The sequence below is a fragment of the Ornithodoros turicata genome, chromosome 1 (assembly GCF_037126465.1).
Source record: "Ornithodoros turicata isolate Travis chromosome 1, ASM3712646v1, whole genome shotgun sequence".
In the NCBI taxonomy this organism is placed as follows: domain Eukaryota; kingdom Metazoa; phylum Arthropoda; class Arachnida; order Ixodida; family Argasidae; genus Ornithodoros; species Ornithodoros turicata.
In genome coordinates, this window is record NC_088201.1 from 24,791,616 (window position 1) to 24,851,120 (window position 59,505).

General features: G+C 42.3%; 3 protein-coding genes across 5 annotated transcripts; 2 read left to right on the forward strand and 1 right to left on the reverse strand.

The window, feature by feature from the left end:
* Nucleotides 1-2,009: 2,009 nt before the first annotated feature.
* LOC135377680 (ATPase WRNIP1-like) lies at nucleotides 2,010-11,814 on the reverse strand. Its single transcript, XM_064610272.1, has 7 exons — nucleotides 11,576-11,814; nucleotides 8,462-8,656; nucleotides 8,082-8,305; nucleotides 7,206-7,408; nucleotides 4,792-4,947; nucleotides 4,167-4,246; nucleotides 2,010-2,401 (listed from the first exon to the last, which is right to left on the reverse strand). Exons 1-7 carry the CDS (start codon nucleotides 11,804-11,806, stop codon nucleotides 2,159-2,161), a joined length of 1,332 nt encoding a protein of 443 aa, XP_064466342.1. The 5' UTR covers nucleotides 11,807-11,814; the 3' UTR covers nucleotides 2,010-2,158.
* Nucleotides 11,815-14,603: 2,789 nt separating this feature from the next.
* On the forward strand, nucleotides 14,604-44,079 carry LOC135379301 (rotatin-like). The gene is made up of 29 exons (XM_064612460.1): nucleotides 14,604-14,856; nucleotides 16,091-16,169; nucleotides 16,295-16,409; nucleotides 16,579-16,714; nucleotides 17,316-17,430; nucleotides 18,041-18,263; nucleotides 21,131-21,289; nucleotides 23,485-23,700; nucleotides 23,859-23,971; nucleotides 25,184-25,304; nucleotides 25,741-25,863; nucleotides 25,950-26,069; nucleotides 26,151-26,290; nucleotides 27,785-27,962; nucleotides 28,335-28,434; nucleotides 31,065-31,150; nucleotides 31,273-31,399; nucleotides 31,506-31,593; nucleotides 36,585-36,635; nucleotides 36,770-36,955; nucleotides 37,525-37,746; nucleotides 38,288-38,500; nucleotides 39,054-39,113; nucleotides 39,179-39,307; nucleotides 39,371-39,437; nucleotides 41,377-41,505; nucleotides 41,576-41,674; nucleotides 41,756-41,914; nucleotides 43,942-44,079. Exons 1-29 carry the CDS (start codon nucleotides 14,823-14,825, stop codon nucleotides 44,077-44,079), a joined length of 3,726 nt encoding a protein of 1,241 aa, XP_064468530.1. The 5' UTR covers nucleotides 14,604-14,822.
* Nucleotides 44,080-44,973: 894 nt separating this feature from the next.
* On the forward strand, nucleotides 44,974-59,247 carry LOC135377681 (rotatin-like). 3 transcript variants are annotated; one of them, XM_064610273.1, is made up of 14 exons: nucleotides 44,974-45,120; nucleotides 45,566-45,749; nucleotides 47,814-47,986; nucleotides 48,356-48,478; nucleotides 49,507-49,680; nucleotides 50,384-50,572; nucleotides 50,656-50,753; nucleotides 51,197-51,274; nucleotides 51,378-51,504; nucleotides 51,607-51,791; nucleotides 51,895-52,042; nucleotides 53,074-53,205; nucleotides 58,856-58,962; nucleotides 59,048-59,247. In XM_064610273.1, exons 1-14 carry the CDS (start codon nucleotides 45,033-45,035, stop codon nucleotides 59,192-59,194), a joined length of 1,953 nt encoding a protein of 650 aa, XP_064466343.1. In that variant the 5' UTR covers nucleotides 44,974-45,032; the 3' UTR covers nucleotides 59,195-59,247. The 3 variants fall into 3 exon arrangements, with proteins under 3 accessions (XP_064466343.1, XP_064466344.1, XP_064466345.1); XM_064610274.1 differs by having other exon boundaries at nucleotides 51,913-52,042; XM_064610275.1 differs by having other exon boundaries at nucleotides 50,420-50,572.
* The last annotated feature ends 258 nt before the right edge of the window (nucleotides 59,248-59,505 follow it).

Genomic DNA, 59,505 nt, shown 5'->3' on the forward strand with positions numbered 1-59,505 from the left:
TCTTTGAGACTTCAGGTGCTTCGAAGGAGCCACCACTAAGGCCGCGACTTTTCCGAGATTCTGCAAAAACGCACTGAATTTAGGATGCAACGCGGAATTAGGGGTTTTGCATGGAATTTTGCGGAACTACGAATCTTGACTGAGGAACAAAGCTTTAGTGCTGGAGGTGTATATACCTATGGATCATAACACCCTTTCCTACACCACGTGACTGAGAGGAAAATAAACAGGTTCCACGCATCTCATGTTGGCAAAAATGGTTAAGCTCACATCTATCCTGTCTTTACTACTTCTGTTTTGCTCTCATCGGCGATATTCCATCTATCGGGTTTCTCACGGCGAAGTGTGCGATTGCTAAACGTTCCCACTTGGGGAAGCAATGGTGCAAAGGTTAGTACGGTACTGAGGAATTCTACGAAAGTGCCGAATTGTTTTTCCGCCGTTACAGTGGTAACTACGTTATGCTAGTGTTAAAACAGCACAAAGTACCATGCGATTCGTAGCTACAACTGTATTTTGGATTTGTAGGCACTTTACTTCTATGTTATGCAAGTTAATAAAGATTTTGCGTTCGTATATCTCTGTCAGGCTAGATGTGTAAGCACTTGCCACGGAAAATTGCAGAATTTCTGATTCCCTGCCGCAGAATTTGAGATTTTCCGCAGCAGAAAAGCCAGGGCCTTCGCCATCACTGCTCCAGCATTGGTAGACATGAGGCTGTCGGATTTACGCTAATAATGAGAAGCAATCCAAAGTATGCCTGCAGGTTCCCCTGCTGTCAGTTCTTGCCAGTGGCTCTTCCGTTCTGCATGGTGATTTGTTTTTTCCACACTGCCTCTGTCGGCGACTTTGTAGAATACTGCAGGGCCAAAGTTTTTGGGGTTGCTCACAATATGTGCTGGGTGAATGGCGCTGCATGTGCCCAGATCCACTACTTCCTGTACATCTTCTCCACCTTCCTTGGAAACTTCAGGTCATGTTCTCTGCTTCTTTCTTTGTCTGGTACTGTTGCTCGCCTGGTTCATTCTCGCTGTTTACTAAATGACGATAATAGATTTCTGTGCTGTCACCATCTGGATCTATAGGCGCAAGTTCTGGGATGAACTCGTCATCAACAACTGTTGTCATCGGTCTCACTAAAATCTGGATCGATGGGAAGACTGAACAGGAGTTCCACTGCTTCTTCCCAAAAACTTCAGGCTCTACTTATATTGCAGCATTTTAGCAGAAAGACAGAGCAAAGGGCCTGGTACCCCGTTGCTTTGCTTTCAAAACAAATGTTGTTGTTCTTCTTCCACCATCATCATCATCACAAATGTTGAGGTTTAAATAATGTGAAAGAATGGCTCACAAAAGCTCGACCCGATACAGGCCAGACTGTACCCGAGCCCGTAGTCAAAATGACTTTCAGGCCTGATTTCAGCCCACAGGCTCAGGTTTTCGGGCCAGCCCAGCCCTTTGCAGTGCTCTAATATGGATGTCCGATTGCTGTTTAGGGGAGGGTTCATGCTGATGGTAAATTGGGACAATTTAGTTTGTCTTCCAATGGTCAGCCAGCAAAGAAATGAAAGGTGGGGTATTCCCACATGCCACTTCTCTGTTCCTCACACATAACAGCCAAATTGAACAAGACCGTAGATTTCCACCCAGGAGTACAGGTTGCCACCCACACGTTAGTGGGGTGCCTCCAGAGCAAATGTTGGTACATCTTTGTTACAACATACATTTCTGTGTTCAAAACAATGAAAAGTCTCCATGTAACATTAGGTAATGGGTGTGTGGGTGTATGGGGGGGGGGGGGGGGGGGTAAGGTCACACCTTAGTTAGTGTTGGTACCTAGTGGATACCTACTGGACAGCTGCTGACAGAAGTTCTGATATTGTAAGTAGGTATCATGCAACCCAAGCCATATGGAAAATGCAGGGGATTGGTTCTCATGACATCAGCATAAATGAAATGTCTTGAGAGGGTAGGTCATGTTATGTTGGTAAGTGGCAATACATCCAATATTACAACACTTCATAGTACTTTATTTTAGCAATACCAACATAACCTCTGAATGAATGTATGTAACAATGATTATGAATGCTCTTATTCACAATAACGGCCGCTGCGGATGTACTACTACTGGAACTATAACAAGTTTAACGTAAGCAGATCACTGGTGCCCAAAAAAATCAACTCCAGTTAACGATGCTGGTAAATAACTTGCATTTGTAGGTTTCATGCCGTATCCTAGTTGCTTCATAAGTGAAGTAGGGGCATTACACAAATGCAATGGAATTGGTGGCAAGGGTCCCTCATGGTCTTGAAGGAGTTTCTCAACCTTGCCATAAGCATTGTAGGTTTCGCGTGATTTTGGCGCTCGTGCCATGTATGTGGTACAATGGGACAGCATTATCTGAAAATTGAGAATATGCTTTTACGAACACTGAAGGCTCAAAATTCACAACGCAAAACACGACTACCGCATAGCTGATAAGAATCCAGATTAGACATTACTATGCATTTATGCATTAAAGGGACGGTCTCGTACAGCCGGGGCGATTCCGAAACTTAGCCAAAACTAGTTTCACGAGTACTGTACACATACAACCGTCAAAGTTTCATTTGGAATAACCAAGTCGTTTTCCAGGAATTTGTCGAAACGTGCCGTAAGAGCAGACGACGAAAGCTGCACTTCTCTCATGCATACGTCACATATGACGTCGGCCTGCGGGTGCGTCATCGTTGTCATGGTAATTGTAACTTGTAGAAGCACCTCGGTTTGAGTAATCCCCTTTGCTCTCGAAATGGGGACACTCAGGCATATACCTCCGCGAGCGGAGAATGTAGTCTGAGCATTGACTGTGGGGTCTCCCATAATGTGGCGCATAATCGGATACGTGGAAGCTAAGTCACGTGTTTTCTTTCCGCGAGTATTTAATGCGTTTTTTAAATAAACACGTTCTCCTTCTCCATGTACGTCGTCAGCGACACTTCATTTCGAAGCATGATCAGTGTACAACGGCGAGTGTAATGGAAGTGTAATGTAATATATTTTTGGTCGGAGCTGTAATGCGACCGCGCGCGCCGATGGCCAGCGACTTCAGATTTGTGATTGTGGATGGGGTTGTTCTGCGACTTTTAACTTGTTTCTGAGGATTAACATAGTTGTTCTGAACCATCATGCTTGCCACTACTTAGAATGCACGTTTTTCACCTGAGAACTGAAAGAAAATGTACGAGAGTTGCCGTGGTGCCCGGTAACTTCTGAAAGTCGTCTGCTCACGCCGATGCACTAGCACGCGTAAAAGCAGACGATTTCTGTATCCTATCACGGACTTACCCGCAGGGCGACGTGGCCGTTCTTATTGTTGCCAACACAGATTGCGGCGTGCTCTGCAATCTTTATCAATTTAATTCGGGTATTTGATAACTGTGGCGTGTTTTTTCGGGTAAATAAGCAGTATCCCATTTTCAACAAAGGGCAATCGAATGGTACACTTTATGAAAGGGGCAGGGGGTACGAGACCGCCCCTTTAAGGTAATCAAGTAAAAGATAAGTAAAATTGAGAAATGATAGCTGCTTGATGGCAATTGAGATGTGGGCTTCTGTTTCGTCAATTTCGAGGTGCCGATCTTGTCATGAAGAGAAGGAAACAATCTCTTATCCCCACACAGTCTCTATTCGTACTTGCTAGGATCTTTCCTCATTGTCATGTGGACGATGGATAGTCAGCACCACAAAAAGGAGCAGAGAATAACAACCTGACAAAGGTTTGTGCTAGGGATAAGTAGTCACAACCAGGGTATATGAGGTACTTGATAATTCATACACGAAAGTCAAATGGGATATTAGTATATCAGAAGACAAAAAAAAAAATTAGTCATGTGTGTAAGCCTAAGGGATTACAAGATAAAAAATATTTTCTTACTCTCATAGTAGAACAAGCTTGAAAAGGTGAAAGACAGAGAGAAACAAAAAGAATTGAAATCAAAAGGGGGAGGAAGGTAAAACGTTGAGTTAGACCTCTTGGTAAGTGAGCACTTACAGAATACAACTTTCAATGCATAAATAAATGCATAATAAAAATTTAGTGGAGTTCGTATCTGTGTTCTTAGCCTTTAGCACTGGGTATTTTGTAAATTTTAGAGCAAATAGTTTACAATGGAACTGCACTAACCCGACATTCCGGCATTCCCACTTTGAGAACACTTTCATGAGTTGCAACTGCTAATGGCAAAGCTTGAGAATCTGCAATGCCTGAAAATGTGAATGAAAGTTAAAAAATTATGCTACGTTACACTTGAAATTATTTTTACTACATATCACGTCAACCAGTTAATAGTGCCTATGCATGCATCAGCCCAGTCTCTGGAGCAGTCAGAGAGAAAACTGATTTTCCGTTAATCACAAGGACATGTAATCGAAGGATTGGTATCAAACTGGAGGTAGTACGTTTCAGAATTGATCGCAAGTCGTGCAATCAATCATGCTAGTCAGGAGGGTAAGAGTCAGAGTAATGACCCCACCCTCAACATATTCTTTGATGACATGTAGAGAAGTTATTCTTTTATCCTCAATACTCTGGCCTGCAGTACAATGCAGGCTAACTGGTGATACATGATGAAAATTTGATTGAACCCCCCCCCACCCCCCTCCCTCCCGCGACAAGGCGATCACAAACACATTCTCGATGTCGTCTGCGTTTTCCTTGTCTCTGGGTTCAGTCAAATTTTCATTAACTATGGTATCTGTTTTATAAAACAAAACTGGGATCCATTATTTTAGGAAAGAATTATTCATACCTATGTCTTCACTAGCAAATATTATCAGTCTTCTTGCTATGAAACGAGGATCCTCGCCGCCTGTTAACATTCTTGCCAGGTAGTAAAGTGCCGCATTTGCATCTGAGCCCCTCATAGACTTTATAAATGCAGATATTGTGTTGTAATGTTGGTCACCTAAGGGTTTAAAATTTTTCAGTTTTTAGCAATTATGCAACAGAGACAGCTAGTCAAGGAATCAGAACTACAGTGACACACAAATGATAAGATTTCCCGCATTCGGCAACTTTTCCTATCCCCCATCAATTGCCTAATAAACAATGCATCCTTCCTTACCACTGGAATGCGCCGAAAAACAAAGACGCAGCTGAAGTTAGACAGAACACAAAGAACAGGAAGTGTGTGTTCTGTCTAACTTCCACTGTGTCTTTGTTTTTCGGCACGTTGCAGTGGCATCATACACCAAGAAGCCCATATTTCTACGTTATCCTTTCTTAGTTCATACCATGGTTTGACTTATATTTGCCAGTGTGCACTATCCTAGATAGTACAAGTTCAAGCAAGACATGGCTCTCATAAAGAGGCAAGTTTGTGAGGCAAGAAATGTACCGACATTCTTGCCACTTAACTCTCGCTGACTTCTTGCCTAGATTACTGACAAAACTTTTGGCCGTCAAACGCCCGATAGAGCCAATGTATTTCCGCTTCCAATATTTTGGACCAGGTTTCGGACTGACTGCCCGGTTTGTTGTACTCATTTTGCTCTGGGGATGCACAGTTTTTCGAACTTATCGTCTTCCAAGAGCCAAAATACATGGATGCACTACAGTGCATTTCGGGACTCGATATTTCAGACTGCGCCACAAAGGGAAGTGCACCGCCCCAGCGCATGCGTAGAAGGCGGAGCTTGTGGCCGTTACTAACTCATGGAAGTGTAACACGACAAGGCTGCGCTAGCAGAAATTCACCGCTATGTGTTATCACGTGGCATGTTGTGAAGAAGACTCGAGTTGACAGTTATTTCAAGGCAGTGTGAGTGCTCAAACAAAGTTTTCTTGAAACATTGCAGATTCAAGCCTTTGTCTAAAAATTCGGACACCTCGATAATTCGGACGGATTTTGTGGCTCCTTCAAGCCCGAAAAATCGGTCGGCGACTCTATTATGTATGCAACATGAAGGCAATCCCTACTTGAGAGAGCACACGTTCTTGTTGAATGTACCTGTCTGTGTTGTGTTGCATAGACAATGCTTCCCTACTGGCATGTGACATTTCAAAAACAGAAGAGCTTTTTTTTTTCTTTTTTTTTTCCCCCTCTTTGAATGTTTTGTTCAACCATTCAGCTACTTGATGACAGTACATCACTGGCTGGTGATATTGTACATAAAAGGTACCAACAAGATGAATACTGGCTATGTACAGCTCATGTTTTTGGCAGTTATTGCATATGTACAGGATGGCTTTGTGAAGTGCAGTGTGATGAGGTGCAACTGATGGCCAAATGTAGCACTGGCAGCTAAGAGGCTAATCAGCAGGCTTCTGCAAATCAGGTGTAGCTGATGCATATAGTGTGGGAATATCTCAAGAGTTTAAGTCTGGGCACCATACTCACCAGCTTGGATTGCTTTCATGCGTCACAAAATACCCTGCACAACACAATTCTTTTTAATGTTATGGTAACAACTGTATCATCAGGGTCTCGCTACACACAGACAAACAGACCTGACATTGCAACTTAAGCTGCACTCTCTGTGCAGGAAGATATGAATGGGAGGCTAATAGGGACTATGTACTAGATGGTTCAGCTTATTAAGGTACCGAGTGACAAAGCTTCACCAAATAGTCACAAAAAAAGCATTGAAAAGGAAAGTATATTTTGTTGCAATAAGCAGGTCCAATGCTTTCTGCCTCCTTTACACTACTGATAGTAGAGCAGGTATAAGGTGAGTCATAAGGTGAGTCAAGTCCAAGATGGCTGTAGTACTCTCAAAGCAATGACACTGAAGCTTTCTAAGTTTAATATGTACTTAGTATGTACACACTTTTGCGTGGTCGACCACGCTTCATCAGGTACAGAATGAAAATTTTTCATTCTGCACCTGACGAAGTGTAGTCCATCACATGAAAGCTATATGGGTACAGATCCAGTAAAAAAGCAAACTTTCGGGTGGAATATGAATAAAGAGTGCATCCCGTATTTTGGATTAACACAAGATGACAAGCGGCTTTGCTGAATGCGCAGTGCTTACAGTTCTCCAGTGCCTGTATTGGTGGCACTTTGGCAAGTTTATTTTCAGCATTTTTCTGCCTCTACTCAAAGTGAAGATGTTGCAAATCAGGAGATAAAAACAGGTTTTACAGTGCTTAACCATAAATCACAAGGCTGTAAACATACGTAAATACCGGAGTTGCAGACCAAGCATGTACACAACACACCTTTCCTATCGTAAAGAAAGTGAGTCTTCTGAAGACCATCTCTGATAGAGTCCTTTGTTATATGCAATGCATTGTCCACCTTCTCAGGTTGTGAATTTGCATGTGATTGAACTGCTGCTTGTAGAGCATTTAAAGCTGTTCGCGCATCCCCATCACACACAGCAGCAAGGAACCTTACTGCATCTTCATCTATCTGTGCACATCTGAAAAGATACCACATCCAGTCAGTGGTCACGTGCATTCAGTGATGGTACAGTAACTGACAGACTAAAGCTCAATGAATTTATGCATGTGCCTATACTCATGTCCATGTTACTGATGTGTGCAGGATCAGTGGAAGTTCGACATGGGCTAGCTCAGGACTTATTTTTATATCATAATGCTCTGTGCAGGGGAATGTGAGGCAAAGGGGATGTGACCCATTCATTAAATAATCGCCATTGGGCACTCTGACCTGAACCAAGTTTGGTGCTTCGATAGCTATTGATGCAGATTTTCAGCTGAAGTTATCTTGTACGTAGTTCCATTTTGTCACAGTACCCATAGAAAGGGGGGAAATATAGCCTGTGCACAGAAACTGGGAACAAAGCTATCTCCTTTGTGGTGTCACATCCAAACCACCTACCAGTCGACAGCCTTACGTTTCTAATGTCTTGCAAAAAAAATCTCGCTGGTGAAGTTGATGTGCAGGTGATGATTATGCTGGTTCTTGTATTGAATTCCCAATTACGTACTACCACTTTATCATTCATGCAAATTCATTCCTAATATGTAGCATTCCTCAAAATTACATACACTCACTGACATATCGCCACATTCTTGCTAGCTGTCTGTAGCTTTAAAATTCATTAGTATAGTATGTTTCGACTCACATACCTTTTATCCTCATGCAGTTGGTTGTGGCCATCAGGCACTATGGCAATATTTAGCTGTTTGAGAGCTCTCTGCAGTATTAATGTAACACTTTCCAAAGATAGTTTTTCAAGTACAAACACTCTACACCTCGAGAGAAGTGCAGAGTTCAAAGAGAATGATGGGTTTTCAGTTGTGGCACCTATTAGTATGATTGTACCATTCTCTACGTGTGGCAGGAACACATCCTAGAAGGAATGACAGAAACAAATGAACCCACTCTTCACAGCTGCATAATGGCCTCATTGTGTGTAGTTATTATCTGACATGAATTACCGTGCAAATACTGGTATTTCATTGGTTTAACTGGGAACAGCACAATGGATGGTATACCATATACCCACTTGTTGCAGCTTGTTGAATCGGTGAATTTCATCAATAAACAGTACTGTCTTCCTTTTCAACATCTTCTGGTCATTTTTTGCACGCTCAATAACGTCCTTAACTTCCTTCACACCGGTAGACACTGCAGACAACGTCACAAAATTGGCACATGATGACTGCTTGCAATGTTTAGCAATGATGGATGCTATTGTTGTCTGAAACAAGACACAGGTCATTCAATAATGTGTTTCCTCTCATAGTGTGCATACAACTATGTCAGTGAGTCATGTAATCCCTCTCTCTCTCGCGCGCGGAAGAAACAGTGGAAGTGACACTGTACACTGTAAAACGTGTCATTGAATTATAATAAAAAAACTACGCCACCTAGAATCACGCGGTCAACAGCATTTGTTCTTATTAGGTTTTTGCCACCTCCTAATGTGAATGTCATGTACTCCAAGTTTAATTATGTAAATATTTGCGAACTTAACTCGGAAATTTGCCAAGTAAAGGTCACTTTTTTACCCCACCAATATGAAGAGTGTGCCGAGTTCACTCAAATTCATGATAATTCACAGTGATATTCACGAGCTATCCCATCGGGAAAAATAGCCGAATATCATGCTTTTCGGAGCACCGAACCATAGTGCGCGATGACTTTTTGAGCGCAATCGCTCTCAGTGCGACGAAAGGAGGTTCCGAAGCCAGCCCACAGAGTGATAGTAGAAAAAGTAACAGTTCCTAAAATTGTGAGAGGGAAAGCATTATCTCAGCGAAAGTCGGACGTGATAAGCCGTTCCTGTTTTATCTCTTTCTGCGATGTCGGGGAGGGCTGGGTTTCCAACCTCCTTTCGTCGGACTGACAAAGATTGTGCTGAAAAATTCATCGTGCGCTATTCTGTGCGACCTCCGTAGAGCATGATGTTCGGCTATTTTTTCCGATGGGATAGCTCCTGAGTATCCCTGTCAATTATCATTAATTTGACTAAATTAGACACGCTCTTCACATTGGTGGGGTAAAAAAGTGACCTTTACTAGGCAACTTTCCGACGTAAGCTCGCAAAAATTTACATAATAATAAACTTGCGTTACACGACATTCACATGAGGAGGTGGCAAAAACCCAGTAAGAACAAATGCCGTTGACCGCATGACTCTAGGTGGTGTAGTTTTTTTATTATAATTCAATGACACGTTTTCTGGGACAACCTGTATATATATTAAAGATGTTGCACTTTCTGTTCATGTCAGCATACATACTTAAATACCATATTTACTCGTGTAATTTGCACACTTTTTCTATAAAAAAAAAAGTTGGGGGTGCACAAATTGCACGGGAACGTTCGTTGCAATATTGAAACAGTGAAAAATTCCAAAATTTTAGTATGCCGGTCATATAGGCTCTCAGTAGAGCCAATATTGACGTTATCACTGCATTGCGCAAGCGCCAAAGGAGTACCCAAATGCTGGCCCTCTACCACCCATATACGGGTGAAATACGTCGAGACGCTGCTGGAAGACGCCGCTAGTCGCACTTGACAACCGAAAGCACGCTATTGTCGCCAACTTTGTCATGTTGTGCTGCAAGGTTTGTCCAGCATTTCATTCTGCGTTTTGGAGTTCGAGTGACAGCTACGTACATCGTGTCAGCGGAGCATCACCCAAAAGTGCGCGCAAATGAAACAAAAGCACCGCAATAACTTCCGTAGCACTGATGGCATTGCAAAAAGCAATCGCCGCGGTCGCTGAGACGTGCGTGCCAGATATCCTCGCGCGAAAACGCGGGTGCGCAAATTCCGCGATTTTTTATTTTCTTGTCATTTTTCGTGCTAAACTAGGGGTGCGCAAAATATGCGAGTAAATACGGTATCCACTTCCCTGAAATAGCGATTTCCGCATTTGCAACCCCACACCTCTTTACCGCCAGGTTGGCATTACCTTTGAAATAAAAGGGTGCTATGTTCCTTTTCAAACCTCTTCCTTGCACACTGGAGACACGTCTTTACACTTATCTGCAGGTGACATGTTCGCTTCTTGTTATTTCTAAAGTTAGGCCTCAAATGCTTAGCACAGTATTCATTGAACCTCTGTGTGCAGTAAGATAAGTTGCCTTGTGACTTAGTAAGCGTGTATTCAGGTTTTATGGTTTTCGAAAATCGGGTTTTATTGCAGGAGCCATAAAACATGGTGAAATTGGGTAGGAAAGTAGAATTGCGTGTGGAAAATTAAAAAAAAGGGCTCTTCTTGCATTTTAGATTAACACAAGATGCAGAGCAGCTATGGTGAGTGCCCAGTGCTTAGCGTTCTCCAGTGCCCACATTGTTGGCCGAATTGACACTTTGCAAAGTTAGTTTTAGGTCCATACCATAAAAACCCGAGACTAGGGGACTAGTTTTAGAGTTTTACCCGAAAGGTCGATGATGCAAATCAGGGGGTAAAATCAGGTTTTACCAGGTTCAACTCTAAAACACAAGGCCCTATGAATAAGCACTGTGAACACCACATGTGTGTGTATACGTGCAGGCAGCATTTCCCTGGGTTCATGGGGGAATGAACAAGGGGGCAAAACACAGAATGAGGCACAAGCCAAGACAATTAAGTGTTGTGTTGTTCGTTTGGTGCATTGTCTTCATTTCTTCCCATTTGCTCACGATGTATGGTGTCTAACCTCAACCACACAGTTAAAAAATTTCTACTACATACTAGTGGATAGGAGTCCAGCCTTGAAGATAAGACTTCCATGTTGTAGATTTTTCAACTCAGCCAGAGAGTTACTTTTGCAACGTCTGACAAAAAAAAAAAAAAAAAAAAAAAAACAGAAAGAGGAAAAAGTACATAGCCTTGCATTCATCACTTAGGGTAAAACACGAAAACTAACTTGGCAAAGTGCCAATTCAACCACCAATAAGGGCTGCACATTCAGCATGGCTGTTTTGTACCTTGTGTTCAACAGGAATGAGAGAAGCACTGTTTTTCTTTTATTTCCTTTAATATTAGAAAATACGCTTTTCCAGCCGATATTGCCTGATTTTACCCTGCTTTACTGCTCCTGAAATAAAAACTCGATTCCCCCCCCCCAATTTTCAGAAAACATAAATCCCGAAAACATAAGGCCCTATACATACTGCTGTTTACCTTTCCACATCCTGGTGGTCCCCACAACACCATAGAAGGAATATTGTTTGAAAGTATCAGCTTTCTCAACAAACAGTTCTCTCCAACAATGTCTCTCTGCCCAACGTATTCATCCAAACATGTGGGACGTACAACCTCTGCCAATGGCTTGAAGTGTGCATTTGTTTGTGGTTTTGGCACAGATGGGGATGCTTGAAGCTGGGAAAGTAAAGCAGAATCAGCTGCACACATTGCATATTAAAGAAATGTTTCACAGCCAAAAAGGACACAGACGGAAGACACAGCAAGACAACTGCGGACTCTCAGCCGAACAGCTTTAACATTAATACTTATAATATGTAAAATTTATTTTAAAATATTCTAATTATTAAAGCTGTTCAGTTGACAGTAAGCTGTTATCTTAGTGTGTATTCCACCCGCCATGTCCTTTTTGGGCTATGAAACAAATACGAGTATTTACCAACTACCCCGGCTTTATGCAAAAAGTGACTGACACTTGCTCTGAAGAGGGAAACATATGCTTGTGAAATATCTCGTATCTACATAGCTTATTATAACTATGGTACTGGTTACATTTAGGCTGGTCAGTTGCTGCGGCACGGCTTCTCTCTTGACGCATGTGACACCACAAAAGTCGGCCGTCTGTGGTAGCGGCGCTCTCAAATGCTGCAGGGACCCACTGTTGTCCCCACTCATAGTTACACGCATTGTACTGATCTAATTTCGATACAGATTATCCAAACGGATCTTCAACCTCTGTGGTGTGAGGATTTCGGTGGGGATGAAGCCTTTGAGTGAATTTGCAGTGCTGTGTTGATGCCGAAGGAAGCGAGTCCCTCATGTCGTTTTTTCACGATTCTCATCTCATCACACATTTCACAGTCCTCTGGTTTGTACCATTTGTTCACATTTGCTACCACTCGTGGAGTGGTGATGTGCAACAAGAACTTGACAAACAGAACTAATCTGGATGAACATCTGGGATTACTATAAGTGAACTGAGGTCTTCTCTTGCTGAACATGACATCTGGAACACTACGTATTTTAAATATTTCCTGCAGAGCAATCGTTGTAGGATTGGCAGACATTAGATTTGATTAGCTTTAGTTCTAACCACTTTCAATAAGTATCACAACAAATCCACATAAATGCGAGACCACTGAAAGCACAGAACCTTTCAAGGATGCAATGGGAGCACATGGCACTGTGTGCCTTCTGGCTTGGCATTTAGTGCAACATTTTATGCAGTGTTGCATGTCTTCATCGATTTTTGAACAATTCCTGGATGACAAAGATGAAGCTCATCTCACAGCCACTACCCCTCGCCCTTAGGAATTACCACCCTGGTGCCCTACAAGAGACAGTCCTTGTGGACACATACCTTGTTATACTACAGGAACTTAATGCTCTGGCAATTGCAGGCTCAGTATAACCCCTAGTAAGGTTGCGCATCACACAAGAGAAATGTGGGCTCACGAAACAGTGTAAGTACTGGTTGGGACAAAAGTTTACGGAACACGCGAGCAGCACACTTTTTCTTCGCAACACCCTAGAGACTGGCGGAAGCAGGTGAGTTCACTGTTTCGGAGGGGTGGAAGGGTACGATGTTAGCGACACACAGCAGTAGCTTCCACTTCCCAGGCACACCCAAGCGACACCGGAACTACAGCTGTGTGTCGCTAACAGCGCACCTTTCCACTCCTCCGAAACAGTGAACTCCAACGCTTCCGCCAGCCGCTAGGGTGTCGCACCAAAGAAAAAGTATGCCCGCCCGCATGTTCCGTAAACTTTTGTACCCAACCTGTAAACTGTCTTACGAGAGAAGTTTTCTTTACTTGCTGGAAAGCACTGCCATGCAAGGTTGTCCGTTTTCAGTTTTTGTTAAGATGACAATGTATTCAATACAATTCCATTCAGAATTTTAATTTAGAATTTCATGTTACAAGTAAAATACTGTGCTCATGTACTACCTGCTCCGCGTACGTAAAGAAAGGCATGCCACTCCATGATTTACTGGGGGCTGCATTTGATTGTATGTGACATGCGAAGTCATAGACTACCGAATTATGTAAAATAGATCAAAATACTTGCCTCGGTAATTGGTTCCTTCGCCAGAGCATTAGTGCTCGTTTGACTTGACTGTGGGGAGTGGTTGACCATCTGGTTACCAATAATATAGAAGAAATACAGAATTCAGAAGATTTACAATGAAGGAAGTAGTACTTTCCCATGTCTTTTCTGTTTTCATGGCATACTAAACCACATGTCACAGGCAGTTGATAAATAGTCATTTCGTGAAAGGAAATCTCACAACAGAATAACACTTTCTGTCATTTGTCCATAACACTCATGGTAGAATTTAAGTGACAGTCGCTGACACTCGGCGAACCAATTCAACTACCAATTTATAAAAGAATTGGACTAGCATATCGTGGACTAACCAACATTTACGTCATCCAGGATTGCAAATGTGATCACACGGTGTGTGGCTTTCAAAACTCAACGAAAAATCCTCTTGTTCATGCAGGAATGTTGAAGATTTTATACCTTGAATATTGAGTATGGCTGCGGTGATTTTGTTCGAGACGCTTCCAGTGATGCGTCACCTCTCATACGCTTGTTAGGCATTGCGTCTTTATCGTCGGTTTGTAAGCAACTGTCAAGGTGAATATTGATTTCACTATCTGCAACCATACGTCCACACACAGGACAAGGAACGCTTGACGTTTCCATTTCGCGCCTTTGCTTATCTTTTCATGCGCATTTGCCGGGTTAGTAGCATACCCCCATCGCCCCCACCACCTGTAGCGTGTTGTTCCCCTAGCACCAGTTACATTTCGATAGAGTTTTTCTGATTTTCTGCCTGCTAGTAAGAATAAATAAGTTAATGTTCTTGCAAAAAATGCAAATCGCCGTCTCGCCGTGCTCTGTTCAACCTTCAACCAATCCCTGCTTGGCTCCTGGATTTTTTTCTTTGTTGGAAGCCAAGCCAAGACAGTGCTAAGACAAGTGACAAGTGTCCATGAGTGACGGCGGGAATTTGCTGTACATATCATGTAGAAAAATGACCAGCTCTATTTGTTTTGCCATAATTGGTCGTGAGTTCGAGAAATTGCGGGCCATTCATGCAGGCTATAGGTTTCTAGCTGACATGTTGGCTTCGTTACTTGCAGAGTGTACGTAAATGAATGTGGTGTCCTGAGCCTGCCTACCTGGTGAATTTGTGGTCTTTATTGTCTTTCCTTAAATGATGGCAGGAGACAACACGCACCACCCTCAAGGTGAGGAATTCTTGACAACTGTAGAACGAAGAAGTTTTTATTACTCACAGTTGTGATTCTCTAACACTCCAAAGCTATTGAAGTTGAGATCCATGATGAGTAGCTCCTGAGCTTGGGCAACGAAGAAACACGACACATGGACGCGAGCTCAACGTAGTTGAGACCACTCAGCGGTGTACACACTTTTGCGTATGTACGTACCGCCATAATGTGCAAATCATTGCATTTAGTATGCTTTTAAGAATTGCTATCACAAAGGACTGCAAGTTTAGTTTCAAAGGTGTCTTGTGTTGCTAAAGTACATCCTCAAATAACTTCGCACACACTTTCACGTCAAGCAAACGTCACGCTATACTGTGTTATGCTCATTCTCGGGCAATGTCATAAATTTCAAAAGGCTGTTGCGGTTTACGGGGTAGCACTGCCTCATGCATGAAAATTTAGAGATTGCATCTGCCTTACTCGCAGAACTGTTCACCTTTCGTCACCTGTTTGACATCATCATAACAGTAGACTTTTGTTAGAGAGCATGGACAATTAGTGAAGCACACGGGAAGCTGAAGATGGTTGTGACAGTTCGATACTGGTAGTTCATTACATATGTATGTGCTGTACTACACGTCAAAATGAATGACAAACAATTATTTTTCTATGTGACATGGTTAGAAGGTACAGGCTGTTGAGTACACTACTGCTCTGAGATATGACATTGGAGGAACGAGAGCTCCAAACATCCTATTTGGCCCTAGAAGTGCAACTTCACTTAAAGAATGAGGCCGAGGCAGACCACAATTTGGGATGACACAGACACGTAAGCCTCAAATGCCCCGAAATTAACAAGAATTCAAAGAACTCGGTGGGGGGGAAAGAGGTGCTGACGCCAGGAATCGAACCTGGGTATTCTGATCAGAAGACCCAGGTTCGGTTCCTGGGTCTTCACCACCTCTTTTCCCTGAGTTGTTTGAACCTCACTTGCTGAGGGAACACTATTGATGTCATAGATGCATTTGCTTTGGTATTCGTGGATCTCATTTTCTATGCATTTATTAATTGCTTTACTATAGAACTTGGAACACTGATTCACATTCATGCCAATAACCTTCTTTTTTTTTTTCATCTATTTCACATAAACTGGAGCAACCCCTCATGCCCCCTTTAACGGAAATAGCACTTGTTGGGGGCTGGGGAACGTGGGCCAGATTAAGTTTCAATATCTCATCTATCGTTATGGCAGGTTCCTGCATAAATATTTTGCGGCTGCCATCGGCAAAACTCACGTCCCAAGACATGCAACTTCTCGAATCTGTATGTAGGTACGTACATATCCCTAGTGTGAGGTAGCATGTGTCATGTTGACCTTGAATACTATGTGTTATTCTACTTCGTGTTCTATTTCGTATAACCAGTCTCAACAACTTTTTTTTTTTTTCTCTTCAAGCACCTTATGTGGGCATGATCAGAAAGCTGTCAAGTCAGCGTGCAATTTTATTTCAAGCTCTATGTCAAGAGACTACCCAGCTGAAATATTTCTCCAGAAACCTAGGATTCTGTTTGTAAGTTGCATACTTCTTTCCCCCTTGAAACCCCTAAGCACTCCCCCACTCCTACTTATGCACCTGCCCAGGCCTTAAACGTTATAACAGACAAGTTTACAGTGTATAATTGTATATAATGAAAACAATCACTGATGTTGTTACTTCTTCCTTTATGTGTCAAACTTAGGCACTGTTGAAGTTGCTGACTGTTCCTTTCGAAGAAGATCACGTGCATGCTATCCAGTGTTTAGATGCAATTATAAGAGGCCTGCATCGACGCATCTTGTTTTATTTGCAACCTGACTTCTCCTGTAGCAAAGAAGGTGTGTACAGAGGGGACAATACTCATCCGATTTAGATAGTTATATGGTCCATAAACACATGTATCTTGTGTAATAAGCTGAGTGCTCTTTAATTTTGTATAACATACCGCTTTTAGGAGTTAGATTTTACAAGTGTGCATCTGAGCATTCCATTCACTGATGTATGCTAATATGCGTGCTATGGGCACAAAATATTACATTATCATCTAAGTTTATTCAGGAATACAAGTTGCTTAGACATGACATCTTCCGCGAGGGACGTTAAATATGGTGTGCTGTGTATTGAGATTCCTATGCACGTTTGAGAACCCCCCGGTGGCCAGAATTAATCTACAGGCCAACCACTGTGTCGTCTCTCATTATCTTAGTTGCCCTGCAACATAAAGCCGCAGTAAATTATCAGTTGTCATAATTTCATTCCAATCTTGAATGCCATTCTTTACGTAGCTTGTGCCACATGTTATAGGCATTTCATGAGCAAATGAGTGAACCCGTTAAGCAGGAAGTATCCGAATAAAATATGAATGCATGGAACTCTAATCATTCCTTAGTGTTGTCCCTTAGTATGCTCCACTGTATTTCATTTTTGAACTTATTTCAGAGAGTAGCTTTCTTTCAAGAAGTATAGGAGCATCAAGCTCTTTTTCAACAGAATATTTCCAGCCTTACAGTGTTGCCAATGAAACAGACGATGAGAGTGCCTTCTCTTTACAAAGGTAATGCCTTTCATTACGCAAAAAAATACAATGAAAGAACAGTGCTAAGACTTTCAGACTTTAAGAAATACATTTTTTGGATAGCTTTTGCATTTGCCAAGATCTTAAATGGAAGTATAGTCATGTTCGACTTAAGAAATACACCTCGGGTGCTCCAGTTAATCCAGGTGCCCCAGTACCTTCTAATACTTCTCTGCTGTATAGTATCAGCATAAAAATAGCATTTGTAAATCATAGGCACAACATGAACAGATTCAATGTGCCACACTATACTTCCCACATGTAGCCTTTCTGATGCGAAAAACAGGAGGAGGACATGCCTGCAAGGCCATTCATAAGTACCACAGAAGTATACTAGTAAATGCCTCTAATCCTGCGTGTTTATTTTTTAGTGTTATTGCTTTGTTTACTTGAAATTCCTTGCTATTATGATTTTTTACAGGTTTATTAGAATATGTTTATGAATAAATGGAAGTCATGAATACAACTTCTGGAGTGTTTCTAATGAGACTAGTTCTACATTGCTTGTTGACAGTTGCATGTGACTCATATTTTGTACTAGCATATGACATTACAAGTGAGTAATGCACTGCATGTTGTTTCCGAGCAGGTTACAGGAAGGAGGAGGCATGCGAAATGCAATATCTGTGGAATATCTAACCATTCCAGACTTTTGTGGCATGATAATGCGGACATTGCTGCCTTTGTTGCGAGCATCTCCCATTCATTGTTTTGCGTCTGTACATAAAGTGTTGCTGTCTACACTCTCCCTATTGAAAGGAACTGTTAAGCCTTGTGTTTTGTTGGAACCATATGTGGAAAGAACTGTTCTGGTAAGCTAAATCCGTTTTGTAAAACATACTTCTAGTATACAGGGTGTCCTAGAAAACGTGTCATTGAATTATAATAAAAAAACTGCGCCACCTAGAAACATGCGTTCAACGGCATTTGTTATTACTAGGTTTTTGCCACCTCCTGAGGTGAATGTAATCTAACTTGAGTTTTATTATGTCAATTTTTACGAACTGAACTCGAAAATTTGCCAAGTAAAGGTGGGATAAAAATCCCACCAATGTGAAGTGCGTGCCGAACTTACTCAAGTTCATGATAATTGATATGGATATATAGGAGCTATCCCATCGGAAAAAATAGCCGAACATCATGTGTTTTGGAGCGCAAACAGCCTAGCGCTCGACGACTTTTTGCACGCCCTCATTGTCAGTCCGACAAAAGGAGGTTGCTAAACTCAGCCCACACAGAAAGAGATAAGACAGGCATGGCTTATCGCATCCAGCTTCTGTTGAGATCGTGCCTTCTCTCTCCCAATTTCAAGAACTGTAACTTTTTCTACTGTCCCTATGTGGGCTGAGTTTAGCAACCTCCTTTTGTCGGACTGACAACGAGGTCACTCAAAAAGTCGTCGTGCGCTAGGCTCTTGGTGCTCCGAAAAGCATGATGTTCGGCTATTTTTTCCGATGGGATAGCCCCTCAATATCCCTGTCAGTTATCATGAATTAGAGTTAATTTGGCATGTGCTTCACATTGGTGGGATAAAAAAGGGACCTTTACTTTGCAAATTTTCGAATTCAGTTCGTAAAAATTGACATAATAAAACTTACATTACATTACGAAGCAAGATGAAAGTCACTGAAGCTAACCTTTTCAGTGACTTTCATCTTGCTTCGTTAATTTCTTAGGCAATTTGAGGCTTTGTATGTAATTGTCCCTTCTATGTTGTTCCAGCCTCAGAACATCAGTTCTCTCATGTTAAATTACATTACATTCACATCAGGAGGTGGTAAGAACAAATGCTGTTGGCCGCATGATTCTAGGTGGCGTAGTTTTCCTATTATAATTCAATGATACGTTTTCTGGGACACCCTGTATGCTTATGAGCTATAGTCAGTGACAACATAAGTCATACACTTGACCCCCCCCCCCCCCCCCCCCCCCCCCACAAGAATCGCTCAGCGCAGGGGAATGTAGTGCGGCGCGGCCAAGTGGGAACTGGAGGCAGAGAGAGAGCCGACTCTACAAGCGGGGGCGTCATGCAAAAGCTGGTAGTCAATCGCAGGAGCCTTCCACGGATGAGTGGGCGGTCCCAATAGACCAGTTCAGAAAATCCCAGTGTGCTTAGCGCCGCTTCGAACTGTGGGAGTTTACTAATCCGAAAGAAGCGGGTGGCCTCCAAATTATTCCGATTTCTCCCCTGCCGGTCTATTGTCCACGACGTGTCAAGGTCAGCGAAAGCGAGTGTGAAGGATTATTCTTAGTTCCCCCGCTCAGCAAGCGCCCAGGATGCAATGCGTGCGCAAAGAGCACTGGGATTTTCTGAACTCGTCTATTGTAGGAGTTAAGTTGTCACTGACTATAAACAGAATGCAGATGCTAACGAACTCAACTGTGATTCTTCAATCATCGAGTTCAGAATGCCACTTTATATTTTGTAAGGGAATAGCACTGCTGTACCTACATTTCCTGCAGTGCTCTTTAAAACCCGTCGTGCCAAATCCAGCTATGCCTTCATATTGAACTGACACATTTCCTTTGTTGATCATTTATTGTTATCAGGGACTCCTACCATTTAATGGGATGTTGATGTACATTGCTACAAAATTGCCTGCTGTGCCATAGTGTTGAAAATTATTCTCTGCATCCGATTGGGAATTTGGCATGACAAGTGTTTAAATGAAAGAATTGCTGAACTGAAAATTTGTCAGGAGGAGCATTAACAAACAAATGGGGAGCCTTAGCATATTTCATTTCCTCATGAAGTAAGGCTATCCATCCACCCAAATTTGCACTACGTACTGTATTAATGCTGTGTAATGGAACAACTGTATTATATAGGGTGTTTATTTTTATTCGTTACAGAATTTTTATTAAAAAACTAGCAGAGCAAAATAGATGCCGTTTTTGCAGTTGAGTTCTACGGCCTCTGACATCCCCTCGAAGAAAGTATGCAACTACAAGATGACTAATTACCTAAAATTCATTGATTAACTCTTTAATTAAGGGATTTTGGGCAAAAGCGGGAGATCAGAATGAGAGACCATCCTAGTTGAAAGCCATTCTACATTTAAAAAATCCTGAAACACGCACCTGCGTTAAGATATCCATCCCCGAATTTTGATATGCAAATGAGCCGAAACTGAAAAAGTGCGCATGAGAGGCACATCACCTTCGCTGACTTATCTGGGCAGGAAAGTGGTTTACCTGGCCCGCAGGTTGGCACCTACTCCAATCATCTCTGTCGCCCCAAATCACGTGGCCCTCTGACGTGAAATGAGGGCTGTACCCCTGCGTTCCAGTTCGCCGCGGTTTCGGCTCATTTGCATATCAAAATTTGGGGGTGGATATCTTCACGCACATGCGTGTTTCAGGATTTTTTAAACGTGGAATGGCTTTCAACTAGGATGGTCTCTCATTCTGATTTCCCTCTTTTGCCTGAAATACCCTAAATAAAGAGTTTATTAATGAATTTTGGGTAATTAGTCATCTTGTAGTTGCATACTATCTTCTAGGGGATGTCAGCCTGGCCGTAGAACTCAACTGCAAAAACGGCATCTATTTTTACTCTGCTAGTTTTTTAAAATAAAAATTATGTAACGAATAAAAATAAACACCCTGTATTTATCATCGACTGCAATATCGTTAGGAGTTTGTCTAATGTTGCTATCTCTGCTATACCTGTTCACAGGAACAAGACTTGAAGACGTGCATGCAGGAACTGGAGATTTGCATGACATTTTACAAGAAAAATTTCCGGTGTGGGGGGCATGCTGATGATCGTTTGCTCTATATCGCAGTTGCTGTTTTGACATGGAAATTTCTTGATGCTGTTGTGGGTGTGAACAATGTAAGCATTATCCATGCTGTGCATTTTATCCGAGATATTCTGTTGTTCTATCAGTTTTTAATTGTCTACGTGACACTGGCATAGTTACTGCAATTAATGATATGATGGTGCAGAACACTAATGACAGGTGTTTTCTTTTTCTTTTTTTCATTTCACGGACAGGTTTTCAAAACTAATAATGTGTTATTTGATGCAAGTCTTACGTTATGGTCACATTTGTGACTGCCATCATCTCTTTTGCTGCTTCTACTTTTTATCTTCTGGATTTTAATGCAAATGAATGTTTTTTTCTCGATATGGTTTTGCATCTGAATGGTGAATATAAGTGCTTTTGGTCTTGGTCAGTAAGTGCTTGGTCAATTAGAAGAGTTCAGATGATCAGATTAGAAGAGTTAAAGAGGTGCATATAAATGCATGTTTTGCACGTTATGGCATATTTTGCATGAATATGCAACAATAGTGCATATTTTGATATAATTTCAGGTGGCCAGGTGCGAGAGCACCAACATAGCCTGAGTCGCCACCTTCTTTTTTATTGTGGAAGGTTTGGGTCCTCTTTTGCAAAAATCCTGATCAGAATCAAATATTTTCGATGTTTCGTTGGGGGAAAGTTCCAACTCTCGCCCTGGCTGCTCCACTGCATGAAATAGATTCAGTATCAAAGCAGTGTGAAGTGCACAATGCTCACAATTGTTGGAGATATTTTCTTACAGCAGTGCCCCAGGCTCGCGGCTTTGCCTGGTGTCAGAGTGCCTCTGCTGCGCATGCATGGCCGACGGGCTGAATTTCATCGCCTCTTTGATGGTTACAATAACAGACGGCATTCGCCCCTGTAAAATGCTATATTCTTTCGAACAGCTTCTTTAATACAAATCAGACATAATTCAGGACCAAACACTCCAGTGGGCAAGCACAGCAGAGGTCTGGTTTTACCCTGACTCACACTACATGCAAGCCTGACTCACATATTTGTCGCACAAGTCTTCTTTGTGGTGTTCTTTTGAACAAAGGAGACATTATTTTTAGGGGCTCTCGAATTCAAATCGAATATCATTTACTCGAATTATTCGATTCGCGAATCGAGTATCCAATATTCCACGATACCACCCCGAAAGTGGGCTTCACCTGATGCTTCTCAGCATTAGGTGAAGCCTGCTTTACAATATTGCCAGTGCTGCAGGACCAACACAGGTGGACAGATTTTGTTTAGCAGTTTGTTTAGATAATGTTAGCCCAAATTTTTTTGTGTGTGTATACTTCGCTTGAGGAAGGGACAGCATCCCTTCCATGTGCACTTTAGCGGTACTGGCGGGGGATTTTCATTTGATGTTTGGGAGGTTGCCTTTGAAAGCTATGACTCTTAAATAATATCTGTAGCCTAGCCACAGAAATGGTGTCTTGAAGATGTCCCTTACATTTAAAATTTCAGCAATGCAACTTCCCCAGGGAAGACATACGCACTCCAGCAAAGAAGCTAAAGCACACTCATGACAAAGCTGAGGCACGACGCCAATTTGTTTAGTTTCATAAGTGATGTGTGGATGTTCAAAAAGAATTACAGCCTCATCTCTGTAACATGCCACAGCCTTACATAAAATTCTGAAATAAAGATTATTACACCAGCAAGTGTAGACTAACCAGAAAAGCAGGAAACACTGCCGTGTAAGATTAAAGTGTAGGGGTTTCCCACTGAAGAATTGCATGTCTCTCTCTTATGACAGTTAATGCAAGAAAAATTGTGCTAAAGCCATGGGCTACAAATTGCAGACTTTTAGTGCAAAAGCCATATATATATCGCAAAATGTGGACGAATATTCTATATCCGATTCGGTATTCAGCATTTTCTCTCTCATTTGATTCGACTTCAAAAATTTGGATTTGCACACCCTTAATTTATTTTACTGTATGGACCCTACCAAAATGCTCATATTTTGTCAAATATGCATTCAATGCAGTGTTTTCTTACCAAGAACAAGAAAAAACATTGTATATATTCAGAGATTTTACTGCATATTTCAAAGATATGTAGTGCATATTTATCCGCACTGTAATCATGTGTCTGTAGAGTGATGTTGCTTGTAATCAGTCGGTCAAGCCAATCCCATAAAGTTGGCCTGAAGCTTATGCTGTATCAGATGTGTTGTTATTTCTGCAATCATTTTTACTGATTATTACAAATATAATTTGCTTTTCAGTCTCCTCTGGTTTTACCAACGTTCCTCAAGACTGCACTTGAGGACGTTGTCATGGACAGTGCCTTTCGAAATGCTTATCCAGTTGTGCACTCCAGTCTTCTTCAGTATGCCTCTCTTAGTGATGTCACCTTCCGGGATGTGTATAAATTGAAAGAGTTCCTAGCTGAATCAGTGATATCTGCACAGAAGTTCTTCAAGATGAGCCAATCGAATGTTGTATGTTGGCTACCTTCCTGTTTCCTTTTATCTGCTATAGTGTGATATGAATGAGAGACAAATGAGGCATTGCTATTACTGCTGTTATGATGGAGTTGTATGATTGGCTGGCGAGTGACGTTCATTTTGGAATGTAACACTCGAAAACTTCTTTGCAGAGCCCAAGTGAACTGGTTGCATTCTATAATCTGTTTGCTGATTCTCTGCCTTGCCTCCCCTATCTGCCAAATAAGAACATGATAAAGGAATTTATCATTGCTTATTCCAGCATGTAAGTAAGGAATTAGGGCTCTATCAGCTGTAATACAATGTAGGTAGCGTATTTACCCACACAACTAACACACTCCCAACTTGGGTGCCCCAATTTTGATACTTGCTTCTTGCCACATACTTAATGCACTGCTATTCTAGCAGCACAGTTGGCCTGTATTATGCAGTGCCATACACCGCATCATGAGTTAGTGCAAGACTCGTGCATGTCTTTTTGGAGAGAAAGGCCATGCCAACCAACTAAGATGAAGACACTGAATATTAGGAGAAGGGGAAATGAACAGTGAAGCACAGTGTGACAACATGTGGCAAAGCAAAGTGTGGCAGTGTGGCAAAGACTAGAAACACCTTTGCTGTCTGTCTCCCTGTCTCATTCCTTTTTTGCACCATCAGTTACTACGATGGTACTTTGGGTTTGACTCAGTATTTTTCTGCCTATGTTTAACACAGTATACTGTAGTGCATTTAATGTCCAACAGTAACACATTTAATTTTGAACCTGCTTTTATGAAAAGCTGCTGAAGCAAAGGGTGGGTGGGTAAGGTACACAGAACCATGGAATTACTATTGACTGATCATGCAAATAAGGCTTGAATACTGTATGCCCCAACACCCAGTATGCAGGTATGCGAGTATGCACACATGCAGGCAGGCAGGCACACACAAACAAACACTTACATAGGGCCTCGAGTTTTTATGGCAAAACCCATTTCTACCTCCCGATTTTCATCATTGTCACTAAGGGTGAAACCACAGTTGTTTCGCGGCGCTAACACTGAATTAAAAAAAAACTAAGGGTAAAACCCGAAAACTAACTTGGCAAAGTGCCAATTCAGCTACCAATATGGGCATTGCAGAATGCTTAGGGCCGCACACTCAGCATGGCCGTTTCGTACCTCATGTTCATGTGTAATGCGAGAGGCGCTCCTTTTTTATTTTCGACCTGAAAATCTGCTTTTCCTCCTGATATCGTCTGATCTTACCCGGTTTTATGGTTCATGAAATAAAGCTAAATTTTTACCCCCCAATTTTCAAAAAACATAAAACCCGGAAAACACAAGGCCCTACACGTACAGACACAGATGATACTGTATACTTGATGTGGCATTCTTTTGGTATAGTCTGTCTGGGGAAAATTTAACTACGAGACCAAACTTCCAGAGTTTCTAACTGCCTTTAATTAATGCTGAGGAGTTGTTTTTCTATACTACAGGTTTGTGTACTCCAGTGATGCTGCAAATTCGATGGCCTGCACTACATTATTGCAGTTACTCAAACATTCTGATGCTAGTGTTAGGCAAGAGGCCTGGGAGTGCTGCACACAAATTGTTAAGGTAATCTTTTTCTACTTTTGAGCACCAAGTTTTAAATTACAATGGTAAGCCTAATATGGTAAGCCTCTAAATCAGGGGCGGATCCAGACCCTCGGTTTAGGGGGCGGTCCCTTTGTCAAAGCGCGTAGCGGGGAGGCGAGAGAGGGAAATCCAATGTATAAACTGACGTTTTGGAAGTGGGCGATCGCCCTCCCTCCCCCCTGGATCCGCCAGTGCTCTAAACAAACTTACCTCCTGAGGTAAGTGTTGTTTGATAAAGCTGTTGTTTTGTAGAGCTTCTTTTCCGCTGGATTGTAAATATGTTACTGTAGTGGAAAATAAATTTTAGTGATTAGCAAGTGTAACAGTCGAGATTGTTAAGTGGAAGTTTGTGCAATGTGGATGCTGCACACCCCTAATTATTTACTGCTCTGCTCATTTTCTGATCACATTTTAGAATGCATTGCCACCAGACAGTGTCTCATCAATCCCTGAATCTAAGCTCCAGCGCATTCAGTTCATACTTCAACACGATATCGTAACATGTATAGCCACCTGTGGCCTCCAAGAGAATTATAAGGTTAGTTTCGCAGTTTGCTGTGTCACGAAGTTATTTTTGTTATTTTCACATGCATCTTACACTGTGTTGCTTTGGTTTCTTGACAGGATATTTCTGACAACTGTGCCGCTTTGTTAACAAGCTTACTACATAGTAGGTGGCTTCTGTCTCCAAAGAACTGGAGAGAAATATTGTTGTGCCTTTCACCTGCATATCCTATACTTCAGGTGTGCATTCCTCAATGCCGTGACATCAATATAAAACAAACACATAATTTGTGCATAAACACCTTTGAATTCACCTTCTAGTGCTATACAGATGCTGACACTACTCTGGGAGGCTATATGCTTACCATGTGTAATCCTGACACACTGGATGGTGTCGTTTCACTGTCTACATTGGAGTGTCTCATGAGTAACCTAAGGAACCTATTTTGTGTCAATGACAAGTAGGTTACTTCCTCCATATCTTGTTTGAAGATGAATGTTTTCAACACATTTTATGAACAAGACTACACTTTACCCAGTAAACCAGAAATATCCCAGGTACGTCCCACAAAGGTCGCATATGTCTGCCACATCTATGCGACGTTACCTGTACGTCCAGACTGTGACTTTCAAAAATATCTTGTTTCAAAAATAAAAAAAAGTGGGACAAACCATAGTCGCCAGGACGTACATGCGACGTCTACGGGCTCTCTGCAATGATCCATGGGATATCCAAACATCCAATTTGGGATATCAGGTGGACATCTCCTAGACGTCTATGGTTTACTGGGTACAGGGTGTCTCAAAGCAGAAATTTTGACTTAATGTTATGTTCCCAGCAAATCATATACATTCCAGGTACAGGTACCAGGTATGCCAGCAAGGCATACACAGGTACAGGTAAGGCTGGTGATATCGCCAATTGGATGTTCGGATATCCATGGGAGCTTCACAGAGAACCTGTTTACGTAGAAAGTACATCCATGCAACGGCCAGATTCCTACTGTTTTCACATCCCAAAACCATCGCATGGACACCTATTTTGGATGTTCTGGGGATATTTTAAAATTCATGCTGTTTTTGTGTTGAATCAATTTGCAATTGATAGTCTACTGTAGCAAATGTCGCACACACTAATTAAACAAAAAGGAAATCTTTACTTTTGGCAGCATATCGGCAACACTGCGTGACCAGCGTAAGTGCAGTAACCCCACTGGAGGAGGGGTATCCAGCGACCTTTCGGCCGTAATCCAAGACATGGTCCACCCATGCAGACTGCGTTAACAAATGTGCTCTCACCATATGAGAAGCAGGCTTCCTTTATGGCTTGTCTTTGCCCTCCACCGCGTACGCGAATTTGAAGAGAGAACAGAGCATATAGGGTATTTGTCATCAAGTAGCCTCCTATTGACGCACTGAATGGAGCATATACTGAAATACAAATTGTTGGAATACGTTCATTAAGTGTAGTGTGGCGTAACACGTTTGCAACGGTGATAACGTCTTTGCAGTTAACCTGTGTCTCTGCAAACGACGTCAGCGTATACCCGCTAATGTCCGCTACCGTCTATAATGTGATTACTTGGTAACTAAAGTTGTAAACCCAAAAATTTTCCCAGTTTGCTTACGTCATTCCACTAAACATCACATGTCCGTGATACCTCCACAAAATACGGTGCGCTTTGTCCTTTCTTTTTACATCTAGCAGATGTCCCTGGGATATAGAAAGTGGGACAATTTTCGACGTCACATTGTGGACGTACAGGTAATGTCTGGTAGACATCGCGGACATATGTGACGTGTGCGACTTTTGTGGGACATTCATGGGATATTTCTGGTGTACTGGGTTGTGATGTAACTGATACTAATGAACATGACAAGTGCCCAAGTCAGTCATATGCTTATTGTTTTCACTAGAAAACCTATGGAACTCTTATTTATGACTTTTGTTCCAGGACGAAAGAAAAAGCACTGCACTACCTTTTGAGACTGCTTGCACAACAGGAGGATTCTGATGCCCGTGCTCCTCGGATTCAGAATGTGGCTAACAACATAAACCTGACGGGAATATTTCATTCAGATGCTTCATCCAATGTGCTATTCTCAATGCGTAAGGCTAATGCAACAGAACAGGTGAACATAATTTTATACTGCTCATATTTACTGTTGCAAATATAGGTAATTATGTCGGGATTATTAGTTAGTAGTAATGTATCTGCTACCTAAATCTATTAGGGCTGTAATTAGTGGTGGTAATCATGACTAACTTGTTTGCTACCTCACCATTTTATCGGGATGCATGTAGCCACATTTGCCTTGTACTGCTAACATGGAATTTAAAAAGAATCTGGATCATGTTTTTCATCACTTCTAATAACAGACATATCTAGGCTGTAGATGTGCCTTAGCTATCACAGCAGGTATCTTCTGCTACACAGCATGAAGTACCTTCCTGCTGCAACAAGTTGCACACTAACGTGCTTAATCTTTTGTTTTTTTTTTCAGTCTGGTAACATGAAATCGCTATTGGCAGTGGCAGGCAACATTGCCATGGACCCTGATGTACGAGCTTCTTGTCTTCGCCAGGTTTCACTCTTAGTAGAAGGTAATATTTCCTGCACAATGTCCAATTTCAGATACTGCATAGTGCAACATTGCATACCTGGTCTGTACAAGGGAGGTTCAGATATCAACAGGAACCTTTGGTTCGTCTCCTGCTTTTATGAATATTTGTTGTGCATTGCATGGCCACTTGCAAACTGTAATCATTTGTGCCTTGCTCTTTACCACCTCATACTTACTCATGGTTGTGATGGATGTGTGTCATGTGCCAAGCAATGTTGTGCGTCAAATCATTATTAAATCTCTTATTATTATTTTTAAAGACCATTTTAAGCTCACAGCCAGTTGCCTCTGTCATAATTTCATTCATAGGGATAATATATAAGTACGGTCTGACTTTTTCGGGTTAAATGCCTTTCCTGGATTCGGTGGGGCGAGCGGGTACTACTGATACATTCGTACATTGTTATTATTTTTTATGTCTGTCCAGCAAGCTGTCCACAGTCAATGTGTGTGTATTAGTCAAACGTGCACACATTCCGATTTATAGTGACATCGTTACATGTTGTTACTGGGGGTGTTCGCGTATTCGAGTTCTCGAATTCGAATCAAATATCAACCACTCGAAGTACTTGAATCTCGAATCGAATATCCAACATTCGGTTTTCTGTATATTCGACTATTTCCCGAATATGAAAGACACCGCCCCGAAAATGGGCTTCACCTGATGCTTCCCTGCATCAGGTGAAGCCTGCTTTACAAAATTGCCAGTGCTGCAGGACCAACACAGGCGTCCCTCCCACGTGCACTTTAGCGGTGCTGGCGGGCGATTTTAATTTCATGTCTGGGAGGTTGCCTTTAAAAAATTAAGACTTAATTAAATAATGCCTGCAGCCCAAGAACAAAAAGGGTGTCTTAAAGGGTAGTCTACCTTTCATCAGGTGTGAAGAGCACCCCTGAAGAAATGTAGACTACTACATGAAAGCTTGTGTATAATAAAGAATGCTTCACTGTTGAATTTCCTGCAGACAGTTAACGCCAGAAGAATTACTGTAAAGCCATAGGCTACAAATTGCAAACTTTTAATGCAAAAGGCTCGTACTGTGAAATTTGCACGAATATGCGATATTCAACTTGGTATTCAGCATTTTCCCCCCATTCTATTCAATATTTGATTCAGCTTCAAATATTCGAATTTGCACACCCCTAGTTGTTACATCAAACGTGCTTTGCATAGCATACTGTTGCACTAAAATATTATTTACATCAGACATGCGTTCAGATTGCCACCAAATAATCCAAGTAATACGTGACACAACGAGATATGCGTTAGAATTCGGGGAGAAATCTGGTTGAACCCGAATTAGTCCCAAACTGTTTAGAGAGGGAATAATCGGGCAGAATCGGGTTTAACCCGGAAAAGTCAGACCCTAAATATAAGCCTCAAAGAGAGTTATTTATAACTTGGATGTTTTGGATCGGTGATTAATTATATGGGGTGTTTCACCTAACGTGATGAAAAATCATATTAAAAAATTATTGTCTGAACATTATTGGTTCAACACTATTTATCTTGGGGGGAGATTTTGCCATGAGTTCTGTGCACTTTTGTCAAATTTAATTTGCAAGAAATTGAATTTTCCCAATTTAACTCCGAAACTTGCCCAGTCAACCTCACTTTTTTTTTTTTTTACAGAAACAGAAAGGGCATGCCCGATTTACGCCATTCTACTGCAAAATACATTCACTACTACAATGGTAATAGCATGTAAAAAATTGTGAAAACCATTGTTTTGAGGCGCGCAAATTGCCGGCTGTGCTCAGATCTCTGAAAGAAGCGATTCGAGGAGGCCATGTACAGCACTGTGCACTCTTAACAGTAACACGACCTCCGTTCAATCGGTGGCCCCAGTAGAAAGTGTGCAAGGGTTCCTGACAAGGCGAGTTGCAAACATGAAGGTCAGGTTTTGACTTGCATGTTTACTACTCGCATTGTGGTGAACCCTTGCGCACTTTCTACTGGGGCCACCGATTGTACGGAGATCGTGTTACTGTTAGGAGTGCACAGTGCTGTACCTGCCTTTTCACTTTTCCTTTTCCAAGCCTCTGCTGATACATAATGACAGCATGGTTGCAATGCAAAGTTATCTGAAATAAGAGTGAGAAGGAAACAGGAAGGGGCGGGCGACTGTTCTCCTTCCACCGCATCTTGCATTAACATGACGGAGAACTGAGCTCTACCGACAATTTGGGCGTCTCTAAACGACTGTTTTGACATTTTTAATTTTTTTTCAGCTATACCAAAGTAGTGGGGATTGTATTTTGTTCTACAATGGAGTAAATCAGGCATGCGCTTTCTGTTTCTGTAAAAAAAAAACGTGGGTTGACTTGGCAAACTTCGGAGTTCAATTGGGAAAATTCAATTTCTAGCAAATTAAATTCGATAAAACTGTCCAGAAGTAATGACAAAATCTCCCCTGAGATAAATAGCGTTGAGTCCATGATATTCAGACAAGTAGATTTTTTTATCAGATTTTTTATCCCATTAGGTGAAACACCCTTTATGTGGGGTCATTAAAACATTGATCACCACTTGACTGGCTACATATCTTGCACATGTTAGATCTGCCATATGCTTGGAGGGCTGAGCTTACTGGACCTGCTTTATTTCAGACAGAGGTGTGCATGCCCACTTTCAGGATAATGGCGGTGACGATATTGTAAGGAAAATACTGGTTGACTTTTCTGAGAAAACTGACGTAAGTCGGTCCTTTCTGCTTCATGTTTATAGAGAAATAGGAAACATACATGTGGTGCAGTGTACTTATCGTGTCGCTTAATTATTGTCACGACTAATTTATGTTTTCATACTTTCATGAAGGGTTCTGTGATATCCTTGGAAATGGTTATGGATGCTCTAAGAATCTTAAGGACTAGACTACTACTTAGTTATGAATTCAGGAATTGGCTAAGTGGGAATGAATCCTACTGCTTCACCATTCTGCGGTGTAAGAACATGCTGTGCATCTCCCTGCATTTGCTGGTTTCCAGCTGTATTATGGTTGTGACTGAAGGTTCATCAGTGCTGACGGTCTGTCATTGATTTCATTGCAGGTTTCGTACTGCAAAGTGTTTCAAGGGGTGTTGCCCTGTTTCCAGTGATATTTGCTGCCATAGCATTTCACCATTTCATCAATGTTAAGTATGTGCAGACATTGTCCTTCCATATTGTGTCTCCAGTTTATTATAATATGATTGCATCAGTTGTCTACTTTTCATTCATTCATTAGATACATGTTTCACTGTTACAGACTATTGATAGGGTATGAGGTTTTCGGAAAATATTTTTTGCCAAATTCGGGGGGTAAAAATTGGGTGGAAGACATCAGCATCCAATTCGGGTGAATTCGGGTGTAAAACTTCTGGTATTATATGATACCGGTAAAAATCGGGTTTATCAGGCTTGCTATACATATCACTAATGTAAAAAGAAAACAGGGTTTAAACTAAGTAATAACACTGTCTGTGACAAAATGAGGACTGTGTTAAAAGGTCTATGGCAGTTGAAACCTGCATTGAGTGGAATGGTAATTCAAATCTGCATGGTGATGCAAACCTGCACATGGATTAAAGTACTACTTCGCTTAACGTGACGCTATTACAAGTCTTCACGTGAGAAGCGCTTTCGTTTCCGCGTCGAAGTTGGAGAAATGAGCGTCGGAATTCACGTTCGGCGATTCATCGGCAGTTCTGCTTACTTTGGCTCCTGACCCCTTTCTTTTCAAAACTATCTGAGTTGCTACTAAGTTACTTGGCGCTGGGCGTTGTTTCGGCCGCGGGGCGGTACTGCCATCCCGAACGGGCTTGGCACACGCGGAACTGCCAGAAGCCGCGCGTGCAGCAGCGTTTTTCCGACGATCTCTCGACACACGTGCTCTCGGCGTGCGTGTGACCTCAGAAAACCAATTTTTTTGTCGCGCGCGGAGATTTTATGTAGGAATGTGCCGACTAACTGATATTCGCGCACGTACGTGGCGCGCGTCGTTCGCTCTCTCCGCGTCCCATGCGTTTCGGGTAGTCGTCCACGGGCGTTTCTTCGTCGCGCGTAGAAGGCCACGGCGTACACGCGACGTTTTGACGCTGGGGAAAGTGCGTCCCGTGCGTTTCGCCCTCACGGCTGCGGTGTCATCTCCTTCTGTCGGTCCGTCTTTGCACATTATGGTCGTAGTTGCGGCTACGCCAAAAAAACACGAATCATCATCATCATCCTTCTGTTGGTGATCCCCATAGGCGCCGACTGCGGGGGGGCTTGGGGGCCAGAGCCCCCCACCCCCAGAACTTACCCTGGGGGGGAGGGGGGCTAGGCCCCCTCCGGGAAGTCTACCCAGCTGACACTCAAGATGAAAGTTTCTAGGGATATCCTGAGAATCGCGTGCTTCATGCGAGTGGTCATGAAAATCCTGTAGTAAAAATTTGCCTCACGACGTCGCAACACGGAATTCCCCACACCTTGCCTGACCTCTCTGAATGAAAGGGGGGGGGGGGCGTTGTGCCCCGGCCCCCACCGGCAGATTGAAAACTCTCCCTCCCTCTCTTCCACTACCGCAGTTGTGCGCCGTGGTTCCGCGCAGCGTGACAAAAAAAACTCGGTTTGGATAGAAATCGGGTTTTACCCGAATCACTAAATGTGCGATTTGGGGTAGATCGGGTAAAACCGGAAAACCTCAGACCCTAACTATTGAACCTTTCTGTAGCATTGTCTGTAATGTTCCCACTTTCATTCATTGTAGGCCAAATGTAATTCAATCAATATCAGTGAGGAAAAGAAAAGAGTCCTTGCGCTTAACTGTGCATTGTACTATGCACATAATTTATTTTATACTTGAAACACTTTTCTTTTTTTAACACCCCGTATGTGGAGTCTTGCGCAGGTCGGAATTATCTGACCTGCATCCGACCCGACCCGTACCCGTTGAAATCCGCACCCGTTGAAATCCGCACCCAACCCGCAACACAACCCGCAACCCACGTCCCGTAACCCACGTCCCGTTATAAAATGAGACCCGCATCCTCCCGCAACCCGCATATTTTTTTTTCCAAAAGCTCACCCGCACCCGAGCCAGCCCTAGCTTGGCTAACATCTCTATATACCCATAAAGAAGAAGAAGAACGTTGACGCGTAAACTGAGAGGACTCCCTCATCTATGCACAGGGTTCTTTGTTTTCGGGATTTATGATTTTTCAAATTCGGGAAGGAAAAATTGGGTGCTATGTATTTACACATGAGAATTCGGGGATAATTCGGGCGCTATGATCTCTGTTTCATATGTCACCAAGGAATTTTTGGGTGAAACGAAAGGCATATGAAACAAGCCACTGCTGTGACACTAGGACGAGAAACCATAATCTTTATATTTCCGCTCGAAAACTGTGGCAGTGAATGACCGCAGTATTCAAACACTTGCCTGAGCACCACAAAAGCTCGTCTTTGACTCCTGCAGGAGGGGATCGTAAAAGGAGGACAAATAGGTTGTCACAAATAGCTCTCTTTGCTGATATTATGATTCACTTCTCCGACTGTTTACCAAGAACGACAAGTTGAAGGACCACAAGGATTTCGGGTAGATATCTGGTTTTACCCGAATTTTTGGAAACTTGTTCGGGGGGGAAACTGTCGTGAAAGATCGGGTTTAACCTGAAAACGAAGAACCCTATCTATGCCTGATGATTAGATGTGTCTGTGTGTATGGTTTCCTGTACGACACCAGCACAGGGGGGAAAGAAGGTGCAAATGCCTGTTGGTTTGTGGCTTGAGGCATGATGATACCGCCATGATGACCCGCCACCCGCAACAATGTGCAGGTCACCCATGGGTCACGCGGGTCATGCAGGACTTTACCCATATGTCATGAGGGGAATTTCGCTTCTAGAGGTTATGCGAATAATAACATATAGCTAAGGCCCTCTGTTTTCTGCTGCGCCAAATTCAAAATTCCGCGGCACTGACTTATAAATTACGCGATTTTCCGCGGCGAGCAGTCAACAGCTGCATGAAATGGGAGGCACTTCATTTTCTTGGATAATGTGGGAACAAAAAATATGTTATAAAATTACAGATTCAAAGCACTGTTGTGGCTCAGCATTACATATATGATATATTGTGTTCTCATCTGATGCGGTCTGTCGCCTGAAATCAGTTTATACCTGCTGAAAGATCTTTCAGCATCTACAGAGTTCATAGGAACTTTATAGGAAGGAGTTTACAATACATGCCATGGGGAAGTTACATTTTTAGGACACCCCTTTTTGTTCTTGGGCTGTAGCCATTATTTAAAAGTCTTAACTTCTTGAAGGCAACCTCCCAGATATCAAATCGAAATCCCCCACTGCTACCGCTAAACTGCATACGTGAGGGACGCCGCCCCTTCCTCAGGTGAAGTATACACAATAAACTTGGGCTAATGTTATTCTAAGCTAAACTACAATCTGTCTGTTTTGTCCTGCAGCATAAACAATTTCGTAAAGCAGGCTTCAAGTTTGTAGGGGCGGCTTCACCTCATGCAGGGAAGCGTCAGGTGAAGCCCACTTTCGGGAGGTGTTGTTCGTATTCGGCGAATAGTCAAATTATCCGGAAACCCGAATATTGGGTATTTCGATTCGCGAATCGGGTACTTCGAGTGATTGATATTCGATTCGAATTTGAGAACTCTAATATCGACACACCCTTAAAAATAAAAGGATTCCGTGAAACTCTGCGCCAAACGAAGGATTCCGTCCGCGAAATTTCGCGGAATCACAGAATCGCGGAAAACGAAGGGCCTTAAGCATAGCTCATGTGTGCTCGTATCTTGACACAGGCTACCACAGTTACTTTGTGGCACTAACACGGAATTTTAAAAATGCACACTTTTTCGCCTCCAATGTGTGAAGAAGTGGCAGCAATAGCCTTATCATCTTCACACAATTGGGCACAATGTTTTCACTGTTGTGTTCACCACATACACATAGACAACTGTTTTCACACTTGCTTTATTCAAAGAGCAGCAACAGACCTTTATGATCAGTATGGGAAGGCAAGGCACTGCAACTCCGTGGGAACGTCTCGCCAAGCTACCATGTTGTAGCTTTTTGTTCTTGTCCCAGTATTTTTTTTCTGTATTTGGAAAAAAATGCTGAAATAAGGGATACTATAATGTTCTTGCCGAGACTAGGTCGATGCAAAGTACCTTTGCGAGTGGTGGGTGTGTTCAGCGGCAAGTGGCAGATACGCTGCATTCTACTCTTGCTCGTCATATGGCTTGTGCACTTTGCGTGGCCGCCTCATTGTCAGGAGTCTGGTACTGTGGCAACAAGCGCGCAGCTTACGGTTTATTTCCCTCTCCCTGTGCTGTGATTGACTACTGCACCGGCCGCTGACGGTGCTGCAGGTGGTGTGATGCCATGTGTGTGATGTCATTGGTGGCATCCACTGTACAATGTGATGTGACATCATTTTGTTTCTGCTACGCTCACCATAATCACCAACACCACGAAACCTTCATGTTACAGCTGCTGTAAAAAAAAAATGCTCTTGTGCTGGCACAGTTCATTCACGTTCATATGTAAATGAACTTACGAATGAACATATGGGCATTCATATGTGAGAGAGGGAAATCAAATGTATAAAATGACGTTTTGGAGGTGATCGCCCCGCCCCACCCCACCCCACGACCCCACCCCCTGGATCCGCCGCTGATGTATTCAGAAAACCTACCTACTGCTTGAATGGTGAATTCACATGCATTTGTAGAGGACGGTGGTCTTCCTCTACATGAGCCCCGACCGGCGATGATGGTATGCCACGGAGAGGCGATGACGGTGGCCTATCTCCATGGCCGCGCCGGTGGAACTGAAGCCGGTGCTCCATGCGCGTGGCCATCGTTGTCGTCGTTGTCGTCGTCCGCTACACATTGCTCTTTTGTCATAGGTGTGGGGGAGTGCTCTACTGAGGTCAAGTTGGAAAGGGTTTGTTGAAGCAGTGGGCTTACTATCATAATTATGACCGTACCAACACTATAGTGTGCTGGCGAAAATACAATTGCCTCCTTTTAATTGTGTTTATGTACTTTAATGCTTGTAATTCATTTGTTAACCTACAATATTCTATAGTATGTAATAACCATAGTGAAAACCATTCATTCTTTTGCTTTGTAGCATAATGGAAGACAAATACGAAATTTGCCTTCTTGGCGTCTTCCTTGAAAGGTATGCAATATATTAAGAGTCCCTTCGAATTTTCATGTGTAAGGGATGTGCATGATAGGTAGATTTGACCAGTACTACCAGTTCTCATCATGTTGTTGCACTCACGTTTCTTTTTCTCTATTACATCCCTTCAGGCTTCATTTTCCATTTGTAGTATCTTCATGGGATCCACATAGCGAAGTGAACAGTATGGTTTCTCCTGAGGTTTTGGCCCTTAATACTGCGGCTTTGTCCAAGCAGTTTCTCCTCCTATGGCATCTGGAGCAGTATGGTGGAGAACGCGGTTTGATTGAAGCACTGCAAGATGATGTTATACTACGGTATGCCTTCAGTTGTTTGTTTCGTGTATTGAGATTATTCAGTCAGGAAACACGCTCAGCAGAATTTGAAGCTGGGACTACGTCATAGCTGCTAGTACAGTGGAAACCGTTTGCATGAAGTGATGACATATGCACTGGAGTACCACGTACGGTGCATTTTGTTACAGGACTTTGTGTGCCAGTATTGAGTTCAATGTATTTATGTCACGCATATAGTCTGCTTGACTTCCTGGACTTGCAGTGAACCTCAGAGCCCACCAGCTTTCTCAGTACTTTTCTTTTAAAAGCAGTTTAGCTTTCTATTGCCATTGCACTTAGTTCAGGTGCATAATCTTACCATTTCAAAAAATGCTCTTGTGCTGGAATGCATTTCAAATCCATTTCAAATGCAGAATGAGTAGCATTGTTCATACATCATTTGTCGCTTATTTCCCTAATGTAAGGCATACCTGCAGAATAGCGGCGTCATCAGAGAACTACCCAGACCCATTTCTACTTATTTCTCTGGATTGAGCTCTGTGTTTGAAATTATTTTTTGTATGTGTGTGCATTGATTTACTTGCTTTTAGGGAGGGCCCACATTTCAGTGTGCTAAAAGAAGAGGTCGACCCTATAATGGCCACATGTCCACAGTTATGTGCTGCAAACCTCCTAGCCAGGTTGTGCAATGCAACAGCTCATACAGAGGCTTTAAACGCTATATGCCACCTTTGCATTCTCATACAAGCACCTCCATCGCAGCTGCCTGATGATGTATGGGAGATGAATTCCTGGAAAGCAGCGCTTAACAGGTGTGTAAATTAAAGTATAATTAGTGTCTTGGGTTTTGGGGTCAAACCTGGCACTCCCGATTTGCATCATCGGCACGGTAAAAACTGAAACCTCCCCAAAACTACTAACTTTGCAAGGTGCCAGTTCCGCCACCAATACGGGCAGCGGAGAACGCCAAGCACTGCACATTCAGCATGGCCGTTCCCCATCTCTCGTTTGTCTTAAATGCGAGAAGTGCTGTTTTTTTTTTTATTTACCACCAAAAAATATGCTTTTCCACTTGATATCGCCCGATTTGGCTCTGTTTTACGGCTACTGAAATACTACAACCAGATTTTCAAAAACCATAAAACACAAAAACACAAGGCCCTAAGTATAATGGGCAGTCGCTGGTGGGAGCCAGTACTTCATGATACCAAGCATACTGAAATTCAACAGAAATCAAAATTAAATCCCAGCTTGGGAGTGTACTGGAGATATCCGGGCATAGCATAAAAATTTTGACACATTTGTTGGCCACCTTTTTGTGTTCTGAGCGTAAACTCTTTTTCTTGTTTTGAGGTTCCTGGTATTAGTTCCATCTAGCTCAGAGGATGCAGAATTGCTAAGCAACGTGTTCTCATTGCTGGAGGTTGTCCTGCTTACTGGTGATGTTCCTCCTAAAATGCTCGAGTGGATGTGGCACACGGTACTGTTACAGCATGGTCCTTGCCAGCATATTATTTTGAACTTGCAGCACTTTATGAATCCAGGAGGTCTGCATCACAGTTTCAGGTAAATATGCGTATGTTGCATGCATAGCATTCTTTGTCATTGTACGTGCTACTGGTAGAACTGAGCCTGAGGTCGTGGAGATTCTGTGGTCTGTGCCGTTGGCTTTGCACAGTTCGAAATGATTTTTTGTGGCCTTTTTTTTTTCGAGGGGTAAAGGGAAGCAAGCAGGGTTGAGACAATGAGTGATAGCACAGCCTCCCTATATTTATCAGTATAGGGAAATAGACATTGGCTTGCCCACTCACCTTTGTCCGACTTGAATTAGATGTATTGCATTTGATCGCAGTGCCATGAAATGCATATATTGTTATTCTGTATTGGGTCCGGTAGTTGGCGGTTTCAGTTTGATTGTGCCCTGTATTGTATGTACCATATTAGCTGTGTTGTGTGTATTAGCTCTTACCAGTGATGTTGCAGAAATATAGTGGCACCTCATCAGTTAAAAAAATCCCAGTTTAATTGTTTTGCTGTGGCCTCTTTAATGCCCTGAATTTTGCTTCGAGTTAATTAGGTTTGGTGGTCATTTTGACTCCACCTTGGAAACTGATTTCAGGTTGTTGGCAGAAACACTGCTCAAATTTCTGGAATCTCTGCTTGCAAGGAGTGAATCAAGGTATGTAGCAAGGTATTGTGGTAGATAGTTCTTTGTTTTGAAAATATTGTGTCATGTTCTTACAGGTTGCCTGAAGATCTAGAATCCCTAGTTCTAGGCCTCGGAGCTGCCCTCAGTGTTGGAGAAATATCACAACCTTGCAACTTGCTACTTCTGCATAATATTCTGTCCTGCTTGCATCATGCATTGGCTGGGTAAGTAACAGATTGCTGACCTCAGAAATTAAGCAGAGCAAGTACACGATTGTTTGTTTATAGATCTGCCAGTGCCAAAGCACCAATTAGTTGGGATAGATTGCTCAAGATTCTGTCACCCCTCATTGAGGTATGGTATATTGCATGAAATTTTAAATTCAGTAATTCAAATTCAAGGAAGTGTAACAGCATGGTGAAACAACTCCGAGGAGTGCTCTGTTGCACATTGCAGGTGCATAATGTGGAAATACAGATGTGGTGTATTTGACCCAACTGGTGCATAACTTCTCTTAAAGTGCCACTCCGGAATTGGGAAAACAGCCTTTATTTTATTTAGTACATAAAAGGAAGGTGCCTCAAGGATTATATACGCGAAATTTCAATCCTGTTTACGAACGCTGTGCATTTCTGTCAATTTTTGAAGATCTGCTGAGCCTCCACGAGTTTCGATGATGCAAGGAGCGGGTGATGTAATCATAAACCCACAAATTGCAGTGATGTCATGTTCTGGAGAGGGCACTCGTCTCCTAGCAATGGCGCCGGCATCCGGGAGGGTCACGTGGTGGAGAAGTAACGTGACGCTGATCGAAAGAGGGGGAAATGGGAGATATGTCTTCTCCCTCCTTTGTGTTTTCTCCAAGGTCAGAGCGGTTTGCTGATATGTCACGTGGGGCTCCGCTAACGGAGTGCAAAAAGTGAGCCCCCCGGAAGACGCGAAGGGTAGCAGCGTTGCCAGATGAGAGCCGGGCGCTCTGTCGGAGCCTAACATGACGTCACAGTTCTCAAAAATAAAAATTAATTTACTCTAGCTTTCGCATTACGTAGAGCCAAAATATTTTGCAGGAATGTAAAGTGGGACAAGAAGATTTCAGTAACATAACTTTGGTAGGATTCTGAAGACACAAGATTTAGTCCGTTGTGGCACCTTAAAGGGGTTGTGACACAACTCTCCTACTTCTACCATATTATAAATGTGTGTTTCTGTATTGCATCAGTCTTGCTTTGAAGCAATACGTGTTTCGAAGTTACTGTGCACTGAAAATTTGGGACTACGAGAGAGCCTCGATGACTTTTTCCCAACTTGCCATGGCAATATTGAGTATTATAGCATTTGATGCCCCACCATGGGAAGACATGTTCTTTTTCCATGGTAGCCGTATGTGGATGTGAATTTAATTGAAGTATTTCTCACTGCGACTTTGTGTATCACAAGAAAGCATGTGACAACATTTGTGCAGCTTAGGTTCGGGTCCAGGTTGCAGTAGGGGGGGGGGGGCTGTGACACTTCGATAAATGTAGTTCATTACATCATGTATGCATTGTATGTACGGCATAGTGTTGAGGGAACGAATTATTTTTCTGGGTGTCGTACTTGGCGGTATCCAAACCCTCAAACACATGCAAGCATCAGGAGGAGCAAGAACTATGACTATTTTCCTTGACTCTCGTAAGCATGTGACCTGTCCCTGTGACCTGTCTTAGTTTTTTGAAAATCTGGTGGGGGGGCAAACATCAGATTTTCTTTGAGGAGCTGTAAACCGGGGAAACTTCGGATTATATCGGGTGGAAAGGAGGTTTCAACTGAAAGCTAAAAAAATCCTTTTGTGCTGGGTGATAAGCTCCAAGAGAAACTTTCCTCAGATAAGCCGCAGTGGACCGCCAGCGAACTATATTTAACAGATAAGCCACAGATTATACGCGTGAAGATACGTTACTTGAGTGTGTGGCAAAGGATGTGAACCAGCAGCGTAGCCAGAAAAATTTTTTGGCAGGGGTCCTATGGGAACTTTACATGGGAGAGGAGGATTTCCCCTCGTATCCCTCTCCCAAATGCACTTCCAAAGGTACAATTTGGATGGGGGGAGGGGGGGTTGAACACCCAGAACCCCCATTCATTCATTGCGAATCGTGCATCGAGCAAGTGCTTGGTGGCAGTGTTGTATAGTTAGCTCTCTGGCCTGTCTGTACTTTGAGGATAATATTTTGTGCTAAAGGTTGTACTCTTTATCTACTTTGGCGAAGGTGATTTTCACTAAGAATCGCAACTCATTTCATTGCTCTTTTAACAGATTGCCACCTTGTTTCACTCTGGTCCAGAAAATAAGTGTGGGGTATATGTGGGCCTTAAGGTAGCACAACTGGCTGCCTTGTGCTTGCATCAGTTTGCTGATTGCATGTCCACAACTGGTCCTCATCAGGTGTGTTTTAGATAAATATTGTATCACCTACAAATCATGCCCTGAGTATAATTCTTGCTTGTGCTTACAGTGGGAGCAATATTGGGTACAGTGTGAACACAAAACTGAAGGTTCAGTTAATATTGGGCTTACATGGCTTTTACCTCTCTGGACTGATCCTGACCCTCAGGCAAGGCAACTTTATTGAACTCTGTGTATGTTAGAGTGGGAACATTTGAACTTGCTCTGAACTTGTCCAATTTCTCTCAAGATTAGAGCTGCTGGTCTTGGCATTGCAGTCAGCTTGACATGCTCAAATTTTGGCCAGAAAGTACTGACTGACCATCTACAGCAATTAGTGGGAGGCCTATGGGGAGTAGCACTGAGCTTCCTAAGTGACCACGAGGAAGCTAGCATTGTAAGGGAACAGGCAAGTGACTTCTTTGTGTTAGCTCAACTTGCAATCTCAATTTTTTTGTAACTCTACCAGAATTTTTTTAGATTTGTCTCTACCACATTTGTGTTGGAGATAGTGAGAGAGAGGCTGTGAAGCTCTATGCTGTGTACCATATAGTAACAGTTGTAATATATCTTTGCAAAGACCCTACCTGTTTAAGCTGACTAAAAGTTAGGATATACAAGAACCCCTCCACATTGCTGTAGGGGTTGTTTGCATATTATATTATTAATATGTCTTCATAGGGGCCAGGGCAGAGCGTGACAGAAAAGCAAATTATATCAATCTTGAAAAAAATGCATACCATCAGGCATTTTTGCTTAGCAACTATACTAGGGTACTGATAGTATCCTTCATAATACATTAGTCATTAATTTGTTTGATAGTTTAGCAGTTCTGCACCTTTGGTTTGTGGAGTGTGTGAGTGCATCACGTGTAATATGTACTAATTGCTGGCATTCTTACTATTGTTGGCACCATTGGTTGCACAAATTTCTGGATTGGGCCTTGGAGCTAAGGTTAGTTAAAATATTTCAGGCTGCTCTTCTATTGTGCAATCTGACATCAAAACTCGCACCTGATGTTGAACCCTGGCAGGGCCCAGTTGTGAGAAATATAGACAATGAGGTAAGGGCCTGAAACACAATAGAAATGCTGTCTGGGTTTCTGATTGTGGGTAACTTAGTGATACAAGAAAAAATTTCATATTTTGATCCACTAGTGAGTTTCTGTAGCTGGGATTAGTGTGCCCTCTCAAATGAGGAAGTATACTAAGTACCATATTAGGTTATGGCATGTACAACTAAAAATGCATACATAATTTCAAAATGACATGATTATAAGTAGAGCCTCAAGTTTTAGGGTTTAATCCGATTCTTCCCCAAATTTGCACTTCTAATTGAAGGTTGCTTCTTTAGCGTGAAACCCGATTTTTACCCGCCAAATTGCCCTCACTCAGATGTCTGTAGGAATGCACACTAACTTGTTTGTCAGCAAATGCAGTTACATCACTGTTTGCACCAAACCAGTACATCGAAATGGGAAAACAAAAACACACTGTCAAGGAGCTCGCAATGAGGGAATCAGAAACATTATATTAAAACGGTTAGGAGCAACTAAGGTTTATTCGAACAAGCACTTTCGTGCAAGAGGCTGCACTTCTTCAGGTTACACAAAAGACAACCTGAAGGTAACCTAAAGAACTGCAGCCTCTTGCACGAAAGTTCTCGTTTGAATAAACCTTAGTTGCTCCTAACCGTTTTAATATTACGTTTCTCAAACCAGTACAGTTAGTTTGAGTAACTGATGCCTCCCCGATGTCTCCCCGAATTTAGCATACTGGAAGTTTTTCCACCCAAATTCACATGAATTTAGAGCACATGTTTATTTACCTGATTTTTACCCCCAAATTTAGAATAAAATATTTCCCAAAAACATCAGGCTCTAATTATAAGTCTAAATTCTAGAGCTGGGTGAATAGCAAAATTTCCATTGCAAATAGTTTACGAATATTTCACTTACACTGTGAATCGAATCCGAATAATTTCTTCAGATGGCAAATTGAATTCAAATGACCAGAAAAGGCACAATTCGAATAATTTCAAATACCTCATGGTGAAATATTTTGTGGTGTTGTGCTCATTAAATGATATTCTGTTCCAAACATGTGAGCCTTTTCACCCAGCATAACATATCGTGAGAGATGGGTCCCTCTGTGTTACATGTGGTACACTACATTTGTGGGATGAACTGCATTGAGAGTTAGTCAACATAAAGTACCAATTTGGGCCTGTTGCTCACACATAATAAAATCGCTAAAACAGTACTAAAAACAAATAACGACACATTCGTGTGTCTGTCCTGTGTCATTCTTATTTGTTTTTAGCACTGTTTTAGCGATTTTATTCATTTGATTCATTCAACATGTTCCATGCAGCCTGCTTTGTGTGCATCTCCTAATTTCTATGTTTACATTGTGAATTTCTTGTACTATTTTTTAGAAATTGCACATATTTCCATCTGTTACCGAACATAATTCTGGAGGTTGGGAGTACATTTACTGGAACCTGCAATGTCCAGAGTACAGTGTTGACCATGAGGTCACAAAATTTGTAGACTTTAGTGACAGAAAATTGTGAACGATGTAAAGCAGAATTCACCTAACGTTCGAGTGTAATGAGGTCAAGCCGACTTGCAGAATGGAGCTGCACACCAAAAGAACAATGGCTGTAACGTGAAGTGGGCTTCACCTAACTCATGGAAGTAATTAGGCGAAGCCGACTTGCACAATGGCAATAGCGACACCTCGCTTCAGATCTATTCCAAAAGAATTCGAAAATTTCGAATACTGAAAATAGGTTGCGAATAGCATTCGAATAGCATCAGATATTCGTTTCATATTCGAAATTTCGAATATTCGCACATCTATATAAAAAATATATACAGGGTGTCCAAGCTAAGTGTGAACATATTTTTTAAATATATATACATATATCACTTTTTCCGAGATGAAATCGATTGCAATATAGCATATGCTGAAGGGCACTCCTTAGGAGGGCATTAGCAAACTCCTAAGACAATGTCTTAATTAACTTTCAATTATTAACTTTTTAATTATAAAAGCTACGAAGTTGTCCCAATGAGAACATCTGTTCCTTTCGGTCACCTGATATCGTAGCCGTTTTCAGAACAAAAATCCGTTCGGTAGATCGTCCGCCAAAAATTCGTGAAGGAACACCGTGTTTTTCCTTAATTTTGTTCATTGCGCATCTTCGGAGACGCGTATTTCCTTCGTCCCCAATGTGAGAGGGGGGAAGAGCACACTATCGCCTCTTGCGTCCAGGAAAAAGATTAAAAGAAAACAGAAAATGCAACCTCTCAAATACCTATGTATTACCACAGGTTTTATTACCACTGGTGTTACCACAGTTCATTAGGAGAGCACCATGTTGATAAGTGTTTTGATATCTGTGAACAATGAACAGTGTTGATATATGTGTGACTATTAGCACCTGTAACATGTTTTCAGGGCCCTTTGTATGGGCAGTCAGCACTTCTGGCATTATTACAACGATCTAACTTCTATGAAGAAATGTCACATCTTATTCAGTGTTACTGCCCTGATACTCAACTAGACACCAAAGCCCTCAGTGACTTAGCAGATCCAAAGTGCGACTCAGGTGAGTATAATCAGGGCCTTGTGTTTTGGGGTTAAACCCGGCAAAATCTGTTTTTATCCCTCGATTTGCATCATTGTCATTTTGGGTAACCCAAAAATCCCCCAAAATAAACTTGCAAAAGTCCAAAGTCAGCCACCAACACAGGCACTGGAAAACCCTAAGCTCTGTGCAACCACCACAGCCACCAGACATCTCGCTGTTTGTTTGTCTGTCTGAAGTACGAGACACACAGTTTATTTTTCCCTTTGATCCATATCCCTATGGCCCGATTGTACAGCTTCTGACATAAAACCAGATGTTTCCCCCCCCCCCCTCGATTTTTGAAAAACATAAAACCGGAAAACACAATGGCCTAAGTGTAATCTCGCTCAGTTGAAATGTTGTGCCATGTTGGTCAAATTATTTAATCATGTTAATCATGATGTGCATTGCTTTCCTTTCCTAGGAGTCTCCACACTCCATGTCGGTGGCAGTGTGGCAATCACAGAATCTATACATGGCAGCCATGGCATTTGCACTGCTTCACTTCTAGGTTCTGTGTGTCGGTTGCTGCAAAACCTAGTTATACTATACCCAGAGCAAGCAACTTCTGAAATTAGAAACCACCAACTGCACCTGCTCTTTCTCAGGTGCAGTGACAATGTATTCTGTACTGGTCATTTTCAGCAAAGTGTTCCTTGTAGAGCTGTGCGAATAGCATAATTTCCATTGCGAATCGAATCCGAATAATTTCTTCAGAAGCCGAATCGAATTCGAATAATCGGTAAAGGCCCAATTCGAATAATTTCGAATACCTCATGGTGAAATAGTTTGTGGTGTTGTGCTCATTCGATGATGTTCTGCAGCAAACTTGTGAGCCTTTTCATGCAGCATAACTAAGGCCCCTGGTTTTCTGCTGCGGCAAATTCAAGATTCTGCGGCACCGACTTGTAAATTCCGCGATTTTCCGCGGCAAGGAGTCAACGGCTGCTTGAAACAGGAAACACTTTATTTTGTTGGATATTGTGGGAACAAAAAATACTTTATAAACTTACAGATTCAAAGCACTGTTGTAGCTCAGCATTACGTGATACCTTGTGTCCTCCTCTGACAACGAATGCCGTCTGTCGCCTACAATCTTTTTATACCTGCTGAAAGATCTTTCAGCATGACAGGAACATTTCAGGAATTGACAAATACTTGATCGCAATAGACGCTAAATTCGGAGCAAGCACCATCATTCCGTTCCAAAACTCAATTACCGTATTTACTCGCATACTTTGCGCACTTTTTCTAAAAAAAAAAAGTCTGAAAAGTAGGGGCTACGCAAATTGCGCGGGAACGTTCGTTACGATATTCAAACGACGCAAAATTTCAAAATTTTAGTATGCCGGTCGTATAGGCTATCGGTAGAGCCGATATTGACGTTATCACTGCATTGCGCGAGCGCGAAAGAAGTACCCAAATACCGCGCAACCGCCGACGGTCGGGAGGCAAAATACGTCGAGAGGGTCGAGACGCTGCTGGAAGACGCCGCTAGTCGCACTTGACAACCGAAAGCACGCTATGTTCGCCAACTTTGTCGTGTTGTGCTGTAAGATTTGTCATAGCGTGTTTGCCACGGTCGCTGAGACGCGCGTGCCAAATATCCGCGCGCGAAAACGCGGGTGCGCAAATTACGCGATTTCTTGTTTTCTTGTCGTGTAGTGCTAAACTAGGGGTGCCCAAATCATGCGATGGCGCAAAATATGCCAGTAAATACGTCGAAGGGTCACGTGTACCTTGGAGCAGTTGGGAGCGTGCGCAGCACATGCTTTTATCTGTCGCTCTTTTGCGTGAGCGTGCAATCCTTCTCCTGAGATGTTGCACGTCGTAGTAACCGTCCACATCGCGCCAATAGCGTCCTTCGACCCAATCGGATTTCCGGGAAATTCCGTGCAAAACGCCATGAAATTTCGAGCAAAATAAGGGATTCTGCGAAATTTCGTGCCAAACGAAAGATTCCGCCATGAATTTCGAATTTCGCGAGATTTCGCGGAATCCCGAGGACTTAAGCATAACATATCGTGAGAGAAAGGGTCCCTCTGTCTTGTGTATGGTACACTGCATTAGTGGGATGAACTGCATTGAGAGTTAGTCAACATGATCCATGCAGCCTGCTGTGTGTGCATCTCCTCATTTCTATGTTACATGTTTACATCGTGAACTTCTTGTACTTTTTTTATAGAAACTACACCTATTTCCATCTGTTACTGAACATAACTCTGCAAGTTGGGAGTACATTTACTGGAACATGCAATGCCCAGAGTACAGTGTGGACCATGAGGTCACAGAAGTTGTAGACTTTAGTAACAGAATATTGTAAGCAGTGTAAAGCGGGCTTCACCTAACACTGTAGTGTAATGATGTGAAGCCGACTTGCAGAGCAGAGCAAAAAAAAAACAAACAAAAAACAATGGCGGTAACGTGAAGTGGGCTTCACCTAACTCTTGGATGCAATGAAGCGAAGCCCACTTGCAGAATGGCGATAGCGATACCTCGCTTCAGTACTATTAGAAAAATATTCGAAAATTTCGAATACTGAAAATAGGTTGCGAATAGCATCAGGTTCCTTGCTAGAAGCTGCATGTTTTTCTGGTTTTACATTGGACGACTCCTTTGGGTATGTTGTTCTGAACATGTTTTATTGTCTCATTTGTTTTACACGATTCCAGGTACATTTTAGGTGAACCTAGCCTTTCCACTAAACATACGATATGGGCTCTACATGAAATTATCAAATTAATCACGCAGTGTGCATTGAAAAATGGCCACATTAGGACTCAGTTGCTACAGTGTAGTGGTTTATTCATCATAATCTTCATTTGCCTGAGAAAAATTTCTTCAGGTAAGGGTTTGTTTGCCACTTATCTGTTCTTCAGGGTGTGGTTTGTAGCATTTTCCATTGCATTATACTGTTACATCAAAAGGACAAGACAGCTTATGCTTCACCACTGTTATTCGTACATTCCTGCACTGATGTGCCTTTACAGGGACACCTAATTTCATATAGTTTTTGGTGAATCCTCATGTTGGTACTGAATCCTTGGAAACTCCTCCCTCTCATTGCCTGTCACGGGGGGGGGTTAGTATGCGTCTTCTGGGGGAACTCTGCCGACAACGGTCATATGTGAAATCTCACGTGCATATATCTGGTGCCAGATATCGCAAAAGGTTTTATTGGTGCACTGTAAGCCATGGTTCCTTTTGTTGTCAGGACTCTCAAGAAACTTGTACACCGAAGTATGGAAACTCATATCAGTTCTTTTGGAGCTCGAAGGAGTGAAGGCATATGAGGTCATTCTGATGTGCATTACACTTCACTGGAATCATGTGAGAGGTAAGACTGATAGGCTGTATCGAGGATGTTGAGTGGAACGGCTTTAATTTAGCAGAAACTGATGTTTGGAGCATCCTATATCATCATGACTTCATAACAGGTGACTGCCTGTCTGCTTTGAGACCACTGTAGCCTGTGCACAGCATACCTTCGATAAATTTACTATATAACAGTCAATCCCAATTTTAATTACAGTCAAACTCCTTTATAGCGAACACCTTTTTAACGAAAATACCACTACAGCAAATTTTTTTTGCGGTCACGCTGGAGCCTATAGGTCCAATAATGGACATCCTTTTTAACGAAAATACCTTTACTGCAAATTTTTTTTGCTGTCCCCTGAGTTTCGTTGTAAAGGAGTTTGACTGTATTCCTTTTGCAACAAAGTACCTGAGAGGATTAGCAAGCCATGAGCGATGCTCAAAATTTATATTGATCCTATAGAAATTCATTGCACATATTAAAATCTTTTCCTAAGATATGAATTTTGAGGAATGAACACTGTCTCCTTTGTCATCAAGAACAAACATATGACATTTTTCTTCTGCCTATGTTTGGTTTCATATTGATATTGTCTTTGTTTATTACTAAAAGGGGCACACCAGCGCTACAACAATAAAAAAAGTGTATAAACCAGACGTTTTGGAACCACATCTGGTTCCCTGACACTTGCCCAGGTTGCCCTGACACTTCATTCTGGAGATCGAACCAGAACTGGCTCTGAAACGTCAAGTTTTTACGATGTTATTGTTGTAGTGCCAATATGCCACTTTTAGTAGTAAACATGGGTGTTCCCTGCCTTTGGACTTTATTTAATTTACGATATGGTCTTGTACCTAGACTAAGAAACAGCACATTTGGCCTTTGTTTGGAGCGGATTAGGTTATTATACAGCACACATAAGTAAATGTCATTTTAAAATGTATGTTACTGCAAAGTAAGCTACTTTTTTGTGGAAGTGTAGCGTGAAAAGTGACCACATTGCTTCATCAAAGAGGTGTCTGAAGCTTCTGCTTATACAATCTTAGAATGGCTCGCCAACTTTTTGGATGCAATTGACAGCAGTGAGCAACACGGTGCTTTCTTCACTGTTCTGTGTCAGCTGTGCACACATGACTACAAGCCTGAATCCATTCTTTCTGACCAAGTGTGCTTCACAAATTTACTGGACACGGCACTCTCTCCCCTGGAACCGCACACTGGTAACACATACATTTTCATACTGTGGCATATAATAGGGTCTGCAAAATCCTTGCAGAACTTTTTCTTCAATGGCAGCATAGATACTCGATCAATTTCACAGGGCATAGGCACCGAGAAGCCAAATTTTGAAACTTTTGTTACTCTTACTTTTACAAACATCTATTGCAATTAGGTCAGTATTTTCTTTGGTGAAATATCCTACTGGGTTGCAAGTTTTTGAGATGGCTTGTGTGACTTCAGTTTAGATCTAACATGACAGAACTGGGGTGTGGGGTCTTGAGCCACAATCCTGAACATCTTGTGTCGAGATAAAACAATTATCTCAGTTCACCATAAAATGGCGACAGAGAAATTGCACCTCAGTTCTGCTTTCCACGAATAAGCATGTGCTTTTGCATTATCTACCGCTGCAGTATCAACTGTCACTTGTATTTCTTTATCTTGCATTTTAAGATTGAGAGTGGGGGTTGATATAAAACATGCTCATTGTGTGGAGATTATTGAAACCATCAGTGTTTCCTTTGAGCAGTCCTGTGTTGAAGATTTATACATGTACTTAAAGGTGCCTCTGTTGTCATTTTGTTGTCTGTGGTTGAATATTTGACTTGTGTACTTCTGACTAGGTTCATGACCTTTCAAATATGCATTCGCAGGCCCTAATCTTAGTGCTCACATGTTGCAGTTGTTAATAATGCATTGCAGAATGCTTAGAACAAAACAAGGTGGCCCTTTCAACAGCAGGTGGACACATTGCAACATTGTTAACGAAGATGCTAAGCCGTTCTTCAAGCTTTGTACGCCATGAAAAGAATCTGGAGCTTGAACTCTTAATTGCTACACTCTCAAGTGTGCTTTCAATTTCTCAAGCAGCAAAAGATTCACCATCACATGGTACTCATTCTCACAGTAAATAATCAAAACCAAACTTTTGTCAGTATGATAAGCCTGCATATACCTGATGTCCTTTGTTCCAGCTCAACTTTTGAAACTTCTGATCAGTGATGTTACTTGCCTATGTGATGCTATCAAACAATGCAAAACCAAGCAAATGGAAGTGCAAGCTGCTAGTAAGGTGAGTATAAGTGCAGTTAGCTGCCATTATATGAAGCAGCCGATTTGTGCATAGAACGAGAGTACAAGTAATTAATGAAAAAGCCAGTGTGGTGAAATGCAAAAAAAAGCCAACTATGGCAAAAATAATGGGACAAACTTATCGTGTGCTTGTATGTGATTGGCACAGTCCTGCAGTGCAGACGAATGAGCCAAGTGTCAGTCAGACTTCTCCATCCATATCGTTTATGCATATGTTCTATTTAAGACTACAGTTGTGGTAGCTGTAATTGCCTTGAAAGAGTTGTGCGACATTTTTTGCTGTTTAACACCTACTAACAATAATATATCTCGCGACTTGAATGCCAAATATGCAAGGGAAAAAGTATACCAACATTGAGGCGCCAAGATTGATGGTTTGTCAAAAAGCGAGTTGATACGTTAAATGCATATTTATTTTTGCAGAGCACCGATATTGCATACCCATTGGAGCAGAGATTCGAATTACTCCAGAATGCAGTTTTTCAGTCGTCTGTATCCAAGGTAATGTGACTGTGTATTATTTATAAGTGAAAAACGCTTGCTGTTTGCACTTTCATAATGTCGTAAGCTAAATGAGGAATTACATTTTCCTGTTCCCTTGCAGGAATTTTGTTGTTCTCATGGTTTACTGTTAGTCATCTTGCAGTCATGGTGGTTCATCACAGGAAAAACAAGTCTTTTGATATCTTCTTTGAAACTTTTGTTGAACCTAACTGCTGACTGTGTAACAGGTTAGGTGTCTCTTCATGATATACACTTTCCAATTCTTGTTTCCATTTGTAATGAAGAATTGCATTGAACCTGAATGACAACAATTCTTGTTCTCGTGGTAGCATGTCAGAGCATAACCCGGGTGTGCACCATACCAGGAGGCATGACACTTAGCCACCATCTTGTACAACTTGCTCAACAAAAGATGAAGGAGATGTCTAAAGGAAAAGAAATGATCAGTCACCTAGTGTTTGGAGTTCTCTGTAACCTCTCTGTTGCTGATGACTTTCGGAAGTTCCTGTCAAAGGTTAGGCTCTCTTTAATGTCCAACGTTTTTCACATGAGGTTGACACTGGGAATCAAACTTACAAGTTGCTTTTGCATGATGGACACATTTTATGTACATTTAGATGAATTTTTTGGAACAGTGCATCACACTTTTGAGTGACCCTGATATTAAGAAATGGCAGCTGCAAGAGCAACAGTCAATGTGGCTGAAAATGATGATTACTCTGACATCTTCTGCAGAAGGACAGAAACTTGTAGCAACCACCAAAGGTGAGCTAGCTGTGAACTCGGTAAAACTCACTCATGAGCATGCTCATCTGTGCTCACTCATGCTCTGTGTGGCAGATGAGTTGAGCATGAGTGAGCAAACAGAGAGCTGTAGTGAGCGGTGACGAAAGTCTCCGGATTTCTGCGGGAGCTATACAGATCAGCCGGACAAGTACCACTAAGTGGGTTGCTCCCCACTATCATCATAATCATCATGATGATAGCCCATTAAGTCAGTCTCGATATTCTGAACAGTTACAATGGCAGAAGAAGAATATGGGCAAAGAGCAGTCTCATGGTGAAAGCGCCTGCATCTGCTACGTGGCGGAACGTGGCATACCTGACAAAATTCACACTCATGAGCATGCTAATTCATGCTCACTCATGCTCATTGTGACAAATGAGTTGAGCATGAGTGAGCAAACAAGGAGCTGAGCAGGAGTCACAAATGCCAACCTCTGTTTGTGAAGTGCACTTGTATACAATCCGGCTTGGTCGTATGAATATGTACCTTGTGTGTCTAATCTAATCATCATTTAATCCCAATCTGATTCCAATCTGGTGCCGCCTTATACTGATTCACTGTGTGCAAGCTGTATCAGCAGTGCATTTTGTGGCAAAAATGGCTCAAACAAAACAGCATTGATTGCTTCCCCAAGTACTTTAGTGGCACTCTAAAGCAGCACTTCTTTAGTGATGCCAAAAGGACATGGCCAAAGAAGTGGATGAATGGTGATACATGAGCAGAGGAATGGAGAAATTTGTGGAGGTGAATGAAGACCCCGCAAAAAAGTTGTTGAAAGAACAACAGCCTAACATATAACACCAAGAGCACTCCAAACTGTCTTCTTTTCAAGAACACTTCACAAGTTTGATCAAGGAAGAAGTGTTCGAGCATAGCTTGGTTACCCATTACATGAAACTCTGCCTAAGCTTAATGAATTATGGATTCTGCAGTTTACTTTGTTCATTGATGGTTGGCTAAGGGCTAGTCATACCTCTGTCCCTTAGATGTTGCATTTTTTGCTCTACAGGAGCCCTGACTTTATTATGTGAGTGGGCTACGCCACACGAAACCATCAGCCACGATGTCCTCTGGAATTCGATGCTGGTCTTGAGAAATCTTTGTTTCTTACATGCAAGCAAGGGAAAACTTCTTGCTACAGGTAATGAAAGCTGCTCTAATGGCTAGAAACATTGGCTTCAGAGTCTGTCATGGGTTTGTCACAGTGTAATTTTTAATGATTGCATAGCATTGCACATACAACATATGGGAACTTACTGCACAACATGTAAACATAGAAGTCAAAACTGTTAAAATAGATGCTGAGTCGTTAAGTAACTGAGTAAAAGTAACTGAGTATGTGTATTTAGATATTTTTTGTGTATCTTTAGTGAAATATCAGATACATTTTCAGCAATGTTTTTTTATCTGCAACTCATTTACTTTTTTCAGTAACTTTTACTCTTTGTAAGAGTATTTTTTCTTATAAAAAAAAAAAAGAGCGACAACCGTCATCAACAGGTGACGCAATTCGGCTAGGCAACCCGAGGCAACCTGACCTGAGAGCTTTGCAATCATTCCCAATACTGAAGTCTGAATTTCTGACTGAGTCTGAATCTGACACTGGGTTGCCCAGCGGTGCCGCAGTGGAGCCGTTATTTAGCTTGGTGGGTTGCGTCAGCACCCACCCGCATAACGGAGAAGAATTTTGAAATGACTGTGTTCCTTTGTGCAAACAGAGGGTATGCAAGTGAAGAGAAATGTTAAGAAGGAAAGCAAACAGCTGAGATAAGTGGCTGGTTTGTTAATGTGTCACTGTCCAGTCTATTTTCTTGGAATAAAGATATTTAGTGGTTCATACTTAGGGTATGTGCAGAACCCAAAGAAAGAATAAAACCACTGTGCATTATCACATCATGTGACCCAAGATATTCTGCTTTATTAATTGTAATGTGACTAATAACAGCTTGCTAAATCAACCCAATCAATTTAGTACTAAAAGTAACTGTAAACGTACTGAGAGGTATCTATAACTGTATTGATGTATTTTCTCCTACAGGGTATCTGTAGCTGTAACTCAAATACTTTTTAAAAGTATCTTTAACAATCGTGGATAGTTGCAATTACCAATGCCTCTCCGTAAATCACAGATGAGTATGCAGATGGCAAATAGGAATTCTCTACGTAAAATATGAACCTCTGCTTTACATAGAAGGGTAGAAAATCCAGCGAACTTGGCCCAGAAGAAGAACAATATCTGCTTGAAATAATGGGTGGCTCTTGTACATAGGCTCATCCCTTAACATACCTCTGCTTTGCTCGTTAGGTATCTGTTATCTAAAAATATGGAGCCTGGGCAACAAGCAAAAAAAAAAAAAAAACACCACCAAGCTCCTCAGTTTTTCAGAACATGACTTGCATCTGGACTTGTCACTTTAAATTACTTTGGATGCTATGAATTACTGCTATAACGTATATTATTCTCCAGTGCATTTATGCAGAGGCATAACTTTGTTTTGAAGGTGCAATGTATAGCATGATGAGTGGCCTGCATGAAAGTCTATCATATGGCAGTTCCCACATGTTTTATGGTTAATTAGCCTAATTTTCTGTATTCAATTAAAAAAAACTTTCCATGTGAAAGTAGTTTTATCTATGTGCATACAAGATGCATGCTAATATGGGCTGACTTTTATAATATAGGGAAATGCCTTTATCTTTTTAATTACAATAAATGGCGCTATGTTATTAGTCAAGGGAGCCACCTCCTGAGGCGTTGGCCTCATTAATTTTAACTAATGAATTTTTTTAATTGCAAAAGATAGAAGTTCAGCGAAAGAAAGCACCTGTTCCTTTTGGTGCGCTGGTGCCGTTGCTATATTCATAAAAAAAGGTTGAGCCAATACCCCCCGAAATGGCCCCCGTAACGCGGCAGATTTGGAGATCATTTTTGTCCCTTCGTCAGAAACGCGTTTTCTCCCTTGTCCTTAAATGCGAGGGAGAAAAGGCGCTTATACCATGGCAAGAGGTGTCTCGAACATAGAAATCTTAAGGAGTATGATTTCTATGGTCTCGAACCGAAGTTCGACTTTATTGCGCATGCTCGTCTGTCAGCTTTCCGTAAGGGAGGCATGTGTTTTATGTAGAGGTGAGCGAATATTCCAAATTTCGAATACGAATCGAATATTTGCGATATTCGATTTGCATTCGTATTCGAAAATTTGATATTTGAAGTTTTCGAATATTTGTAAAAGATCGAATATTCGAATTTTTTCGAATATCATAGCAGCTTACTACAAAACTGTTCCGGGCTACGCGCTGGAATTTGTACGTTGCGGTAGCGGCGACGAACATGAATAGTAGAACATGAATAGTAGAACGGCTGCAAACCCTAGTAGCACAAAACGTTTTGTAAACGTCCAGGAAAGGTCTAGCCACAACCATATTTTCATCTAGGAGACGTCTTCAATCTGATCTACATAACGTTTTCTACCCCCGGATAAGTTGACGCTTTCCCGAGTCTTGAAGACGTGTTTGTGGCCGTCTTGAAGACGTTCAAAAAATGTTTAGAACACTAATTTGAATGTGAGAAAATTCATCCCTGTAGATATCCACCGGTACAGTTTTCCGGAGATCTGCCTCTTTTTTTATTTTTCAACCTCAGCTACCGTTACCACACATTCCATTTTCTGTTTCTCCAAGCAGAACTGCAAGCAACGCTGCCACGTGGCGTTTCAGCGAAAATCGAAGACGCGGTTCACAAACGTGGACCGCGTTAGCAGATGTGCTCCTACCGTAAGAACAGCAGGCTTCCTCCACGGCGTTACACGTGGGGGGACCAGAGCGTAGAGGTGGTCTAGTCCCTTGCAAAGGGAAAACAGATACTATACATTGCTCGTCTTAGAAACTCCCGTAAACTCGATAGCCGTGCTCGCGTTTGAGTCAAAATGGAGGGTGAGGTGTCTAAGTTTATTTCAGTTACGCACAGAAACAACACTGAAGTTGAAATTTCTGGGAGTATTAACTCTCCGTCAACTCAACGCCTGTGTTTCCTACTGCTTTTGGTTTGAGACAGTCAGTATAGGTCCACCGAAAGTAAACTTATTCAGTGTACACAAATCGTCCTCGTTTAAGATACGTCTTGAACACAGTTGGCGAAGACGTATTATAGATGAAAAGTTGGCACGTCCAGCAAACGTGAACGGAAGATATTTACTGGATGTCTTCCTTACGGATATGTCTTCAACAGAGATGCCGAAGACGTATTATAAACGTTAAATCGGCGCGTCTTATAAACGTACTATAAATTACGGCTTCTAGATGTCGCGTTGACGTCCTGATCGTCTTCTATCCTAATTTGACCAAATAAAGACGTTTCTGCGACGTTTTGTGCTACTAGGGAAGCGACGCGCGGAGCTTTCGAGGTACGCTCATCTGCGAATTCGTCACCACACGTTCGGTAACCGAAACCGAAACTAGTACGCAGTTGTGTGCAGCCGCCATTAAAGTCCGCCCCAGCCAAACGCGAAACTGCGGTACGCTTCATGCGTCGTCAGCACAGTCGCGGCTAAGGATTGCCAACGAACACTGAACATTCGTGTGAGGCCAACAGTTCGGTGAAATTCCAGTTAAATATCGAAATTTTGTTGGCGTTTGTTTGTTTGTTTCTGCTTGTAGTAGTCGGGCGATATGTAATAGAATCATGGTCGCGTGCGATGACGGCGATAATCCAGGAGTAGGACGTGACGATATTTCGACATATAGTTTCTCGAACTCCGTCGCAGTGCCACCGCATGTTAAAAGTTCCAACTAGGACGACAATAACGCTGCAAAGTCATTTGAAACTTCACTAACTGTTGTTGCAGATGATAGCAAGACGCATATGGCCTCAGGCAAGACCCGCATGGAGCGATTTTGCTCGCGAATCGCGCGCGTCGGCGCGACAAAGTTCTGCGATGCGCGCGCAGAATTTCGCAGTGAAATGAAAGAAGTGCTGAATACGAACGTCGCGCAAACAATCATGCGTGATAAGCACCCATGCAACATCGTCGAGGATCGCGGTTTTACCGCTCTAATGAATGAGGCTGTTCCACACTATGCATTACCGTCAGGAACGATGGGCTCACGCATGAGAGCACAGTGGAACCGTGCAGTTTCTCGCCTACACAACAAATGCGGAAGGCATTGTCAGTGCAAGAAGAAGAGAGCACTTGCTACATTCGTTTTCCCACATTCTGAACATGTCATTGCCCTATACTTCCATTTTGTCTGTTTTCACCAGCACTTGCAATGCCAACACAGATGTTGACTGTCCATGAAAGATTTTTGAAGTGCAAGTTGTTTTTACGGTTTTCAGCTTGCCTCGTGACAACATCACATTGTTTCATTGTAAAAATATTCTGAATGTACATGTGCATATAGGCAGGTATGCCTTTGCTAAGTCTATACATTAATACGTATTGCTTAGCACTTTTAGGGACAGTGTGTCCGAGCCGGGGTATCTTTCCAAGGATCAGCAAAACACAACTGTGACCATGCTAGTTTTCGGTGCTTAATTGTTACTCTTAGAAGCCTTTATCCTATGACAGGATATTCGATTCGATATTAGAAGGACAATTTTTCAAATATTTGTATTCGATTCGTATTCGAAAATTTCAATACCCGCACACCTCTAGTTTTATGACATGAAACCGACGCGTTGACTTCAGCCATCGGTTCGTCTCTATCTCCTGGCGTGACGTCAGCAGACCAGCGTGGCATCATGCGTGCGTGAGGAGCCAACACGGGGAGCCCCCATCGAAACTGCGAATGTCACGAAGTGACATCGACTTCCCTCGTTCACTTACACGCTCTTTGAAGGAATGGAGGGTTTCTAGAGTGTGCGCACATCAGAGGCCTGTCGCATGGGCTACGGGTCAGCTGCTCTCGTCGTTCCTTCGCAAGCGCTTGTAGCGGCGCAGAAGACGACTGGCACCTGGCTTGTGCCACACCCCTTTTCTCGGCCATCTTCCTGGCCTGGAATAAACATTCGCTCACACGCTGCTATTGAGCACGGCCGCATCTCTTGCCGATCACAACGGTCTACAAGCTCATGCTATTTGTTGCACAACACGCCGCATCCAAAAGCGCAAAAAATATTAGAGGGACATTTGACCGTTCCTTTAATAGTTATAATGGTTGCAACTTTGTTGTGATTTTTTTTAATATACTACTTATCCTACTAGCGTCCACAACAAAGTAACAAAGCGAAGTGGAGGTCATTTGCCCCGAGTTTTGTTAGGACGATGAACGATCGCTTCCCACCCTGCATGGTTTCAACGTTCGTTTGCGTCCGACTGGCGCATGCTAGTTATCGCATCGTCGCACACACCCGCTATTTTCCAGCTGTTTGCCTACAAGCGGACACGCTGTGCGTGATAACCAAACTACCAGCGTAGAGAACTCGGTGCTTTTCGCTTTGGACGCCATTGCGTCGAGCTTGGTGGGCTCACTGCGTTCCGGTGGCATTGATCCATAAAAAGCTGATATCTTCTCGACCTGGCGCAGCTGATATGAACATACGTTCTCGTTCTTGTTACGTTGGACCGTGGACCGGGATAAGCGTTTGACAACTGGAATATTTGGCAGCCCAGTCCATCGGGACGTCTGAATGTAATACAAAAGCGGGGGCCGTCTTGGAGCTTTAATAACATTCCAATGAAATAGCCTCAGCTCACGATCTGTCTGTTTCTCACGAGTCGGATTTTGAGTTTTCAGACGTTTCTTTTTTTTTTCTCTCTCTCTCTCTCTCTCTTACGCCGTTGTTGTTGCAGGCAAATTTCTGAAAAGCTTGCAGCTGCAGCTTGATGCAAATCCCTCTGGAAAGCAGCGGCTCATTGTTGGTTCAACGCTATGGGCGCTGCTGGCGAACTACGAGAAGGTACAGTTTCTGTTTGTAGTACTTGACACCTGACTTGCTTGAAAAGAGAATCCATGTATTCATATCCTCCTGTTCGGATTTTCAGGCGAAGGCACTGACCCATGCAAACAAGCTCCTCTGTACGAAAATCTACGAGGTATATCGGATCGTGCGACACGGGGATGGGGATTGCTGCCGTCAAACAGCCCATGTTTTCCAGTCTGTTATCGGAATCTTGGAAAGGCAAAGCTGAGAAAAGATTGGCCGGATGATTCCCGTGTAAAATAAACTTTCACTTCGAATATGTCCTAGTATATCTTAAGTACAGTGTACGCATGTTTTAGTATAGTGTCTGTTTGTCGGGCGTGACACGCTGTAGGATCGACGTAAGGAGTGTCACGGCGGGATCATCAGCCGCAGCGCAGAAAAATGCGCTTTTCCAAGCGTGGGAGCAGAGCCAAAGAAATCCGCATCGTCAGCGTACGTAAATCATTGTAGAAATTGCGATAGAGTTTGAACAATATAGTGGGGATGGCACCCAAACCCCCCTCCCGATTTTGTGAG

Excerpts from the sequence above, each read along its gene's own strand:
- LOC135377680 (XM_064610272.1), bottom strand. The coding sequence starts at position 11,806 with ATGTGTGCAGCTGATTCTGCTTTACTTTCCCAGCTTCAAGCATCCCCA. Across the intron at positions 8,306-8,461 it reads GATTCAACAAGCTGCAACAA|GATGTGTTCCTGCCACACGT; the intron begins GTGGGTATATGG and ends CATTCCTTCTAG. Across the intron at positions 4,247-4,791 it reads ATTTGCTAGTGAAGACATAG|GCATTGCAGATTCTCAAGCT; the intron begins GTATGAATAATT and ends TCACATTTTCAG.
- LOC135379301 (XM_064612460.1), top strand. The coding sequence starts at position 14,823 with ATGATGGCAGGAGACAACACGCACCACCCTCAAG. Across the intron at positions 17,431-18,040 it reads AGTGCCTTCTCTTTACAAAG|GTTACAGGAAGGAGGAGGCA; the intron begins GTAATGCCTTTC and ends GTTTCCGAGCAG. Across the intron at positions 26,070-26,150 it reads CTGCATATCCTATACTTCAG|TGCTATACAGATGCTGACAC; the intron begins GTGTGCATTCCT and ends TTCACCTTCTAG.
- LOC135377681 (XM_064610273.1), top strand. The coding sequence starts at position 45,033 with ATGTCACATCTTATTCAGTGTTACTGCCCTGATACTCAACTAGACACC. Across the intron at positions 45,121-45,565 it reads AGATCCAAAGTGCGACTCAG|GAGTCTCCACACTCCATGTC; the intron begins GTGAGTATAATC and ends TTCCTTTCCTAG. Across the intron at positions 49,681-50,383 it reads TCCCCTGGAACCGCACACTG|AATGCTTAGAACAAAACAAG; the intron begins GTAACACATACA and ends AATGCATTGCAG.